Source organism: Eleginops maclovinus, chromosome 2 (assembly GCF_036324505.1).
Source record: "Eleginops maclovinus isolate JMC-PN-2008 ecotype Puerto Natales chromosome 2, JC_Emac_rtc_rv5, whole genome shotgun sequence".
NCBI classification, from domain to species: domain Eukaryota; kingdom Metazoa; phylum Chordata; class Actinopteri; order Perciformes; family Eleginopidae; genus Eleginops; species Eleginops maclovinus.
Window position 1 is genome coordinate 14,049,482 of NC_086350.1, and position 72,089 is coordinate 14,121,570.

At 40.1% G+C, this 72,089-nt stretch overlaps 2 protein-coding genes across 3 annotated transcripts; both read left to right on the forward strand.

Moving 5' to 3' along the window:
* Positions 1 to 6,616: 6,616 nt before the first annotated feature.
* On the forward strand, positions 6,617 to 29,451 carry sema3ab (sema domain, immunoglobulin domain (Ig), short basic domain, secreted, (semaphorin) 3Ab). The gene is made up of 17 exons (XM_063874614.1): positions 6,617 to 7,349; positions 14,631 to 14,791; positions 15,243 to 15,305; positions 18,060 to 18,179; positions 18,898 to 18,988; positions 19,783 to 19,902; positions 20,632 to 20,774; positions 22,156 to 22,270; positions 22,377 to 22,446; positions 22,548 to 22,692; positions 22,812 to 23,031; positions 23,150 to 23,241; positions 23,334 to 23,375; positions 24,003 to 24,160; positions 25,332 to 25,399; positions 26,361 to 26,506; positions 26,792 to 29,451. The coding sequence occupies exons 1-17, from the start codon at positions 7,232 to 7,234 to the stop codon at positions 27,320 to 27,322; spliced, it is 2,403 nt and encodes an 800-aa protein (XP_063730684.1). The 5' UTR covers positions 6,617 to 7,231; the 3' UTR covers positions 27,323 to 29,451.
* A 12,440-nt stretch (positions 29,452 to 41,891) lies between these two features.
* On the forward strand, positions 41,892 to 60,060 carry sema3e (sema domain, immunoglobulin domain (Ig), short basic domain, secreted, (semaphorin) 3E). Of its 2 annotated transcripts, none has more exons than XM_063874627.1 (17): positions 41,892 to 42,851; positions 50,711 to 50,871; positions 51,139 to 51,198; positions 51,577 to 51,696; positions 53,562 to 53,655; positions 53,984 to 54,100; positions 54,373 to 54,515; positions 54,610 to 54,724; positions 55,348 to 55,417; positions 55,500 to 55,644; positions 55,964 to 56,189; positions 56,454 to 56,545; positions 56,979 to 57,020; positions 57,263 to 57,429; positions 57,767 to 57,837; positions 58,396 to 58,529; positions 59,530 to 60,060. In XM_063874627.1, exons 1-17 carry the CDS (start codon positions 42,737 to 42,739, stop codon positions 60,028 to 60,030), a joined length of 2,373 nt encoding a protein of 790 aa, XP_063730697.1. In that variant the 5' UTR covers positions 41,892 to 42,736; the 3' UTR covers positions 60,031 to 60,060. The 2 variants fall into 2 exon arrangements, with proteins under 2 accessions (XP_063730697.1, XP_063730705.1); XM_063874635.1 differs by having other exon boundaries at positions 57,770 to 57,837.
* Positions 60,061 to 72,089: the final 12,029 nt, after the last annotated feature.

Consider the following 72,089-nt stretch of genomic DNA (forward strand, 5'->3'; position numbering starts at 1 on the left):
TGTTGCCTAGACTTGATCAAACCCTAACCCGATAGGTAAAATACCAGGAAGTTGAAACACTCCTATAAATCATATTTTTCATGTTCATATGGATCATTTTAAGGGGAGCCGACAAACAATGCCTCCTGCTGATTGGGAGGGACAATTGGGAGTATTCTGACAAATCTAGAAGGATAATTTCAACGTCTTTATTTCCGTTCAGTTGTTTTTACTTCGTTTTCAGGCTACTGGAGTTGCAGGCTTATGGGTTAGGCTTAACCTAGAGTGACACTGCGTCTAAGCTGACCCCTTTATTTTCTGATCAAAGAGTCAGCAGGGAAGTAATCCCAAGTCTCCAGTATTTGTTTTTAATGAAGTCTAACATTTAACCCCTAATAAGCATCAATCATATCATAACAATAGCCACAAAGTTTGGCTATAATGTTGGTTCTTCTGTAAATACAATTTCAATCAGAGAGGGAAAGTGGCTCACTTTTAACATTCTAATGTGTGTTTCTCTTTTTCTTTGTGGACTAAAACCATTTGAAAATATTGAATGTTGATTAATATTTTAGACTCTGTTTGAGTTGGCAGAGACAGGTAACCTGGGAAAGATTAATCTGTCCTGCAGTGTTTCAGCAAGTTGGATTTTTTTAAACTTTAAAAACAGTAGCTCCTGTGTGTTCATGGCACTGCCCACAATAAGGGGGAAAAGACGTTTGAGGCTGTTATGTTTGCTTAAAAGAAGTTATTGTTATGTCTATTTCCAAAAGGTATACCGTTACATGCTGGGTGACGGTTTAGTGCCTTATGGTTCTCTTTTTCTCTCTTTTTTCCTAACCTTTTCATTCCCACACTTTGAGCTTGGTAGGGCATATTGTGGTAACCACCAGAAGTGTGACTGAGAAACAGAAAGTGAAGTATATGGTCATGTCAATTCAGTTTGTTATAGCTTGAAGGAAATGAACTGTGTGATGTCTGGACCGCTGTCACTCCACTGAGCTGAATCAATAAACAGCAGCGGTGATGAGTTTCAGCTTGTCTGTCTACACTGCGCACACACACACACACACACACACACACACACACACACACACACACACACACACACACACACACACACACACACACACACACACACACACACACACACACACACACCAGACTATGCTCTGAAACAAAAGCTTTGCAAAGTTATTCTCAAGTTATTTATTACTTTTATACATTAAATATACAAACGGCAGCAGTTTTACAAAACCTTGTTAGTTTATGTGACAGATTCTATTTAATGATGGAGTAAAAATAAGTTATGAGAAGAGTTTCTATAACATGCAGGCTGTGGTTCAGGTGGAATTTTGCAGGTCTGAAAAAAAAAAATTGAATTGGTTGTACACTTTCTTTGTTGTGAAATAGGAGACTTTTTTCTTCAATAATGTGTATTTTAAAATAATGCCTTGATTTTTTGTTGAATTATAGCACTTTTGTGTTCTGTCAGGGTCAGTGCAGACAGCCATCACCCAGCCATTCAGTAAGAGAAATAGTTTACCATCTCCAAACTCAGTTTATAAAAGGATATTTGGAAAAGTCATTGAGGATCATAGAGCAAGTCTGATGGTTTCTTCCTAAGGAAGCACTAGCACTAACATTATTCTCCATTCAATGCGTTAATATAAAGTTTAAGCAGACAGTGTGCATGACTTGAGCTGCCGTTGGGACACACGTGTTAGAAAAGGAGCTGATTCACCATGATAGCAGAATTCTATAAAGGAACACCCCCAGGAGCCTATAAGCATGCAAAGACTGTCAGGGAATGAAATGTGTCTGGCCAAGTGGTGCTGCACAATGTCAAGAAGGAACTTGGAACCACAAGTGGAAATGTTTTGGTGTTGAGCAGCTTTGCCTATCCCCAAATACCATTAGTACATCTGAGAAAAGTTGGAATCAATCCCCCTAATGAAATGTTGAGCAAATCATAGCCAGGCCCATAGGCTTTACTGCAGCTAATCCTGGGCTCTTGCCTCCATGAAGGAAGGCCAACACTGTGGCTTTAAGGGATCGAAAGTTCTGCTTACAAGTGTAATAGTTATTATAGATCACCCACTCTACTCTCTGTTAGTCTATGCTGTTTTCCACATGGTGATGAGATTTGATATTCACTTTTCAGCGGATAATGTGTCCGCCCTTTGTTCGTGTAATCGCTGGATGGCTACTCTTGAGTCAGAGAGAGGCTGTGTGTTGTTGTTGTTCCCCGCGGAGTTGAGAAGCAGGTAGCCTAAAGGTTGAAATATTGATGGATGATGATAAATTCATGTGGCTGGTGTAAGATTGAAGCACATCCAGGCAGACGCTGCGTCTTCTGATCTTGCTGTTAATGCCCATATGGGGCAAACTGCTAACGTCCGCTAGGGGAGCGATGTCTGCAATGGAGTTTGCTTTTTTGTTAATTTGTAGTTTTATTTGAGAATGCTGTATGACAAAGCTTCCCATGTTCATGTACTTCCAGGATATTTTTGAGTTGATATGGAAATGTAATGAAATGATACAAATGGACAAAATGCATACTAAGGTTTGCAATAGTGGACCCTCTTGTTGTCACAATAAGGGTGTGGTTGCCTCAGTGTAGAGATGATGCACTGTTCTTAGTCATTTATTCATAGCTCTGAGGTTTTTGCTGTATTTTCATCCATTTTTCATTAACAAAGAGTAAATCACCAACAGCATGTGGTTTATTCAGTCATGAATAGTGCACAACATACTCCGTCTATTTATGCCATACTCTCATGAGTCTGCTTACATGAAGGAGTTGGACTGGAAAATAGTTGTTCCACCTTTTGTTAGACGAGAGGGATGGCAGATGTGCTCAAATATGATTACTCTCTGCCACAAATAATAATAATAATGCTGTTCAGACATGATGTGTTTTTCTTGTTTCTCCGATGCCCCTTGGGTAAGTTGGTGTGTACTTGATCCTAGTAGCTGAAAAGGGTGTAGAAAAGTCTTACTTTTACCCTTCATACCAAGACCTGCTTGCTCACACAGCTGGCTTCCATCATTGCATGTTTGTGTATGTTTTATGCCAATAATTACCACAATGCCATACCTCAATCCTGTCATAAGCAGCAACATAATATCCAAACTGCGTCACTGCTTCGTATATCTCATCTCATCTGACGGATTAGAACAAAATGTCATACAATGCACAGAACATGATTTATTCCCCTCAGTGGAACAGAAAGCAAATTGGGCATGAATACCTTGACGAATCATTTAAAGAAACCATTCCTAAAAGGCTATTCAATACTTGAACCTGTAATATTACTCTTGATAGTTTTAATTCATGATATTCCCTTTTTTTAACCTATCATGCTGCCTGTTCCAGTCACTCAGTGCTGCCTGTTGTGAAGCTAATCTTGACTACAGTTGGGTGGGTGGATGCAGGGGTGAACTATGCAGGCCGGTATTGTAAAGGGAAGGTGGGCAGCAAATGTGGTTAATTTGCTTGTCTTGGGTTTGTGCTCAATTTTGCTGAGCCAAATCCTCTCATTTAGGGGATTATGTTCACAGGCTTGTGTGAATAGGTGGAGGTCAGAGATGAGGAAACAAAAAAGAAAAGGAATGGACAGAGGAATGGAGAAAGTGATGGAAAGGGTTTTTGGGGTATACAGTAGGTGTAGAGGGACGGATAGACTTTGCAACAGACGGGGGTTACTGTTGTGGAGTGGGGGGATGTAATACTTAAAGGGAGGCAAAAGAGGAAAGCAGCTTGTGTGTGAAGAGATCTGAGGTTTGGGGGTGTACTTGGGCAGGCAGGGGGCTTACTGAGGTGGGTAGAGTATTGTTAAAGGAGGGCCTAGTGAACTCTGATGGGGGGCTCCAGCTTTCAAAAGGTATCGACAGATCCATTGCCCATTCTACTCTACAGGCCTGATCAGCCAAACATACCATGCCTCCCACAACTTAAAGGAGACCCCCCCCCCTCTCTCTCCTATCTCAATTGCATATAGGAGCTGATGAACTCTGAGATGATCAGAGTACTCTGGTCCCTCTGTATTAGTGAATAGAAGAGTTTAGACCATGAGGCTGAATTGGTGCTTCAGAGAGGGGCCTTCTCCTTCAAACACACAACTCCCTTTGGGCTTTGTAAAAACCCACACATAGTCAAGGACGTGTCCCTGTTTTTTATTGGACCAATGTTATTCAGTGTATTTTTGAACCATAGCTGGGCTGAGAGGTGACAGGCAAAGGAAGACATTATACAAGACTAGGGCTAAGAAAATGTTGAGTCCACAAAGCTACACACACATACAACTTTTAAAAATAACATAAGTTTTGAGGGAAAGTTAGGAGGATCGCATAGAATGGGAGTTAGAATAGTGTGAACTGAGGGGGTTCAGTGGGGTTCAGAGGAGTGAATAACACTTGAGTTAGAAGCACTAAATAACTCCCTTATGTCAGGAACTGGGACGTTCTCACCAATGTCTTTTTTCTTTTTAAGGAGGCGGCCAGGAATATTTAACTGCCAATTGTGAGGTCTGCATATGCATTTTTCACAAGAATGAAACGGAATCATAAATGACAGTTATTCAACTAAGCTCATAGATGGCCATAAGGATCTGGTAAAAGGAGCTAGTTGTTATCCACTTGAAAAACAAATGCATGAAAACACTTTGCAGTGATCACCATGAAAGGAGTATGGCCAGTAGTAACATTCTCAAGTGGGCCATTCACTCCTAATTCGCCTCAAACGATAGCTCTGTCTGGCCTTAGGTATGGCAGATTGTGTTACACGATCCTTGGAATAATGAACTGGTACGTCAACACTGCCAATCCCACATAGCAAAGGAAAGGATCTGTCTGTTTCAGCCACTAATCCGGTGTGTAAGGGAAGCAGAGACTGGCGTGACACTTGTTCCCTGTAGTGTTCTCCCTGGAACCTCCAAGCGCCAGTTTATATTAGCATAACCGTGGGGCCCATCCACTCACTACAGGATTAGTTCAGCTCTCCTCCCACTGTCTGATGGCTCTTTATCCAGATGGATACAGCCTGTTAGAGGTCTAAACCACGCCATTGCCACTAAAGTCATTATCATTCACCACGAGAAGGAATCAGCTCACTGAGGGTCTGCTGTTTAGGGTAAGATTGACATCTCATTTGGGATGGTTAAAGAGAAAAGACAGGGAACACCCCTTCAGACTAAGATCGAGTGGCCAAAAAAATACCCAATCAATCGTCCCTTTATGCTTGACTATTTGATATTAAATAATCTGTTTTAAATTTCTTTTGGAACACTGTAATTATGTAAAATGTGGATTATTTTTAAGATCAGCTTAATTTGTCAGTGGAGAGATGTATTGCTCTTCACAGAGAAATGTTGCTTGTTGAAATAGTTTTTACCCTAGTGTCCAAATTTTAAAACCTTCCTGTATGGTATTTCATCCTTCTTGAAAGGATAATCTTTGCTCAGTACTAGAACTTTTCTTGTTTTTCACCAGAATAAGATTTGTTACACGTTGAAGCTTGAAATTTAAGTTAAGCTTGAAAATGAACTTCTGTGTTCACCCTTGTTAGTATTGAAACATTTCTGGCGCCATCCCCAGACAGATGTACCTGACAAGATGTGTTTGTCTGCTGTCGGGATAGTTCCATGAAAACCACGAGCAACAACATTGACGTATGTTATGATGTGAAGGATTCAGTTAAATGGCATGCATTTGGTAGAGTCTCTTTGTAGTCTCAGTTTGGCTTCAGCACCCAGCAGAGAAAAATCTAACACAAGCTCTCTTCCCTGTTACACTGAGTAGTATTACACTTAATGTAGTGGACTTTTAACCACATAACACAATAATGCCTTTGAATATATTCATAGCATTTTACATTCATAAAATTGAGATAAAAATGATGTATATTGAAAAAGTATTACACTGCTGGTTTTCTGTGAAGTAAATCATTGTGACACGAATACCTTTTATTATGCAAGTTTTCAGAAAAATGAAGAAACAAATAAAGGTGCCATTAAGATGATTCCAACAGCTACTCCAAAAGCCAGCATAGCACTTTGCATACAAACTGCAGACATAGAATACAAATAAAGGATTGAGAAGGTTAATTGTGAAGTGAAGAAGGTAACCTTAAAGGTACATTTGAACACAGAAAGGGTCATGTTTGGTTAATAATGTAATGGATTTATTTGATACAGTTTTAGTGTACTGTACACTAAGTGCATTTGCACAGTTCCTTTATTTTGTTAAATGTTGTAATATCTAATGACAAAAAGTGTGTTGTGTTTGAGTCTCATCTATACTAAATCAACTATATGTAATATTTTACAAAGAGAGTTTCCTCATGTTCTGCTTTGTTTCTTGGTCTTTATAAACTTTTTCCTGCCTTTCCGTAACCGTTGTTCTCCTACTTTTGCTTACACTGTTTTTATTCTCTTTCTATGCTCTCTGTCACCCTCTCTTCCACCACCTACACTTCACTCTCTTGTCTTCTTTTCTTCTCTCTCCTTCTCCCCCCCCTCCCCCCTCCCTCTCTCCCTCTCTCCCTCTCTCTCCGTCTCTCTCTCACTCTGACTATGCTGTCTGCCTCAGCTGTTCTCAGTTGCACTGTGTGCCTTGTGCTGTGGGGACAGGGCAGAGCTGCGCTGAGTGGAGCTGAACTAGTCCAGTGCTAAGTAGAGAGAGAGGTAGATAGAAAATCAGAGTGAAACGAGGAGAGAGGAAGTCAGCGCAGATTGTGCTTACCAAGCAGACTGGATTAACAGCTGAAACAAACTGGACCTGTTTTTCTCTCTTTAGCTAAAGGTAGAGACTCTGCGACAGCGTGGATGGCTGTGTAGACAGAGCTGCATGCTGGTTAGGTACCAGGACAGAAAACTATGGCAGTCATACCTGGACCCTCTCACTGGTCTTCCTTATATTTTATATAGTGATGATCTCTTCTTTGTGCTTACTTTGGTTGAGTTTACCTTGGACTTGCAGTGACATTCACCCGTAACCCCCAACTCTGCTTTGCAGGTTTTGCCTCCCCTGGAGTTGGACTCTAATTTTTGGCTTTTGACCCCTGGAACAGGAAAGAGTTTTTCATTTGGCAGGGGACGAAACCTGCTGCGCACCAGTCTGGACAGACCCACCAGCAGTTTTTCATAAACGCTTGACAACGGGGACATTACTTATACTACTCAGACATAAGCCTGATCGTACTGGAGGTGTGAACATAAAGGACCATACTTGCCTCTATTGCCCCAGGACCATGGGCTCTCTCTGGGGCAGCATTATGCTGCTGTGTGGGGTGTTTTTGCTCAGGGTGGATGGCAGCGCAGCCCAACAGACCAAGACCAACGTCCCGCGGCTAAAACTCTCTTATAAAGGTGAGTTCCTTGCATTTGTCGTTTCCGTCATAGAAGGAAAATATCGTAATTATTATGTCTTTATGTGAGCCTATGTCATAATGGTCTGCCCTTTGAATATGTAGATGTATGTTCCCAAACCACATGTGGTGTGGCACTGAAGTGACTCAAAAAGCTTGTCTAAAGAAGTTGTTGTAACTGTGAGATCCTAGATTTCCTGTGATACAGAGAGATATTCCTCACTGATTATCTGTTAAAATACCAGCTTGAAATAAGTAGATTCTTTACAAGGCTTATCAAGTATTATGGCTTATGGCCGTGTAACAGAATCAAATGCACATCTGTTTCTATTATTATTTTAGTCTGGGAATTAAAGTCTGGATTTCAACATGAGAGCTGTTTTATATTGTATTAGAGCATCTGCATGTTGCAAATGCAAGTGTCTTTTTATTGTTACATCAGAAATGCCCATTACTCTTCCAAGTCTAGCATTTATTTTCCATTACATTCAGTTAAGCTTGGAAAAGCAAAACTGTGTTGTTTCAATGGAAACCTTATTGCAGTCTTGTAAAAATCATACTGGTTCAGTAAATCAATCAGCTGGGAATAATAAAAAGGAATACATGCAGAATAAATCACTACATTATTGTGCCAATAAGGGATAGGAACATCTAGGAAACAGTAAAAAGTTAATTTCATTGTCTCGTGTATCTCTTTATCAAAACTAAAGTGTTTATTGCAAAAGTCTTCCTGTCACTCTTTTTGATTTTGATCATCTGCTGTTGTCAGTTTTGCAATGAAAAGTGGTGCCAGACATGGACTCCCTGGCAGTTCAGCGTCATTTATCCCTTTCTGCCTTTCTTTTTTTCCTGGATGTCATTTTCCCACTCTGTTCCTTCCTGCATGGTAATTATACTCAGGATGAATGGTGCAGGTCTGTTTCAGCAGATGGCTTTGCCAAAGAGAAATATTTCTCACTCAGCACTGGGAGATCCATAATTATACACACGAGCATGCGCACGCACACAGAAACACACATAAATACATGGCCATCTGTAGTTAGCTAATGATACCTGTGAGTGTATCAGTCATTTAAAACAACATGCTGTCAGTTTGGTGAAACACGCCCATGCAGTGATATCTCTGTTAGGAGGCAGGCCTTCAGGTAGCAGCCTGGCCAGCTTGGTTATTTGGCTGCCATCTCAAAATTCAATATTTCCATTAATCTCATTCTCTTTTTGGCTAGTAGGGACAATATTTGGCATCATATGTATGGATGAGGAGTTATAGCCAAAGGATAACGGGCAGGTCGAATTTGATGCGTGGAACGTGTTTGAAATATTATTCATATTAGACTTTAGAATTTCATCAAACACTACGCATTGTAGGTCCCATTAGGCTAGTGACATGGGATTATTGCATTGTGAATAATTTATACCTCTGTATAAATTATTTATTACCCCTGTGATAGGTGAAGCCTATTCAGATTTACACATAGAGTGGAAGAAATCATATTATTCACTGAGTTAAATTGCAGCTTAGACAGCCTTAGTGAGGAACATCTCATCAGTGACACATGGGACTGTGAGGTGAAGGAACTCTGACCCCTACAGGTCACTGGGAAAATCTAAGCGTCCAACTGCATGTGTGTGTGGGTGAAGACATCCACACACTTGCACATGTTTTTGATTCAACTAAGGACTTAACTCATATGAACGCAGCAGTGAGGTGTTTACCTCAGAAGCTTGAACCTGAGCATCAGCCTGCTCCCCCTGAATATGAGCCCCTCAATGAACACAGTTAGGCTCCCTGAAGCATTCATACCAACTTCCTTGTCCAACCACTACACAAGCACACACACAAACACACACACACACACACACACAGACCCACACACACACAGACCCACCCACACACACATCACAAACACAAACTCCCCATTGGACCCCAGGAGACTCCAACAGATCTTTGAAAGCGAGGGTTGAGGGGCAGAAGGGCAGTTGAGTAGGGGGAGAGATCACAAAGGTACCCCATGGCTACCTAAACACAAGCTAAGGTCCAACTGTGTCAACAACTAAATGACAGGGTGATGATGAGATATTGGGAGGCTTTGGATTTACAGTGAACCATAAAAAGCATAAATTGAGTTATTTAATAGTTTGACATTGATATTGAATGCATTCACGCCCCCAGGGTAAGTGGATCCCTTTGGGAGAAAACAACCTTTGGGAGTTTATGGGCCACAAAAAGTGGAGCACATGTTTTATGCTGTCCAGGGAAGGGAAGAGGTGGCACTTTAGTTTTATAGGATGTGTGTGTACTGCCAAAAGTACTCAGTCTCTTTCCTTCTCTTTTGACCTGTCCACCCCTTTCTTGAGTAGCGCCAACAGCTTACACACACACACACACACACACACACACACACACACACACACACACACACACACACACACACACACACACACACACACACACACATAGGGGAAAATGCATTCAGAACAACAACACAAAACACAATTCTTACTTCTGAACAACTATAACGTGGTAAATCCAGCTGTTTTTGTATTTGTGTTATTCTACCCTCATTCTGGTGCGAATTGACTTTTAATCAGAGTTGGAGAATGGAGAAGTTCTCTTAAAGACCCTTAATCCGTAAGCACGTTAAGAATCCTCAGAGCGGAGTTGGGTTTCTCGGGAAGTGTAGTATAAACTCTGAATGGCCCTGAATGGCCATGGGAAGGTCCCATACACTCAGAGTGCTGGATGTCTGGGGGATTTCTTGTTTCTTCGTTCTCAATAGTCTGTTCCTCTCCAACTTGAGGCATGTTTGTTTGGCAGTGTTCAGTTTTAGTTTGACTTGTTTCACCAGGGGCTCTAAGAAGAATTTGTGTAATCATTTGACTTAGTCATCATCTGTACCAGCTGCAAAGTGAGATACTCTCAAGAATGAATTTTTTTTGTTGTAAAACGTCTGCTTACATCTTCTCCAGTGCCCAGGGCTAATGGCTGACAAACAGGAGTATGGTCAAATAGGGCTGAGCACTATGGTTGGTATGGTATTTTTCTAATAGTAATATATATTACAAGATGGCAATGAAGTCAAAAAGCAGGCAAAGTTGATGGAACAAAAATGCTGTGATTATTTGACATACAAAACACTGTTTGATAAAAATTTCATCAACTACTGTTTTTTAGATTGAACTACAATTAGCGTGGAAATCCTCATTTTGACGACAGGATCATTCATAACTAAGGTGAACACCTTAAACCTCAAATGGGCAGTGTTAAAGACTGGCCATGAATATGTGGAGCTGAGGTTCAGGAGGTGTTTGCCTGCATTTCTTCTTGACACTGAACAAATTACTTGACTGATGAAGCTTAGTGGTGTTTCCCCTCAGGCGTTGATGAATCAGTGACTGTATACACTTAAAGTGACGCAGTGATACACTGTGTTTTGTCAATGTGCAATCATACACTCAGCCATGTGAAGGATGAACGTCAGTGGAGCTGCTGAACCAGGGCCAAACTTTTGAGTTCTCATATGCAGAGCGGCCAAACATGGGTTATTGTTAGGACGTGTTTCTGTTTTTTCTTAGGAAGCACTTAGATAACATCTCTGTGCCCTCCAGTCGAGAAAGAGAAAGAGAGAGAAAGACGGAGTGGATGTAGGGTAAAAGAGTTTATTTTTATCAGTCTCACATGGGACTGTTGATTCTTTGCATCCATTCCGTCTGCCTCACTCTTTCCATTTTTCCCTCTCACTCATCAGCTTTCTTTGTCCTTCACTAACACATTTGTCGTAACAGAATATAGAAGTAGTGAGAGAGATAGAGGGAGGGAAAAAATAAGTGGAGGGAAGAAAGTGATGTGACACAGAAAGTATAGGCCTCAAACTGCTGGTAAAAAGAGACATTTGCAGGACGTGACAGGCCTACCTAAACAGGTAAAGGGTTAAAGAGAAAATGTGTAAAATACGGCAAGGGAGCAGCTGACACCTGTTACAGGCCACGCATTTGGCTATCCACCTGTCTTCATGGCTCTGTCTTTGTCTCTTGTTGCCTGTTTCTCTGTATCTCTTTTAATAAAGCAAAGCATGTTCTATGTCGCACAACATTTTCATCCGTTTTTATTACTGTTCAAACATTTATTTACAAAGTTTGCAGGGATTCAAATATGCTTTAGAGAAATTGCTCGGTTTAAAAATGCAGGAGTAAAACTTATAGATGCACAGTTTGTCAACCTATTGAATATTTTCCTGCAGGGCGCACCAGTTCAGCCATGTATAGGCTACTACCTCTGGCGTGGCTTGGGTACATCCTGTTTCTTTCCAATAACACACATCATAGCATGTTCCATAAATACACACAAAGATAAACACACAATACACATAGAGTATCTGACTCGGGATGAATAGCTTTTAATAACTTAGCAGTAGTCTCTGTTGAATGGTCTGGTCTGTTGCCATGGACACTATTCCCACAGATAATTTTCCAAAACCTGTGTGTGTGTGTGTGTGTGTGTGTGTGTGTGTGTGTGTGTGTGTGTGTGTGTGTGTGTGTGTGTGTGTGTGTGTGTGTGTGTGTGTGTGTGTGTGTGTGTGTGTGTGTGTGTGTGTGTGTGTGTGTGTGTGTGTGTGGTGGATGTGGTGGATGTGGTGAAGTGCTATCATCACGTCTGTGCAGTTTCCCTATGGCTCCTTGGCACCTTGATGTTTATAAAACAAGTATTATTCTGTGGGAAATTATTTATTTCCTCTAGATTATATAAACTCCAAAGGAGGATTTTTTTTTGTGCGTGTCCCACAAATGCAGCACCGGTGCAGGTGATAGAGGGTCACAGGTAGCAGGCTGGTGCTATCGTGCCATCAGTGAAGGCCTTACATTGGATCCAGTAATGATTGATCACCGAGGTAACAGCAGGAACATAAATCTGGGACACAGTTTTATAGTAGGCCAAGCAATAATTTTACTGCAACTCTTTTATGACTTTGAGCTTCTTTCTGTTCGAAATACTGTTCTTAATACTGTGCACCCCAAAACTCCCTGAGGAACATTAAATAACATCATTTTATTAGATGTTCCATTCACATTCCCCCAATAAAATACAAATAATCTACTTTAACTGTGATTTGTTGATGTAAATGTCTGGATGCATTTATTGAATCATTGCTACTGTGTGTTAACAGCATTTGGGATAAGTCATGTTCAAATGACTGCTTCCTTGGGTCACACAGCACCATGCGGTCTCGAGACTATATCTGTCCCCATTAGTATTGAGGCACAGGAAACAAACTCAATAACCCTAACAATGACAATGAAGACCCAATGTCAAGCCATTGTATATCACCATCCTGTGTGTATAGTATTGCGCATTTGTGTTCACAAGGGACTTACATGAGTATTCATGCAGTTATGTCAGTAACAAAAGGTTTGTGTTTGGAGTAGTGCTGAAGCCAGTGTGTTACAATAAGACAAGGAAGTTTGTAACTAGAGCCAAGAGGTTCTCTATTTGCCTTTGTCTCACACAGCTGGTTTCCTTAACATTTAACATATTTCCAAATCACCCTTTTGATTTTACACTTCCTCTTATTCACTTTATTTCCAGAGTGCAGGCTCTATAAAAAGGATACCTGTAATTATATAGCCTATTAATTTAAAGCAACTGAAAAACATCATAATTTATTTAATCTTCATTTAAAAAAGAAGAAAAATAGATGTTATTCGTAAATTAACTTTAAGAACAAACACTTTATTTTCAGGTCTGATAAAAATGTAGACAGGGTACTATTCTTTATTATAATCTATTTGAATTAAACACACCAATTGAATTCACACAGCAGGTTGAAACTCTAATTAGCTGTTTGTTTCATTACTTTATATGCATGTAATACATGGTAATAAGATGGTAATCTGCATGACGGATATAATGATCAATTTGACCTCGACAGACGTGATCACTATAAGAGGTTTACATAATGAGCATTTGATGGACTATTTAGCCATGATGCTTTTTAGATTATCATTTTATAATGGGCGAAGGATTAATAGTAAAAATATCTGCTCACTTGTTTAATTGTACAACACACTAGAGTGGCCTTCTGCTGGGTATCAAATTAGTTAAAATCACATTTTGATTCTTAAACTTTCTAAGATTAAAGCGGCCAAGTTATGTTGTTGCATGTTTTGAATTCATATTAAAATGAGAGTTTATGAATGAATAAAAGCACTGTGAAGCCCCTTCTTCTTTTCTCTTGCACCAGCTCTTTCGCCAGCTTGTGTCTTCACCCTCTCTCGGGTTCTGACACACTTCAGAGAGTGGGCATTCTTCTTGCTAAAACATTAATGAACGTTTTTGTTATTTACTCCCAGAGAAAGAGAAAGAGAGCACCAAATGAACCAGTTCGCCTCTGTTCCATAACTCTCTACCCTTTTGTGTGGGGGATCAATGAGAGGTCAGAGTTTGTGGGTGAGAACAGTGTGAGAAGTGTGAGAGCATGGATGTGTTGGTGTTTATGCAAAACTGACAAAAAATGTGTTATAATGACATAGTCACAATGCCACTTTTAAAGGTCGTTATGGAGATCCTAAATGTCTGTTTTTGTCAAGTTTTGTCTTCCATTGTGAAAGCAAATGCTCTTGGCAGGCAATAGCATCACACTGCAAAGCGTAAGCGTTTATCCATAGCAACATACAGTATCTCCACAGCGAATGCAGTTTAAAGTAATGTAAAAGTGATTTTCTGTTTGTGTACCAAGTACTGCTTGACTGCTTTGGTTAATGTCACTTATGCATGCAGACAGTTTGATGATTGGCTTCCAGGGCTGGCATTTCCTTTCTTGGCCGTTGTACTTCTATTCCTGAGACCATTTTGTAAATGGAATGAAAGCTACAACATTTACCAAAAGGGTAAAAACACACAAGAAACTCTGAAGGAGGCTCTCAAGAGGACCAGTCTATTAGGGATATAGCCAAACCAACCCACTGTAACATTTTTTCACTTATTCAGTGTACCCTCATGGAATAAAGCAGTGAACTGTCAGCGTATGTGGAACATTACAACTGAGCAGGCAGACTAGTGAATGGAGAGGTGAACCTGTGGTCACAGAGTGGTTGGAAATGTTGAAAGCTTTCTAAAACCAGGGCTGCGTCTTTCAGACGTTTTGGAAATGTAATATACATTTTGAAATAAATATTGAACTGATGGACTTTCTTCAACGTTTATGCTGCCAACGGTGACTGTGATTTTCACAAAGTGATTATCATATGATGCTGATCATCACTTTTCTTTCCATTTTCTCTGCAGACATGCTGGAGTCGAACAACCTTGTGACTTTTGAAGGCCTTGCCAACAGCTCGTCTTACCACACCTTCCTGTTGGACGAGGAGAAAGGCAGACTTGTGGTGGGAGCCAAAGACCACATCTTCTCCTTTAACCTCCTGAACATCAGCCGAGACTACACACAGGTAAAACCAATGTGTGGTTTTCAGTGAGTCTGTCTGGTGGCTTCATCCTTTCACACATGTATTATGACTTTAAGGCTATTTGCATTTCTGACCAACATAATTACTGCTTTGAGTGTACATCTCCATCCAGAGTGCCAGCATGGAGCTCAGGTATCTCGGGACTTTGTTTTCTGTTTCTACTGAAAAAAGAACCTCATTAATATTTCAGACAAGGGCTGTCGCACACGATCACATGCTGTGCCAGGCATGTTAGCTGCTCTCTGCACACCTGGATAAATAATGGAATAAACTGAAACAAAGTGGATAACGAATCGCATTGTGACCCCTTAGACCCTCACATGTCCACTTGCATGCACACAAGCAGAAGCTGCATCAACTACCTCTTTTAAATTGATTCTAGGAGGGAGATGATTCTTTTCTAACATGCACAGGGACTGTGTTTGTGTTGCAGATCCCTTGGCCAGCTTCTTCCACCAGAAGAGATGAATGCAAGTGGGCAGGAAAAGATCTCTCGGTAAGAGCTAAAAACATCCATCTTGCAAGTGGGTGCCAGCCTTTTGCCCCTTCACTCCCACAGATGTTTTGAAAATGTCTTTGTTCTCTTGTGCTAGGAAAGAACTGCAACTCTGCAGGTCTCAAAAAAATCCTCACAGTTGCAAAGGGATTACATAGGGATATGTTCTCCATTATATATGGCATTTTAATCAAAAAACAATATGAGATTTGTGTTCATCTCTCAGCTTGTTTATTCCAGTTTGTTGACATATCCAATTGTCACATGGACAACACACCGCCTCCTATAGCTTGCTATAGGTCTTATCTCAGAGTCAAGATTGAGACCATCATTTGACCTTAATCACTTATCAAGCCTCTGGGCACTCTATTTAATAGTGAGTGAGTGAAGCCTGGGAAAGTGCTGTGATTTTTGCCAAACCTAATGTTATAACATTACTGCGGGGATGTTATATTCATACGCATGATTGTTCACATGTAATTATACCATAACCTTAACTGTGCTTGTAAATTTCAACATTTATACAATCCCCTCGTTTCAGATATTTTCAGACTAACCTCATGGAGCACATCGAAAGTGGACCGATGCTTGCTTGTCTTACTTTAGCATAGATGCTTTCCCAATTTTTTAAGTAGATAATGTAAATCTTAAGGAGACAAACTTGAGTCCCCCTTATAAAAGTATATTATTGTAAATGGCATGCCTACAGTCATTTGTTTTAAAGCAAAACACATGTGATCATCTTGAAAATCTGAAGCTGTATAGTGCATATTTTTGTCTAGGATAAGAACTTTTTTATTAATTATGATGAGCTTCGAGTTTTTAGGATCTGAGATACAGGTTCTTTTCAGACTCCTTACCTCACTCAACCCTTACATGACAAGCCAAGCATCACATCTTCCTGTAAGTCACAGATTCCATCTTGTGTGGAGTGGTGGATCTCTGTGTAAACACACTGAGAGGTTGTGTCTGCTTCCTTCAAGTTGTGTTATGAATTGTATCTTCAAAAGAGCCTAAGGCAGTAGCCTGAATTTATAATCACAGCAATGTTGTTTGTGCCTCAGTTTGCTGCCTGGGCATTGGTCAAGCTCTCCTGCCCTTCTCCATGGCGGAGTTAAAGCACTGCAAAGTCCTTTGTGTGTTTTCTGTAAACATTGTTGCATGGAAGAATAAGGCGCCCTGAGGGGTGGTCTTTTTGTTACAGAGTCGAGGTGGAGTGAGAATTAAAGGGAGGTGGAGAGAGATGGAGAGTGAGTGTACTGTTGTCCCTTGATGTACTTTAAGCAAACACTTCAGAAGATGAGGCAGAGAGAAAAGAAAAAGATATATGGGTGTGAAAGATATGACCAGACACCCCCAAATGAAATGAAAGCTTCGACTATTGCTTGGCCTGACAAATGTGCATACAACTCAATGGCAAACATGTAAATCCCTAAACAAATTGTTCGTGGGATGAGGGAAAAATATATTTATCTTAGGGTTAAATATTCATATATTGTGCTTCCAGGTGCACATTTAGTTCCATATGTCTAATGCTTTCATTTGTGATAAAATCTATAATGATAATATAATTGTATGCCACCAGCTATCTGGGTATAATTTTTGAATGGAATTAAGGATTTTGGTACATGTTACAACCCTATGGGTAAGGTATACCCTATTGGACACACCTGTAGGGTTTGAGTTCTTTTGTCTGCATAAAACTGCTATATGTTCAGATAATGTCACAGTGCAAAGAGATCATACACAGTTATGTGTTGTTCCTTGTAAGAATGATGTTCTTCACTCAGATAAGTCCACCCATGCAGGCCGTAATAATCCAAGAAGAGACAGCTGCTTAAATGACAACAAAAGCTTATGTAAACAGAGGCTGCTATCTGCTGATGACCTAGTAAAGCCAGATGAACTTAGTCATGCATAATTTGTGGCCTTATCCTTTTCTTTTTTTCTATTGAAAATGTGATGACACATTCAGTTTTATTTGAGGTCAGGTCTGCTAACGCACGTGCTGCCTGAGCACGAGGAAAAGTGCCAAATGGCAATGGAACAATGCATACAACGCACACAAACCCAGCTGGAGAAAATACTTGTGATAAATATTCCTAAGTTCTTACAATAATCATAAAACATATGAGACCAGTAACAAATCAAGAACATTGACAGCAAGCAAACAGGCCTGCATTAATGTGATTTGTATACAGTAGGAATATTCTGGTTTACTTTTGTTTCAGCCTCTTTTATTATTCTACAGTCTAAATCCCTTCTCTATGGATTTGACATCAAATTACACATCTAATGTGCATAACGTTTTAGAAGCCAGCAGTGAAGGATGTCATTGGGGTCAGAGAGAATGACTGTAGTGTAAAATACAGAGTCATGCATGATGAAGCTTAGTCTTAGTCGCTTAGTCATAATATTATTTTTCAGAATTATTACTCAGCACAATGCTAGAGTACATATAGGTCATTCTCTAGAGGAGAATTAAAGGAGATTACAGTAGGCTTTGTTCTCAGTTATCATTAGAGATTTCTCTATTCAAGCATAGGATTTTCTGTGACGTGCTCTTTGTGAGATCTGACCTGTTTACTTAACCAGCTGTTTCACCACTTTTCTGCTTACGCAAATGTCAAACAACAACAAGCTTTTGCACAACTGTGGCACGAAAGACTGTATAAATTGTGACCTTAAAGTAGTTTTGTGTCAAAGGTTGATTATTCATCCTGCTTAATCTGTTCTCTGTCTCTTGTCCATCAGAGGGAGTGCTCAAATTTCATTAAGGTACTGCAGCCTTTCAACCAGACCCATCTCTATGTGTGTGGAACAGGAGCGTTCCACCCTGTGTGTTCCTACCTGGAGGTTGGAAAGAAACTAGAGGTACAGGCTATATTTTTCCAAAAACCGTACTGCATTTTATGTCATAATGTATCTAAAGTACCTAAAGTTGTGAAGGACCATTTGTAGTTGGGTGTGAGAGCATTTAGTGATGATTTACTAAGTACTTAAAAGTGGTTGCATTTCTCTAAATGAAGTGGGCAATTACACACAGCGTTTCATGGTCTACAGGATTTCTAATACATCACTGTAATATGGAAACAATGTATGTGTGTTCATTTCAGTATGAACGAAGGAAATTGCTCTCTCTCTTCCAAATGTCACTGAGTCAGACTTATAAATGTGCGTTTCCCATTCATTAGTCGGCTATTTACAGACAATTAGAGGCAGGAAAGATCTCTTAGAAAAGCCATCTACTATATTTAGTCATGACCTAGTAATGTAATTCATCTGATGGCTTTCCTATGAGTGTCGAGGTCACCCAGTCATAGAGAGCGATGAGATTTAAAGCTTTCTTACTTAATCCTTGTCTGTAAGGGTAAGAATTTCCTTAGATTTGTTTTCAATACTGTGGGTCGCAGCAATTTTCCTTTTAATACAATACTACTGTGTTCTATCAAACTAGATGTCATAGCAAAATGTGTTCCCTTAAGTAATTTCCAACTCTTTATTTACCCATGTAATTTGCATCCTTAACGGGCAAGGATGATGTAGAACACTGCATTAAAACGGCTGTAACTTTATGTCTCTTCATGACCAGGACAACGTGTTCAGACTGGATCCTCTGGTAGAAAATGGCCGTGGGAAAAGTCCCTATGATCCCAAGTTGCTCACTGCCTCTATGCTAATTGGTAAGTTCAATACCGGAAACACTGTGCCTTTCTTCTGTGTGTTAAAGCAAGGTCATATAAAAACGTGGGAGTACTGAAAACACCCTGTGCCTCGCTCTTTCATTTCAAAAGATATATAGGGAGTTAAGTAAACGTGAATAACAGAACAGGGCATTCCTGTCTTTCATTACAAGTGCATCTGCTCTGTAGTTTGTGTTTACTCTCTTAAAACCCCTCATTGGCAGGACTGTAAAGTCTATTTTAAATCTGAATATGCCTCCTATAAATGCTGGGCATTCATGGCAGATGACACTTAATAGAATTTTCTTTATCCTGAATCCTCATTTTTGGCAAAAAAAGCAGGCGCATGTGAGCATGTCTTTCGTCTTTAACCCCAATTATTGCAACTCACATTATATTATATCACACCGTTTAAACTAGCAGATGGCTATTTTCCAGCCCATCACCCCTAATCTCCTTTCACCCTTTCTCTCTCCCCTCTCACCAGCATTATTATGTACTCCCCCAGTCTCACACCTCTCTCCTGTCCCTCCTCTTGTGTCCCTCCATCCGTTCGCCCTTCCCCTGCCTCCCTTCACAGCCCTGCCTGCTGTGTTAAAGTCAATTTCACACTCCTGATGTTCATCCCGTACATCACTGTCTGTGTTATCCAAGGACTCCATGTCTATGTGAACTGCTAATCCCCTGAACAATTGCTCAGATTTGTACACCTGCATCAGTGGGGAGCAATCACAACTGAGTGTTTTCTCATCCAGTGTTACTAAACTAACCCGATTAATTCCTCTAACTCGCAGATGGAGAACTATATGCCGGGACATCAGCTGACTTCATGGGTCGGGATTTTGCCATCTTTCGCACTCTTGGAAAGCATCACCCAATCAGGACGGAGCAACATGATTCTCGTTGGTTAAATGGTGAGAGAGACGAAGAAAGTCACTTGTAAAGTCTTTGGTTGAGAGTCTTGAAATGTTTTAATCAAAGACTTTTACTTGATTATGCATGCAACTATTGGTTGGTTTCTGTGCTTTTTGTCAAATGTGTTATCCTGAAAAAAACAAGTGTCTGTTGGTGAGGCGAAGTGTGATGCAGCTTAACTCAACAATGGGGACTTTGAATTAGTTGTTTACATAAAGCTCGCCCCAATCTCAGAAACCTAACTAAGCTTAAGGATCCTCTGGTCTCTGGACTTATTAGAGTAATAGTCTTAAACTTTTTCTTAAAATAAATAAAGAACCTGAAAAACGACCCTGGAGAAGTGTCTTGTTTTTACTCGTCTTCATGTCTTCTGTAACTTTAAAACTGTTTTTTATTAATTGATTATACTCTTTTATTGCTAAATATATTGCTGCCTGTCTTCGAGGACTAAGGCATTACTCAATTGTTGGCTTCTCTCCATTGGGTGGAGTTTAGAAATTCAATATAAAACTTGTTTTATTACTTGAAAGGTTCTACACAGAGTTCCTCTCTTAAACATTTAAATATACCATTAATCATCTCTCCTTATTGCCATTTTTTTTGCTATCCTAACTCTTTAAAATATAGTACAAGTAATTTTTTTGAGAAGCAATTAAATTGAAAAAGGGGTAAACAAATGTACCCTTGAAAAACTTTATCTTAAATATTTATCTCTCAATGTGTGTCAGATCCCAGGTTCGTGGGTGTTCATCTGATCCCAGAGAGCGACAACCCAGAAGATGACAAAATCTACCTGCTCTTCAAAGAGAACGCGATGGATGGCGAGCACGCTGGAAAGGCCACACATGCTCGCATCGGACAGCTCTGCAAAGTACGCATACATTCAAACAGATACTTGCCTTAGCAGACTCCTACAAAGGAAATTTCAGATGCACACAAAGGGAGAGAGACAAAAACACTCCCACTCTCAAAGCGACATTATGTGAAATAGCTTCTGTATCTGCAAAAACACTTGACGGGTGTCTGAGTGGCTTCCATAATGGCAGGTTTCAGGGCCTGTTATCTATGATTATTTTTAGCCTTGAGAAAAGTGGGCTTTGTTGTGTGTGGTACAATCGGCCCCCGAAGACAGAAACCTTAGAGAAATGTTAAATGTCACTAGAACCTGAGAGGCACAGACACTGTCAACGGCAGAAATGTTATCCTAATGCCAGGCTTTGGCACTGATTGGGTCTGCTACACCCTTTAGCTCAAGGGGATGGTTGTGTTTAATCACTGGCCTTGTATCAGCTTTCATGTTCCAAATCTTCTTCATCAAACAGGAATTCACTGGGCTGACTGCAGATCAGCAAGTAATGCCCTGCCTTAACCTCCCATTTAGCTGCATATCGTGCCTGTCATAACAGCCTGATTACCCAGTATGTAAGGAATCTGCTATGCTCAACAGTAGACAAACCATCCATTATGCAATATTTGGTATTCATTTTGGCCTATGCACATTCTAATTTACTGTCATAAATCTACACCAAGTAGGACTCATTTTTATGAGCCAATACGTCTGCCTCTGTGTTTGTGTGCAATGTTCTGGAAAACAAATGCTCAAAGACACATATTGGCGAGGTTTACTGGAACAAACAGTACTTTAGAGACCAACTACATCTAAAAATCCATTATTCAGTAGTGTATGTTTGGTTGATGGACAGGTCACAACAAATGCAATAATTTACCATAAAAAACTGTCTATTGTAATATAGTTATTACCTCATGATCTGATCTATTAAAGCTGTTGCTTTGAAGGGAGGATGTGTTCTTACATGACTTTTTATTATGAGGTCTCTGAAGGTTCCTTGTCATACACATCAAGTTTTACAAGTTTTAACCACAGCTCTCTCCACCAACAACGGCATATTGCCATATGGCCAATCTTTGAAGGTTAATCTGTAATATGAATGACAAGATTCTGTTAACCTTAAAGGCAGGGGATGGCAGCATAAATTGCATATGATAGGCAATTTATATGAATAGTCTATTTCCAGCCAACGAGGGAACGCTACACCTCATTCAACCACAGGGTAATGAAGCATTCATTCACTGCTTGGCAGTAGTGTATGAAATGAAGCAATGCAATCCCTCCATTATGTAACGCTTTACATAAAGCTGCATATAAAAAGACAAAAAAAGGTTTTCTCTTGTAACACTATGCAATACCAGTACTGTATACATTTTAAATAATTTACTTATCTTTCCAACAGAATGACTTGGGAGGTCACAGGAGTCTGGTAAATAAGTGGACCACCTTCTTGAAGGCTCGACTTCTTTGCTCTGTGCCTGGCAGTAATGGAATAGACACACACTTTGACGAACTGCGTGAGTGATTACTGCTGCACATGGTTTCACACTATATTTCCTTAATATTAGATGATTCATAGTTGAGAATGTGTTAATAATAAACATTGTCCTCTCTGGCTTTCAGAGGATGTTTTTGTGATGAGCACAAAGGATCCTAAGAGCCCGATCATCTACGCAGTATTTACAACTTCCAGGTATTGTGGCTAACATGGAAATTGTTTACTCATTGCACAATCCTTGTTCCTCAACCAAGAACTGAGCTTCCCTTAACTGAGTCATCTGTTCTGCCCATTAGCAACATCTTCAAAGGGTCAGCTGTGTGTATGTACAGCATGACAGACATCAGGAGAGTCTTCCTGGGTCCCTATGCTCACAGAGACGGACCCAACTATCAGTGGGTGCCCTTCCAGGGACGTGTTCCCTACCCACGGCCTGGCACAGTGAGTACAGTACACTCTTATCTTTAATGTCAGTGTTTTATTAAATGAGCCTGGAAGGTAATACTCCTTTATGTCCTGCTATGTAATTCTAATCACAGATGTCTTTTTTTTCTCCACAGTGCCCAAGTAAGACATTTGGAGGGTTTGATACAACCAAAGACCTTCCTGATGAAGTTGTAACTTTTGCCAGAAGCCACCCAGCCATGTTTAACCCAGTCTACCCCATCAACAATCGACCAATCATAGTCAAGACCGATGTTGACTACCAGTTCACTCAGATAGTGGTGGACAAAGTGGAAGCAGAAGATGGCCAGTATGATGTCATGTTCATAGGCACAGGTATACACATGTGCATACTCTATACTGAAATTATTTATTGATCATTGAAATAGACAGATATGCATGTACTGCAGAGTTGATATTTACTCAATACATTTGTGATTCCACCATGTGCTAGATATGGGGACGATACTGAAAGTGGTGTCCATCCCCAGAGGCTCCTGGCATGACCTGGAGGAAGTCCTTTTGGAAGAAATGACTGTCTTCAGGGTAGGTTACTTTTTATAGTCTGTATTAATACTCCAGGTTAAAGTAATGGAAGTGTTGTCTAATCTGTTTTATTTACTTCTTTTTTATTACAGGAGCCAACCGCCATCACAGCAATGGAACTTTCTGTGAAACAGGTATTGATGGTATTTCTTATTGCACGTTTAGCAGAAGAAAGCATTATAGCACATTATAGATCTTAATCTGATATATATCAAGATAACGGGAAAAATACTTCCTCAGTAAAACACTTAAATGAAGGCTGGAGATAAGCCTCCTGGAAGGAATTGAGGAGAAACCTGTGGAGTATGATACATAATGAAAATGTATAAAAGCCACAACAGTTTTCGTCTTTAAAAAACTGTTTCTTAGAAAGTGAGAAATTTCCTCAGAGGTGAGCAACCTTTCTGCTTTAACTAGACACGCGCTGTTGTTTTAAACACTTAGAGTTGAAAGAGTTTATCGCAAAGATCTCAGTTGTTGGCTTTCAGGCAACATTTAGTTTGTCAAATTAAATGGCAGGGAGAGACTTAAAGAGACAGGTAATTGACAGGTAGAAGGGTGTGGAGCACCTGAAGTGAAATTGGTTTGTCCACATTCCTGATTTGTCTTTTCGCTTCACTAACACACACATAAGCTGAGGCAAACATAGGAGTTCTACTCAAAGCACACCGCTCTTCCAGTTATAAAACCTACATTTAGGCTCCTAAGACGTAAAATATCTGATATTGAAAATGGACTCTCTCTCTCGTCTACCTCCACAGCAACAACTGTATCTTGGTTCTGACATTGGGGTATCCCAGATGCCTTTGCATCGGTGTGAGGTTTATGGGAAGGCTTGTGCTGAATGCTGCCTGGCGAGGGACCCTTACTGTGCATGGGACGGCACAGAGTGCTCCAGATACTTTCCCATGGCTAAGAGGTACTGAATACATCCTTCCACATTCATGTCACGTCTCTACCGTACTATTGTGTTTTGCAAGCTTCCTGACACCTTATACACAGTCACTAATCCGCCATGCAAGTTTTCCGTAAATGTGATATGATACTTCGAGCCTAGCACCACAGGAGATACTTTATCATATCTGGCTAAATATGCACATTGAACACACTGAACACAAGTAGTGAACACAGGATATGTGCCTGCTTTAGATTAAAGCATTTACAAAACATGCCTAAATAATGCTTAAGAATTAGTTTTGTTTAACATAGTGCCTATATTTTACAGAGTTGAGCTGAGTTTATAGAAGACTTTTTACTTGTGTGATTGAGGACATATGCAGGCAGGCCGCGGTTCGGGCTGAAGCTGGAGCACTTATAGTGCAGGCTTTGTATATTTGCCAAAACCCCCTTAAGGTAGAGGGTCGTGTTTCTACCAGAGAGCCAGAAATATAACCTGCCTCATGTGTTTACTGTAAATGAGACCCCATGTCAGTGATGTCTTGAGGCTGTCTGGGTGAACCAGGGGTGAGCTAGGTGTAAGAGGTTCTGTGGTAGCGGACTGATCTGTATGTGTTCATGTATGTGTGTACTTGTGTGTGCTCTGTGTGCAGCCTCCCACTCATAGCTCCATTGGGATTATTGATTTGAATGCTCGCTGCACAGTATCCTGTTCTCGCTGTTAGTTGGACTCCAGAGTCCTGCATTCAAACGCAAGAGAAGAGAGACAACAGAAAACTTTTACCTCCATTTACCAACACACCCACACTGGTTTAGAACAATAGGAAGCAGAGGGGGAGAAGATGCCAGTTTGCTTTGGTGTCTCCTTAGCCTCTTCAATTATTGTTTACAGAAAATATCGTAAGCATTATGTTTCACTTTACTTGAAACTCCAACTCTTTTGCATCTGCAGCCCAGAGAGATAAAATGCTGAAATGGTTGATTGGGTTTGCATTCCTCTGTCACACCCTATAATTAAGGCTGCCTGCCGTTAATTCATTTATTTGTGTTGGCCTCCACTATTTGCTGCACATCTAAACCGCATTCAAAAACACACCTACACAAATCGTTGTGCACTCGTATTTTAGCACACACACATTAAAAGAAGCAGTTGTGTCTGACTCGTGAAGGTGTTTATTTTTATGTTTCTGCAGGAGAACAAGGAGGCAAGATATCAGGAACGGAGACCCACTCACACAGTGCTCAGATCTGCAACACCAAGGTACATTATAGAAAGAAAATATATTTGACAACAGATTATGGTATTACCAATGTAATGTCTCATAAAATTTATTTTTAGTTAAGATATTATCACTTTTCATTATTTCAAACTATATATGAGAACTTTCTCTGAGGATTTTTTTATTAAACATAAAAATGGCCCTCAAGCTGCTGCTGTCTTTTCCTGAAGCGATCAAAACATTAAAGAAGAATGTGTATGTGTTTGTGTTTATGTGTCTCTGGTGGTGTGAAGATTAGAGTCCGTCCATGTGAAGCTTCTAATTAAAATGGTCAGGATTCCTCTCTGTCGCCAAGCCTCCACTCCACTGCCCTGTTTGTGGTCTAAGTCCAAAAGCAGGACTCATACTGGTGTCAAATAACTGTGATTACACTTTCCTTTCATTTACCTAGAACGTTTTTTTTAATTTTTTTTAAACAGTGTTACTAAAAGCTTCTGACTTGCGGAAGAAATATTCACACAAAAATGCCTGTACCTAATGCTTCCCACTCTGTAGGCAGCAACACATATATTTCAACGAGCAACAGCACTGTAAAGAAAAAAATGTAGATTTAGAAAAGCACTTCACTTGCACTTGTTAGGAGATCAATCAGTGGAACACTGACTCAGTAGCAATCCACCTACTTCACTTTATAAAACCCATATTTTAGTTACAGCCCATTTCCTCAAAGGACTGCCTTCGTGGTGGGAGCTGCCTATTCTACATGATTAAGTGTGATAAGAAAAGAGATGGTATAACGCGTCAAGATAAAGTAAAATGCGGTCATTAAAAAATATAACCAGGCGCTATCTTAGGGAGTAGTAACTTTCAGTCCTTTTATATTCAGTCAGAGAAAAATCTGTCAGTTTTATACAGAGAGTCACTAAACATCACAATAATATCTGCCAAAGTCATTTGCTTCCACAAACTTGGGTTTCTAATATATTCTCTTGTTTTATCCAGATGAACTAAGCGGACAGACGACTCTCCTAGATAAGACTGTGTATGGTGTGGAGAACAGCAGCACTTTCCTTGAGTGCAGTCCGAAGTCCCAGAGAGCCCTGACCTATTGGCAGTATCAGCGCTCTGCTGATGACCGCAAACAAGAGGTGGGAAATATGTCAAAATACACTTCATCTGTTTTGTTGAAATACACATACAATGCAAAGCAGACAAAGAATGATAGCTGGAACTTCGAAATCAAACATTTATAATAACACATTGTTAATAACACAGTATCATATTCATATTTAATGCCATTATTGAATCAAGTAAAATGATTTTTTTCAAAACAGCAATAAGGCATAGCTAAATATATTGTGGGGGAATGTTGAAGCTTATATCATAACAATCTATATCTTTCTCTCTGTCCATCAAATTTTTTCATTCTGTAGGTTCAATCAGAAGAGCGTTTCATCCGCACAGACCAGGGCCTATTGATTCGAACAATCAACAAGAAGGATTCTGGGATTTATCTGTGCCAGGCGGTGGAGCATGGCTTCATGCAGACCCTCCTGAAGGTGACCTTAGAGGTGATTGACACCGAGCGCCTGGAGGATCTGCTCCATCGGAATGAAGAGGCAGCAGTCAGCGTACCTGCTCCGCATATCCCCCCACCCCAAGAAAATCCCAATCAAAAGTTGTGGTACAGAGACTTCCTGTCTTTGGTCAATCACCCGACTCTGAACAGTGTCGACGAGTTCTGTGAGCAGGTATGGAAGAGGGAGAGAAAGCACAGAAAACAGAAAGCTCACCTAGTTCAGCAAGTACAAATACACCAGCAGCAACAGCAGCAGAAGGTTGTGAACCCTCGCGCCCACATGCATGCTCAGGGGCTGGCAGCCAATTGGAAACACCTGCAAGAGAGGCAGAAGGGACGCAACCGCAGGACCCATGAACTGGAGAGGGCCCCCCGCAGTGTCTGACTTACAAACCTAGACTTTTAAAACCCATACCTTAAACCACACCCTCATCCTGTAACCCGATTAACCTACCCACATTTCTCCTTCATATCGAGATACAGACATCTTCCACAAAGACTGGGTAGAAAAGTTAAACTGGAAAAAGGTAACACTATCCTGATCTGCCGGCTGGTGGGTTCTGTGCGTGGGCAGCCATGTTTACAGTACGGCACTTCAGAGGACCGCAGGAAACAATGGGATGTTGTATCACTCCAGACCATTTGAGCATATTATCTCAGCTGGCCTCTTTGGCCTGATCACTGCAGAGGGGCAGTGTCAACCAGCACAAGAACTGGATACACAAACCCACCCTACAGACACGACTGACTCCACGTTGAGATGGTAATAGCATCGTCTCATGGCATGCTAGTTAGGTGTCTTTATCAGTGAATAAGTAGATACCTTCATTTTTTTTTACTTCACAAATATGAAAGAAGAGGAGGTGGGATGACATTATAAAGATTCTGGAGAGTAAATGGACTGGCAGTTGAATAACAAGCACAAAATAAGTGAAGCACAAATGGGATATTTTGTCACTTTTGGTATTATATATGGTTAAATCAGTCAATACAAGAAAAATGCCCAGGCACTGCAAGGAACTAGGAGCAACTGTCCACATTTTTCAGTGAATTCAACCATGTAGCTAAGATGTGTAAATACTGTATTCTGTGACATCTCCTCATCATAAAGGGAATGGCTTGCAATTGTCTAGTTGTTTTAGATTGTTATCCCAGAAAGTACATTTATTTAAGAAAAAGTCCTTCGACAGCAGTTGAAAACAGGGAGATTTTGTACTAATCTGTTTGTCTACGCCCTAGATAAGCTTTTCAAACAAAGTCAGGTTTTATTATTCTGTTTATGTTTTTTTTTAAATTATTCATCAGATTCCTTCCAGTGTCTGCAGTTGTTAAGTTGACTGTCAATTCATACGGATGTCTGCATCATCTCAGTGCATAAAATGTAATGCTGAGTTCTTCCATGTTCATTTGATTTGCATACACTTTGTCACCACTATATGTGTATTTATTGATATACCATTATGTACATTGTGAACATATTTTCGATGTGCAGGACTTATTTTCCTCATTAGCTTGATTAATCTGATTTACAGGACCAATCTCTTGAAATAACGGTATTATTTTTCACCTAATGTAGTCAGACTGGAAGTTATTTATCAATATTTGTCAATATCAAATGCATTACTTATCAAATGCACTGAGCAATAACCGACTTTCCCAAATGTATTTTTCTTCCACATGTATTGCCACAAATTCATATACTTCACAGGCAGAGCAGTGTAACACCTTCACTGCATGTGACATTACAAACTAGTTTTTCTGATTAGAACAATCCTTTATACAATGCACACAAACCTGGAATGTAGCTGTGAACATTTTGTAAATATAAAATACGATGGTCTATGTTTGACAAGTATCACACTGTGTACTAGTGCATGTGAATACTATTGTAGAGTTCCTGTTTTGCTATAGCGTTGATATAGTCTGGTGTTGTCACCGTAATTTTGTTGTTTGCTAATGCAGTACACAATATTAAATATTTCAAAGATGTACATACTATTTCTGTAAGACTATTAACTGTATAATTGATCATTCCGGAGGTAGGTATTCATAAATAAATATATAAACAAGATGTAAAACAGGATCTCACTGTGGATTTAAAATGCCCACAGACCTGTTAACAACACTTAAAAAACAACATGGAACAATGTGAGTTGAGCATTGCGAAACTTCAGTACGTAAGAAGACCTTGTCTCGTGAGTGTGTGCAACTGTCATATGCTTTTGGAAACCATGACGGGAAAAGATTTGAAACAGCTGGAGCCGTTGAGAAACAATTTAAGGCTAAAAAGACAACAACAGAATTGTGCAACTTTCAGTAGAGATGGACGAATGATAAGATCATCATTATAAAGACAAAAAAAGGTGGCCTCGTTGAATCGGTCTTGGACATACGGTAAAAGTGAGGAAATTAAGTGCTGCTGCTGCTGCTACTGCTTTTAGGCAAGATGATGATGATGATGATGATGATGGTGGTGATGTATTCTACTGATCTAATAAATGTCTCTTCATGAAGTGTTGGTTTCATTAAATCTATTTTTTATTTCCTGCAGCTGATGTGGTGAGTCAGAAAAGTTTCCTGTAGCGTAGATGATCAGATTAGATTTTGGACCACTTGCCGAGTTTATTATTATAACATTGCGAAAAACTTTTATAACCTTATATATCCTAATATTTTGGATAATGATTTACTTCTGTGCTTGTCTGTTTTATTCATACAAGTAAAGCATACTAACATCATGGAATAGTATGAGAAATGATTTTCCTAGCAGAAATAATTAACATAACCAATAATATATGACAAAAACAACTTGGTTAAGGAAGAATATGAGTGAGTTCAAGTGCTTATTATATCATAATGTGTGAAAAGCTAAGCTGTGTATTCCTACTATGATGTGCCTCAGGCAGTAGAAGAATTAATGCAAGTTATTATCTAGACTTTAATGTGATGCTATGTGAATAATCCATAAGGGGCCCCTACAAAAGGGCCCCCTGAAGCAAAAACTAAAAAAAAACAGAAAACCAACATCGTGCAATCAAATATGAATTCTCCAGGGTTTGTCGGAACTTCATTTCAGTCGATCCGGCAAAATATGAACTGTGTTTTACTACTGCCATCTGGTGGTTATAATTGAAAATCACAGACAGTTCATACCCTGAAATTGAAAGGGAGGATATTTCAAATTGTCCATCTGCTTGTATAACCTCTAATGGTTGCTATAGGTGCTTTGTATAGATTAAGTCATGAGGCTGCAGTTGAAAACACAACAGCCTTGTTTTTTCACAATAAAGCTTCTGTTGACACATTTGGTCACCTTTGATCCAAGGTCAAAGGTCAGTGAACATATGTCTCACCTGGGCTTTGACCTTGACCTGTGTAGTCACTTCAACTGGTGCTGAGGGAGCTCATGAGCTCGAGCCTTAACTTCCTCAGACGCTTCAAAGGAAACAGTATTGAGAGATTCTGGTGTTCAAAGTGGTAGATTGGAGAGCACACACACAGCCTTTGTGAGCCTGTTCTTGACCGTGGTCCGATATTGCTACACATTTATTTTATAGCCTGGCAGCAGTGTGTTATAGCATACTTTAACAATATTTAAGGATCATTATAATTTCATATCCAATTTCGGCAGTTACATTTGGAAATATGAATTGCAAATGCAGGGAATGTTTGGGCAGATAGAGATACAGAAATTAATGACAAAGTGCAGTATATAGTACCCACTTTGATCACGTCATCATTTACAGGCAAAGTAAAGCCTTTTAAAGAGTTTATCCCCATCTGCTAGCATACACAAATCTCACTGATTGCTCTTTGTAGTCATCACCGTAACACAGAGCTTGACTGCCCCCCGGTGGCAGTGGGGGCCTCTTTCGATTCGGTTCATCTCCAACATCCCACTCTGCATAATGGAAAATAGCAGCTCCCCCTTTGAGTCCAAGCCAAGGCCATGGATGAGTGAGTAAGACCGCCCTGACACACACACAAAGGACCACTACACTCAATGGAAACACTGACACTTGAGTGACAGAGGGGGAGAGTGGGAACGCAGAGTTTAGGGAAGAAGCTAATAACCTTCTGGCTGCTGTTTTTTTTTTTATTGCACTGAAAGATCTTGCCCTTTGGGAACTGTTTGTTGAAAGTAAAGTAAAACTGTTTCACTTTTGTGTCAAAATACTTGGTAAGCATTAATTTCATCACATAAGACAGTGATTGCTTCAGATAATGTCAATTACTGTATGCAAAAGACACATGTACACCAAATACACACTAAATGTTTAAATATCTAAAGTGTTGTACAGTTCACTTAATGTGTAAACCTTTAATATTAAAGTAAAATAACTATTTAAAAAATCTGACAAGATCGTATGTAACATAGAAAATGAATAAGTACAGGGAGTTTCAACAGAAGTGGGAAGATACTAAGAACATTTACTCAAGTTCTGTACTGAAGCACCATTTTGAGATACTTGTACCTTACTTGAGCATTTCCATTTTATGCTAGTTTGTACTTTAACTCCACTACATTCATTTAATAACTTTAGTTAATTTACAGATTTGGATTAATGATGTGAAACATAATCAACACTTAAAATAGACCTTAGTTACACCTGAAGTAAATTAACAAGCTACCTTGCAGTATACACAGTCATTAAAACTAGTTGCACCTTTACCAGCTTTGATAACACTTTAATGCATCAATAATTATAATCAAAACACATCATATATATATATACTATTCTGAAATGGACCAATCTGAAGAATAAGTACTTTTACTTTTGGTACTTTAAGTATATTTTTATGGCATTTGTACTTTTACTTGACTAACATTTTCAATGCAGGACTTTTACTTGTAACAGAGTATTCCTACACTCTGGTATATCTACTTTTATTTAGTACTTCTCCCACCTCTGAGTGTTATGACTCACCTTGTTTCATCGTGTGAAACTCATCTTGCCTCAGCAAAGTATGTATCTGTATCTGGCAGGCAGCTGAGTGAATATGTAAGATCACATGTTTGCATCCAGACACGCAAAGTGCATTAGACTCTTTTCCTCAGACACTCATCATGTTTTACTGCTGCTGCATCCTTTACTGCGTCTGTGGGAAATAGGCATGGGTTTATTCCCCTCCTATCAGGAGGCTTGGTAAAAGTGAAATGGAGCAGAGATTCCCATTTATTTCACACAAGTGACAATGCACTGGGTTGATGCTTCACTAGGCCCCGAAGAGTCCTGCTGAAGACATAAAGACACATGCACTCATCACTGGTGCGTTCCAGCTGCTCTGTTCTGAGGAGAGACAACCCCTTGGTTTACCTGGAAGATTAATGGAAAAATTCCCAAACCAGAAGATTTAGCAACAAGTTTCAGCATGCACTTCTTTTGTTGATCTGTTTATCATAATGCAAACCACACATGGATCCTCCCAACATTTATTTTTTATTAAAGGAGGACACGACACAGCTGGGACTGTGGGGAGAAATGCATGTCCCTCAGAGTCCCCCTGCAGCCAAACACGGCCCACTCAGCGACAACAAGTCTGACATTTACTCAACTAAAGAATGATCCCTGGCAGCATCCAGCCCATTAGCCAAGCGAGAAATAGCATTCATATCATATGTCATACCTCTGTTCTGGCACCTTATAGCAGGGTATGGTATATCACAGCACTCTCAGGGTGAGGTAATGATCTATTCTTTTCCCTCCAGCTGTCACTTATCAAAGCCCTGTAGATTTCTGGCAGGGTCCCTCTCTGCGTCATTGAGTAAATACTGTAGTAAGAATATGTGTGTGTGTGTGTGTGTGTGTGTGTGTGTGTGTGTGTGTGTGTGTGTGTGTGTGTGTGTGTGTGTGTGCGTGCGTGCGTGCGTATGTGTGTGTGTGTGTGTGTGTGTGTGTGTGTGTGTGTGTGTGTGTGTGTGTGTGCGTATGTGTGTGTGTGTGTGTGTGTGTGTGTGTGTGTGTGTGTGTGTGTGTGTGTGTGTGTGTGTGTGTGTGTGTGTGTGTGTGTGTGTGTGTGTGTGTGTGTGTGTGGGCGGGTGGGTGGAGCACTTTAAAGTTATTTTAATTTTTTATTATTTCGCCGTGAAAGGAGTGACTATAATTTCTGAATCATTTTTTGAAGCGCACTCAGGTTGTGTATCTCTGTGGGCTTATCTCGATCAGACTTTAGCAGCGTGTTACTCTTGTGTTAGCATGCAGGGGCACATTCATTGCATGGGGTAAAACAAAGGACAGAGTATTCAACTGTGGCAGCTTGGCAGTGGTGCTGGTGTTGTGCTGTAAAGTTGGCAAGACCTCAACAGCTCTCTGCTATGAGTGACAGCACGGCAACAGAAGTTTACGCTGTAGCTATGACAAACCTTTAGCTCATTTCCTAAGTGGAAAAGACCTGCTCTCATGTTATTTTTTAAACAATGTCATATATTCATAGTGCAGTCTACTCACTCTTAAGGAACACATTTTTTTTTTAAATTGGGCGTTTTATAATGCATGCCAATTGAATCATATTATATAACTAGATGTGGCCGTGTGGCTATGTGTGTGTTTATTAGTTTTGATTATCTCACCAAATCTTGGGCAGATACAATGGAAAATACAGTGCCACGTGTAGTTGTTTTGTTTTCTCTGTAATGGGTGATAAAAATAAAAATGAGAATGTGTGTGTCAGTGTGTTTACAATGTTGCACATTTATCCATACAGGTACAGTACAGATTACGGGTGGCCAAAATGTGTTCTCCAGTCTGAACTTTGACTTTCTTCCAAGTCTTTTATCAAACCTGGAAGCCATCACATTATCTTAGGAGCTTTTTCACTTATGATGCATTTTGTAGTGTTGCTACTGTAAACTTGTGCAAAGACTCATTTCAAAAACCAAGAAGCAGCAGCCTAAGTAGATCTCAAACAAGCTATGCACAAGTATATAATAATTGAATAAGGAAACACACACACACACACACACACACACACACACACACACACACACACACACACACACACACACACACACACACACACACACACACACACACACAAACATATCAAAACCTCATAATCCCGACATGATACAATTACATTTGACATGGAATTGTGAACTACAGTATTTAATTGGTTTCCATTAAATACAAAATTGCACTGTAATTTTCTTTCTGTCATCTGAACATTATAATCACAATTTTGACAGTTCACAAGTGAAAAACTTCCGCCGTATTATCCCACCAGACACTTGATTACTCCAGGCAGTTTTAGAACATCTTACAGATGAAGTAAACAAAAGAACAGGAAAGTATTTTTCTTCCTCTAAGTTTACTAGCTTACACTTGACTCATGGAGTGCACTTATAAACATGCAATTACATTTAAATAAACTTCCCCATGAATGGTCAATTACCCCAAGACTGTTTGTAAGCTGCTTGAATTGTTTATGCAGTGACAATGATGTACAAGTCCACTAAATCACTTAAGTTGTACAGTGATGTGTAATGTAATTGTCTAGACAGTCCAATATCAGCATTGGCAAGCATGTGAGTCTGGGTGAATTTGAACGTATATTTACTACGTCATGGTCATATTTATTTAGGACAAAGTAGGTAGGTTTCACTCAATGCAAGAACAAAATCACAGTTGCCAATTCTTGTTAACAGTAGTAGTAAAATGTGTATTGTACACAATAGAATTAAGACAAGTAAAAGATAAAGGACACAGGAGAAAGGGTGTTGTTTAACCATGCAGATATAAGATAAAGGAATAAAACTCGGCAGTGTAAAGAAGAGCATGAAAGCCGTTGAAAGGAGGTGATGAGATAGGATCAGACAATACATGAATGAGGCCTCAGGCTTGACCTTAGCTGCACTGAGATGGGTCAAAGGTCTGTGCAGCAAAGAGTGGAGGTCAATGTATCCAAAGAAATGTGCCTGTCTGTCTGACTCTTGCCTGCTGCTCCCTTCCACACATCTAATCTGTAATTGATTGATGTCTGTTTAAGCGTTTTTTGGCCGGAGCTCCTGGAACACATCTCACAGTGGAAGGCTTAGCTAACTGTCATTCTCAGCCGCTTTCACAATATAAGGAGGATAACGTATCAGTGACTCCTCATTTGAAAATATCATCGTTCATTAAATTGTATTACAAAATATTCTAAGTAAAGTATTTAAGCAAATACTTTCCCTGAACATAACTAAATGTTCAAAATTGCCAAAACGTTGCAAAGATTTGCAAGTATACACACACACAAATCCCAATCTCAATCTCTGCTTGCTCCCACACTCCATGTGAAAATGTGTTGATATAATCTGTGATAAATTAGGGACATGGAAACTTAAACATTCACTACCAAAATTCCTCTTTGTCACCATAGATGTGCCATTTTCTCATAGAAATGTAGAACTAATGTTTTAAGAATAAGGAATGCACAATCGCAACTATCGTCCTTATGTTTTTCTTTCAAAAGGATAAACAACATACAGGAGCTCATACATTACTGTCGCTCCTTTAGCATTGAGCAAACACATTCCATACATTTTAGGCAAAAGCCCTTGTGCCTGCCCAGTCTAGTTGTTGCTGATAAAGCGTATTTACCAGTAAACATTTTCATTTCCTGTATCACATGCATTCCTCAGCAATGTTGCAAAGCTGTGGCTGTTCTATCTTGTTTTACAGTAAAACATTGCTTTTGAGTTTACTTCCATCCTGATTTGGACATAATGGTTTTCTCCCTTTGCACCGCTGGATCAATAGGACTTAACTTAATTAATCCAGTGGGAAACAGTTTTCTTACAGCAGCCAAGTCCCGTCAATCATAAAACAGACACACATGAGTTGCTTAAGGCACACTGGTAGTTAAAATGCAGTTGCCATGTAGTGTTCAAATGTCTTAAGGCCTTGGTCTTGATAGCTGTCAGAATGTGAAAATCATTTTGGCAGCAAAAGTGCCATTTAACCATTGCTTTGGTTGCAGGTGTTACCCTCAAGGTGTTTTCTTGTCTAATTTTAACCATTAGCTTATCTTTTCATGTGGTAAACAAATGAAAATAGCACATCTGTTTTCTTCTGTTGCCACATTATTAGTGGTAGAGGAAAGAAATTCTCCTGACCACATTGTGCTTTCCACAATGCATGATGGTTGTACGAGACTCTGTTGATGCGTATACTCCACACTGGCTCAAAATATGTGACCCAAAACAAGTGTGTTTTGTTCCAGGAAAAGTGACATGAAGTGTTGACTTTATTGACTTTGAAAACCCCAATGTTTACTTCCAGTCAGTTACACAGTCAAAGCGGATCTTGCAATGGTTTTTGTGGTATTGTAAGTCAGTAATTATGGACACATGAAGTGACAAACAAAGGCGGTGGAGGTTACATGGAAATGAAGTCAGACAGTGCAGACACCCTGATTCTGGCATTGCTCTGATTAGTGCCACTGGCGTCAGTCTGAAACTGTAACTTTTTAATGGTTTTATAGCTTATACATGTTATTTTCTTATTTTTAGGCTTTCATTGGTGTGGATTTTTAGTTAATGTTTTAGTTGGAGGGAGGAAAATGTTGAAGTAGAAATTATAGAATTACATTTTGAGAAAACACTTTAAAACGCTAGATTCAGGATATCATAAATACTACAAAAACTTGAAACAGGAACCATGTAACTACCTGGAAAACCCACAATGTTTCTTTCTAACACTTTGTTTTTGTAGATATATATGCACAGAAGTGGAGAGGGCCATTTCTCCAATTGTCAAACTATTGCTTCAAGAAATACCAGCTGTAGAAAAACAAAAAAGTCTATATTTATAAGTAAAGGTACTGCCCACCACATTCTTGTGTGTACATGTGTGCATAAACATGTCTACGCATACAGTATATCAGCATGCTTGTGTTTGGCAAACAATTTCCAAAGGTTATTAATGACAGTTGAAAAGAATTGTAAACTAAGTGACATCTGCAGATGGATTAACAGGAGATTGTGACACAGGTCACGGATCGTGCCATTTAAAGCAGTCAGCGTGATAAAGTGTAGGTTATAAGGTTAACTGATAGTTCTGCCAGAATGAACCACACATCTGTAACAAGTATTAGCCCCTGATACCTTCCACCCAATTCTCATCTTCCCACTCACATTCTTACCCATGTTTGACAATGACGAAAGCATACTGCATGTCAGTGCTTAAGCAACATTGAAACTTAGTTAGTATTGAAAGGCTGTCTCACTCTGTCCTCTGGATAATAAGGTCTGAGTTCAGAAAAGGACAAGGTGTTGATGTTAAGCGTATCTGGCATTTGTAGGAGGAAGAGATGCAGGAAACAACACACTAGCCCATAATTTACTCAGAGCCACACCAACTAACAGATACTCCCAAAGTATGACTCACACTCTTAATTCATGGATCTGGATACTGTAAGTACTTTTGCAAGCATTTGGCCTCAATTAAACTAGTTTTGTTCAAATGTATGTCATACATCAAACAGGGGATTTTTTTAATATGGTTGAATGTTTATTTGTCAGATTGGTTGAGCAATTAATGTCAGGGTTTAGAAAGGAGCTGGCCCTAATTTGTCACAGACAATCAATCCACACATGATTTGGTGGAAACCATACTGCCTCTGAGCCACTTCAAAGCAGATTGTCAGAAAATGGAGGCAGGGAGAAATGGCCACAATATTCCCCTTGTTGCAGCAGCACACGGTGGTCCTGCCCTGGAGCAGGATGGGAGCCCTCTGATTCAATTTACGTGTTGCTATCATATTTCATGAACATTGAGAGGTACGGATAAACGCAAAAATGGCATCTAACACACCTAAGAGTCGTGCACTCATACACACCGAAGGGCTAGGTACAATTACATCCCGCAGCCACACAAAGTAAAGTTGTTTGGCCAGGATGGTCTATTTCAAGAGAGGTTTTTTCAGATGTTGTCTGAATTGATGCAATATAAAACACAGTTTTTTCCCAAAAGTGATCCAAACTAAGCTGTTTTCCACACACCTGTACCCTTGTCTTAAATGAAATTTGTCAGACATTTCTATGTGGGAATAAATCACAAACCAGCCAGCTAGAAAAAAACGGTGTAAGTACATGTTGAGGCAGATGTTTAGTCTATGCTTTTCACTCACCATTATTATTATACCTATATTTATTTTGACTGCAAACAGCGATCAGATCCATGCGATTCAAATACACATTTTTAAAACAAACTGGACTAAATCCCAAAAGATTTTCAAGCCTGGTTTTTCGATCTTAGCCCTAAACACACTCAGGTCACTATGAATTACGGACAAATAATATAAATGGGTGCTTCCACATGTACATGTGCTTTTCATCCTGTGCTCATGCACAAAAACATTACGAAATTCACCTGAAAGAGCAAACACCTGTAGATTATGTGAAGGTTACCATGATGATGGATGCAAATACACATGAGACCAGATGGTCACTTCCACATATCACTCCAGAGGCGTTACCCATTCCTCCTCTTCACCATCTGTGACTGCAAAACACTGGCCTGGGCTGTGTTTCCCATTACTAGTGAAGATATATGCCCTGAGAGCTGAATCACAGGAAGCAAAGAAAACCAAATGCTGGCCTTATAGCGTCTTTGATAGGGGTTTAGTACCAACCTGAGCTTGGATGATACATTGAGCTTTCTGGTATTATATTTGCTACAGAAAATGTATTTACCACGCTTTGTTGCCATGGTCCCTCATGCAAAACATGCACCTACTTAAGGCCTTACCTGTGGGTTTGCAGCACTCAGTAGGGAGATGTGGGGAAATAATGGAGTGTAACAGAATACATACAGACCTCTTTCTACTTCTCTTTCACATATGTTAAAAGTGGTTACACGTATGATTTCATATGCATGAAGGTGTGCACAGTGGATTTTATACTTCGCACTCAGTAGACACAGCTAAGCCAACCATAACACACCTGGCCTCTCAGTCAGAGGCGACCCACACTTCATTTGTTCATTTGTGGCTTACAGTGAGTCCCTCTCGCTGCATGGTATCACACACAATGCAACATGAGCTCTCTAGAATACAGAATTTACAAACCACATAAACAGCATAAACATTGGTGTAGACACTCAAGTTATATCAAATATTGTGCTGGCTGATGTATGGCAAGGAAGCAAGAACTGCTTTTAAATTCTGACTGATGTCTCTGTGGTCAGTGTGTGCCTCGGGGACAAACTTCCCTGGCCATATGATAGCCACCTGTATAAACGGTCTGAGTATCTAGTGGCTCTGAAACACACAATCCTCAGACTGCTGCTTCTGTTGCCGTGGGAGACCAGGGACTTGACCTCCCTTTAGCAGAGGGGAGCTCAGCAGGTGATCAGTGGCAGACATTCACTAACATACACACAGTTTCATGCACAAATGCATCTACACATACTCACATACTAACCCTCACCCACTTGAGTCTATCTTGCTTTTGATGTCTTTATTTCCCTTTTTTTCTCGCTCTCTGTGCTTATAAGCATTAAACACTTGCACAGACATAAGCAGTGGCACTATGTATGTTGGGAGGGAGGAGGGCAGGAGGAGTCTCTGCAGGTCGTAACAGGAGGTGAGGGGGGCTTCTGTTGAACAGGGGCGGATATTGACACAGCATTAACATGAATGAAAATATTTTCTGTGTTCAGAGAGCATGAAAGGAGAGCCTCGAGACGTTTGGACATGGCCTATTTAAACAAACACCAGACATCAGCACTCACAGGTCTTTTTAAAACAGCAGCTAAAGGAAGATTGCATTTAGTGACAGGGTGCAGGTTAGATTCTGTGATCATGAAGTTGCAACTTAAGAAGTTGACAGAGTTCACAAAGCTCAAGTAGTGCAGAGCAGATATATCCGCAGTGCAGTGCATGCTGAATAAAAATTCTAGGTATTGTTGGAATCCCAGGGACGCACATAAGGGGACAGAATTTCAATGGAGGCGGAAAGAAAGTGTGGCTGCTGTGTAGGAGTGCTGCATAGCAGGGCTTTTTAGTACAAGCTGCTACCACTGTCAGAATCATAATAGAAACATCAAGGGCAGAAAGTAAAACCAAAATCAAGAAAAGGGGAGGGCAGCAGGGACAGAGGGATGGTTTAAACCGAGTGGGGAGGTGGGGGACTGAGCTGTTGCTGTTTATGGTCTAAGGCAGATTTCTGACTGATTACTGCTATTAGACTTGGAGAAGGAAGGAAAGACCAATTCAGTCACTGTGGGGCCAATGTGAGTTAGTGGAGGCTGTGCCAACTGGTGCATGTGCATTAGCCTCCTTAAATGGCTATCAATCTGAGGGAAGGGCTTAAGAGATCGGAAATGAAAATCTTCCGGCGCACCTTTCAACAGGATGCAAGGCTCAAATATGCTCTTAGTTTCAAACTGATGAAATTGTGTGTCACAGTCAGTCAGATAGTGTCAGCTCCATCCGAAGCTGACGTTGAACAGTTGTCTCACCCTCAACAACAGATGAGAGTCTATAATTGCACCAGGCAAAGGAATAACAGAGATAGTGTATGTTACGAGACCTCCTCAAACACAAAGTCCTTCTGTTCTGGTGGGGAACAGGTGCAACGTGGGAGTTGGAGTCATCAGATCAGGGTGGTGCAAGGGAGTGAGGGTGCAGCTGCTACAGCCTAATGGAGTCATTTCCAACTTGGTATTACTGTATGTGGTTTAATTCAAAGGCAGGGCATTTTTTGATGGGCATATATTCACACTCACAATCAAACTGTGCATAAATCTCCTCTAGCTTTTCATCCTATTTATTCAAAAATAAATACATAATAAAGCGGGAATGATTGGGTTAGGTGCATTTTTACATTTGTTTTAAATCAATGTGGATCTAGTACAAGTAACAATTACCACCAGGAAGTGTTCTCTTTAAATTGTTGTCCTGCAAAATGGGAAACACTTCAACCAAAAAATTAAATCAAACACATACTGTATTTGAGAAAGGAAATATATTTTTTTTCAGACTGATGGAATTTTTCTATGTTAGGGATCAGCATGACTTAATGTCGGTGTCACCACAAAGCCATGTGAAAGAGACATAGAGAAACAGATGTATTACTGAGGGATTTACAGACAGACAGCACTCTACTCCAGTAACTGGACGCCTGTGGGATTTTCCTGTGGGATATGTGCAAAATTCAATAATGACTCCAGTCGCATCTTTTCTATTTTATTCTCTTTGTGTGTGTGGCTTCTAATCATATTCAGAAAGCTGTGGACCGTGAGACAAAACAAAAGACTACACGGACACAACAGCAGACTGCATATCAATGAGTTCAACATTAATATACAGTATATATATATATATATATATGATAGTACCTTAATACCTGTACTCACACAGAACCACACACTCAGAAACAAAATACAATAGCAGAAAACACACAGGCAAACATTTAAAACAGCCTGGCATGAAATGATACATTACAATCTAATAACTAGGTTTCACAGAAGTAAAGATTGTGGGAGGTGGGTAGATAAACAGAAACAGAGATTAAATGGGCAGGGCATGAAAGAAACCTTGTACATGAAAATCCATGGTAACAGTGATAATGACTATCCACATGGAAACAAACACAAAGAGAGCAATAATTGAAAATGAAAGAAGAGCCAGAATAAAGAGGCTGAAAACCTTGGCTCAGGTCTATGTTAATGCAGTGGAGGCAGGAGCAAAAATAAAGTGCTGAAGGAGGAGGGCAAGTGGAGTGGAGAAGCAAAGGGTGGTCTGAGTGACATGAGAGGCAGTACTTCTCTCAGAGGAGAGCTGGGGAGAGTCTAACAGAGCCTGCCTGGGAGACATAGCACACTTAATCCAGCTGCCTGGGAGGGAGAGCGAGATCTCAAGACAATCTAGAAGAAGGGGCAGGCAATTTGCAGCTCTTCAAGCTGATACACACTCCCCTCATTACCAACCACACACTCACACATAGGCTTTTCCTCAGGCACACCACACTGGGAAGGTGGCCTCTGCACAAATCAGTAGCTGTGGTAGAAGCCATCTTAACTGACTCACTGAGGTTTGGATCCTCCCTGACCGTAGGAGTGTGAGAAGAGTTAGGAGAGCTTCACTTTCCTCCCCAGTGCAGAGGGACTGCACGCCAGGCACGAGGCTCCCCACTCCTCCCCTCTCCCACTCTGCCTTTTCCTGGGCTACCATCCAAAGAATGACTGGCTCTAGTGGACCCAAAAGGAGGAACGCAGCCTGAGGAAACAGTAAAGCAGCTCCAGCCCTGCCTGCCTGCCTGCATGCCTGACTGCTGGGACACATAAATGCATTGAGTTTTTACAAATCAGCTCCAACACCTCTGTGGGATTCACAGACTTGCTTTTTTTTTTCTGTCAACAGATAAGGAAGACTGGATTTAAACTGGTCATAAAGACAGACAAACAAACAGACGGACTGACATATGGAAAGAGAGCAGTGGGCACTGCGGCGTGAATGTAGCAACTGGACTTCTCTTCGCCGTGGTTACTAAGACCAAAGAAGGATAACAGCCAGAGCCCTATCCTGTCCACAGAGGTAGCGGGTGGATGAAGCTTTCATCACACTGCTATAGAGGAAAGCAGAGACTGTATAGAAGCTGCAGAGATACATCTAGTTGGTCCAAATTGTGCTGATCTTCAGATAATGAACTGTTACCTCCAAGTAGACTTTTGTTGGATTGCTTTCTTCAAATAAAACCTGTTTGCAGGAAATCGCAGTGAAGACTTATTTATCTTTTCATGGACTTTTCTGCCCATATTCATTGGACTTGCAGGATACCTGTGTAGACAAACGTGGAGTGTGTGTCTTAAAGAGGATGGCAGAGTGGATAAGGACTGTGTGTTTCACAATGATGCTGCTGTATCTCTTTCTGCTGGGCACGGCTCACACTGCCCAAAGCATCTACCCAAGAATACGGCTTTCCCATAAAGGTAAGAAATACCCAACGTGTGTTACTTTTATTACTTTATATTGGCTTTGGTACAAAACTGCTTTGTTTACACAAATCCTCTCTTGAGTGGCACAAATAATAAGACAAAGACAGTATTTTGGTGATGCAGTATAGTGGGAAAAAACTGTCATGAAGAGTCAATGCAGCTCTGACCAAAATTATCATTCCCTGTTTGTGCCTTCAGTGCAGGTGTAACTGAACAGCATTTTTTACGTTGTACTTTAAATGTTAAGCATATTAAATGGCAGCCTAGTTGATAGTTCATTTACTGGTGTGCAAAAAGATTATAATATTAATACAACCAAAAATGCACAAAAACAGAGAATGTGGTGTAAAAATCCATATTAGTGTCAGCTTCTGTGAGTGCATAAAACAGCCCACAGTTCATCATGAACATATAATGAACACTCTGCAAATATTAATGTTGAATAACCAATATAACCATGCAGCGTTCGATCAGCTCTGACTTTGAGAAGTTTGTGTACAGTTAACACAGTTAATGATGGAGAAGCCTCCCTGTAGTTTGTTATGATTCCTCTGCCATGCGGGCTGAGAATCCACAATGTGGCTTTCTCTCATGCCACAGTGCCAGAGCGATGGAAGTGGGGTCTTTTTCGGTTCGGGAATGGATGAGGCTGTGTATGTGTCTGAAAAAGAGAAAACAAAATAGTGTTTGCCTGTTTATGTGCATGTGGGAGTGTGTGATATGGATATGCATGCATTGGTATGCCGACGGGTTGCTGTGTATCTCTAGGACAATAATGGGGGTTTTATCTTTGTAGATAAAGACTCCTGAGTAAACATTCGTTTTTTCTCACAGTTTCTTTGATCTCTACAGCAACAGAAGGTGATGATTCCCCATAAGCCCGTTAGTCACGGTTGAATATAGATGTGGAATTTAGATGGTCTATAACTCATACATAAATACAGTGCTGTGAGTCCTTATGAGAGTTGACAAGTCTGGTCCATCACACACATCCAGGGGGGGGGTTCAGTATTGTGATAAATACTGTATACATTATTTCTCTAATTTTTGCAAATGTATTACCATAATAACAATAATGACAATAAAGATGCAATTCTCAGAGTAAGAAGTAGTTGAAGTAGTAAGTTAATGAAAATACGCACAGTAATGCACGGCTCACATATCATCAAAAGTTTGCAAGTCAGTGATGATGTTCTAAGTCATCAATTCCACATCAATGCTACGTAAGATCGTGACTAAGGGGCTGATGAATATCACCATTTAATTAACCGCCTGAGGGGAAAGCTGCTAAAGTGATTGACATTCCACCTTTCTCTCTCCCACTCTCTGGGCTGATACATGTTCTGGCTAGCACAGAGGCTGACAGCACCATGAGACGCCTGCAGTGGGATCCTATCATTATGGAATGAAAAACATCTAAGCCTAATATATGCCTCATGTGCTCTGCCAGTACATTTTGCACACACCCTTAAGTTCACACAAAGTCATACACACACAGACAGACACATGCACAGATGCACTGGCATAATAGTGTGAATTCCACACACGTCAATGACTTGGATGTAGTTCAGGGAGATGGAGCGGATGTGGTTTAAACTTTTCACCTTAAGGACTGATAAAATATTACCACAACATCTGGTATCAAAAGAGGGTGGAAAAACTTGATTCTATTTTTTGGCAAATAGAATGATAATAGGAAATAAAAGTGAATTATAACCATATGGGAATCTTCAAACTGCTTCTGTTAACATTTAATACTGTAGGTAGATACCAATGTCGGATCAATAGAACTCAATAAAACATCAGATCAACTTTCTCCTATTTTCTGGGAATTAATTCCTTTGGGCAAATTATCATAGTTCAAGGACGACCTTACTAGCATCGGGCATGAATCTCAGCATGCTTTGATGTTAGCCACACCTCACACATGGTGTGGAATTATTATTTACTCTCTCTTTCATCTATTCTCCATCTACTTCGTCTAGACTTCTGGAACAGTGAATATTTTCCAAATGCATTACATTCACCCAAGTCATCCTTCAGTTTGCTTAATTCCCCAATTAACTCCGGCTCCAAAAGGTTGTTGCCTAAATCACACAGAGTATTGAGTTACAATGTCTGGCTCACGGCTGTCTTTAGAGAACATTTAAACCTAAACCTTTACTGTGCAGCTTTCAAAGTCCTTAAACACAAGCAATTTCTTCGACTTTTGGCCAATCAAACTGCTTCAATCTTGTGTTATTATACATAGAAATGCCCTGTAGGGAGACATGCTCTCCGGAAAAGAAAGTTTGTTTTGTACTTTTTTGGGGGCTTTGGACACAAATCCATGAGATTTAGATCTGCATCATCAGGCTCTTGGCAACAGCTTCAAATATCAAGTCCTGTGGAGTGAAATGAGCTCTTCTTTTAGGATGACCATCAATTCTGCTGCTAATGAAGCTGTTGCACAGCTAGCATGTGTCAGAAGGCCGACAAGCTGCAGGTAGGTGGCCAAGCTAGACTTATTTTGTTGCCTCTAAAGTCCTGACAATATGCCAAGCTTCTGCTGTGGACTAGTTAAACAGCAGTTTTGTAGTGATGTTGACCTAATCAGATCAAACGCACTTCTAAAACTTCCTTACTTCTGCAAAGTTGGATATAACTAAGTTAAAGTTTGACTTATGTTGGATTTTCAGTTCCTGTTGGTGATGTTTATTTATCATTAATCAAAATCGAGAGAGTCTGTTTACTCTTGCAGCTGTTTGCAGCACAACAAGTTTGTCAAGCTTGCCTCGATTTTAATTTGTGTTTAATAAAAGAGAGCAGCTTTGGTAAACACCTTTACTATTTCATAAAAATAAATAAGCAAATAAGCAGGTATCCTTTGAGCATGCCTGCCAAATATGTGTTTATTTAAAAGTCAAAATAATTAAGTAAGGCTAAAATATTTTTTTCAGCAGGTCTGAGAGAGTGAATAAATGTATCAGGTGAAGTTAAGCAGTTCTGACAGGGTTAAAATCATACTGTATATCTTATGTTATATACATAAACACATATGCTTTACCCATTTCAATTTAACATCTAACTCAAAGTAAATGTAAAAAAAAGTTGGTTAAAGCATTTAACAGCTGGATTTACTCATACATCTATGTACTGTTGGCGTGTGTGTGTGTGTGTGTGTGTGTGTGTGTGTGTGTGTGTGTGTGTGTGTGTGTGTGTGTGTGTGTGTGTGTGTGTGTGTGCGCACGTGTGTGTGTGTGTGTGTGTGTGTGTGTGTGTGTGTGTGTGTGTGTGTGTGTGTGTGTGTGTGTGTGTGTGTGTGTGTGTGTGTGTGTGTGTGTGTGTGTGATTTATTCTTAAAAACGGAATGACATACGATGTATTAAATTGTGCACACATTGTTCAACAAAGGCTAAATCCATTCCTTTTCTCCGGCACTCATTTAAATTGTGAGATTGAAGCACAAGGAGCACAGAGACATGCACGTGTGAATACAGGGATTACTCAGGTAGCAATTACTGTATGTATGAAACCCCCTTTTGGGCTGTAATTTTAAACCTTCCTCTCCAGACAAGTAAGTGTTCTCTCTATGTATTTTACAACCTTGAAATGATGTGGCTGTAGATGACTGTCTTCTGATGGTGAAGTGGGGAATACCAGAATGGCCTGAAGTTGTATCTGCCTGAAATAAAATGAATGGAGGGATTTTTATTTTTATGGTTTTTATATGGAGCTAATGTGAAAGGTAAGCAGTCCCATTAATTTTATCCGCCTACATGTGTACCCTATAATTAACATTTATCACTTTGGATCTCGGCCATAGGGCAGTCACACACCTTATATCAAACCACTGGAAAATGGAGGTTATGGGGATGATTACATAAATCCCACCTTTTAGGTCAGCAAAGGAAAAAGGATATATTCTCAAGCCTTCGCCTACACAGTCACCTCTCGCCCCTTCTCGCTTTTTCATTTTGTCTATGTACATCTCAGTGTCCTTTTCTCTCCCATTGTGTTATGTGTGTGCTCTCCAGTTCATTAATGAGATGTCTACAGGGGAAGGCAGCTGGTGAAACTCTAATATCCTTTCTGACCTTTTACCGGCAAAGGGATCAGGAAGAGGAGATGAGTTGAATGTGTGACCTGGGAAAAGAAGAGAAAGCAGACGTTTGTTTGAGTCTTTAGAGAGTATGTTGCAATGATGAGAGGGGGGGAAATGGGAATGAAGAATGATAAGGGAAGTGAGCGCTTCAAGACACAACCATGCCAAGCAGATATTGCTTCAATGCATCAAATAATCTGTTCGTAAGCTTAAAATTGTTCATTGTTTTTTTGCTTCTTAAATAATTGAGCAATCACTTTGTTTGTGATGACGCTGCTTTTAATGTTCCACAGAAATAATTGAACATATGAAAATAATTTTACACTATAAGGGGCTTTTGACTTACTGTATAGCTAAGCACGCAGTAACTCACATCAATAAGTAATATATAATGGCTCCAAGGTTATGTACATGTGTGGTTGGTCAGGTCACAGACTTTATTACAGAGGAACATAGGCTGCCCTCTCTCTCTCTCCATGTGGCTCTCATTTTGCTCCTTGACATCATTCCCCCCCAAATAAACACGAGTGTGAAGCAACACAAGGCTGTATACTGATAATGGCATAACACCCTAGTGATCCAGCTCTAGACCCAACCTCAAGGGGCCACAGTCTCAGGAGAACAGACTCCTTCCTTATTCCTAACCCCTTTAACCACTTAAATTATTGTCTTTGTTTCTGTATCAGTACCAGTCCAGTAATTCAATAGGGGAAACATGAGACTCCTTACCACAAGTTTTGTGTCTGACATGAATTGTGTGCTTAACATAGGCAACACATTACATTATGAGAGCAAACGTGTCAAGTTTCCTGAGGAATGTTTTATATGAAATCCTCCAGTATGCAGTGATTCCCTGCTTGAACATTAAACCCACCCACATGCAAAATGAAAAATAATCAGAAGAAAAGAAGGTTACATACACACACACACACACACACACACACACACACACACACACACACACACACACACACACACACACACACACACACACACACACACACACACACACACACACACACACACACATTGGTGATTCCTTATGAGGAGGACATCACAAGGTGTATTTTGATTTCACTTAACCAAATCTTCTCGGGCATCTCTCAGCACTCCTCAGACAGCCGATGAAAGTGTGTGTCTTAAGGGAGTCCTTTTTTCTCTGTGTTTTCCATTTGAAGTGGGATCACAGTGGGGGCCATGTGTCTCCCTGGCTCAGTTGCCGATGGAGAAACACCCTCCTCTTCCTCCCCTCAGTTCCTTAGCTGACGGCTAAGTAGCCCTCACTGGTTGCAGATGGCGTGAAAAAAGAGAGCATAGAGTTAACGAGAGGAGAGGGGGATTGTGGAAATCCCCCCTTTGCCTTTTTCAGTCTGAGCAGTGGCAGCATCTGTCTTTAACTGGTGCACATATAATGACAGAGGAGAAACCTCTTAAACAGCATTGTGCGCTCTGAAGCGTCTTTCAAGTTGTCAGTGTAATCACATCCACCAATTGTGCTTTATAGTAACTCTGTAATTGTGTGCAATTTAGCCTATTTATCAAAGTCTTTCTATAAATATGATTATAGTTTCATATTGGTATACTTTCTAGCTTTCTTTCTTCTTTACGTTTCAAATTTCAGGCTGGTTATTGTAGTTTCTAGCTTCTCCTAAAAGAAAACAAAAAAATGATCATCTCTAAAAAAAATATTATAAAACTAAATCGATCTGCAGTTTTATTTGTTTCTTAAATTGCATGAGACAGCTAGAGCATATTTGGCTGTGTGCATGTGTCCATATAAATCAGCTGACACTCAGGATTATTGACAAAGACAGGTGAAAAGTAGACAGAAAAAGGGTTTTGCTTATGGACTGTTTACTCCATCAGTTTAAATATCCGTTTACGTCTGTCATCTAAATAAGTGGTAGCAGATTTGACTTCACCTAAAGAAGGAGCTGATTGTTTGAGAGCCTGGTCTAACACTTGTAGAAACGTTGGAGTGTAATGTTAGAGGACTGTCCTTGAAGCTGAGCTATACTCAGAGGGGACTGTGAGGAGATAGAGAGGCGAGACAGTGTGTATGTGTGCATGTGTTTGTGTGCGTATGTGTGTGAGAGAGAGAGAGAGAGAGAGAGAGAGAGAAAGATCTCTAAGTGTGTGTAGATTAGATAATTACAGGAAGCATGTCTGAACGCTGGCAGCACACCACTGCCACATCCCCTCTGCCACCAAACCGCCTGAGATCTAATGCTGTTCAAACAAACAGTGGCTTGTCTCCAACATAGAAATCCTAATAGCAACAAAATATACGAGTCGACCAATCCTCTGTGGATACCTAATCCTATGTTAAACAAATACAACTTCTACGAGTGTAGGCTATTACCATGACTAATCTACACAAATGGGATAAACACTCTCTCCTTATATCTTGGAGATCAAGTATCAGTAAAAATATACAGATGATAGGAAAACAAATCGTACAATTGCCCCCTGCTACCCTATTATGTAGAAACATCTGAGCGTTATTTGAGGTAGGTGTAAGATTGGCATAGTATTACAATCATGCTGAGGGTCTCTTTTCTCTTAAGTTAAAGGGAGTTTTTTTAGTGATGTCGAGGGCTTAATATGTTCATGAAAATAACAAATTGACAGCATACAGCCTGTGCAATGCTGGTGTTATGAATATGATCCAAAAACGGAGGCTTGTCTATTTGAATCTGTCCAAGGTTGGAAAAAATGTGCTAACACAGACCAGAACCTTACTTTTTTTTTGACAAGGACATCCGGTCCAACGCGGTCATGTGTTAATGAAAGGTTTTTAAGGGCAGTGAAACCCAGAGGAAGTGCATAACTCTAAGGCTTTTTGTTTAAAATCCTTCACCCTCAACCTCCCCAGAAGATGGCAGAGAGCAGGTATAAAGGAGCAGCCTGTCAGGTCCAATCAGGTACACTCAACTGGATGTTTCACAGGTGTTCATTCAGACTATCTGTTGATCTGTGTGTTTATATTAAAAAGGAAGCAATGGATTTTGACAGATATGTCAATGATGAAGGATTTCAATTACCTTGAGCAAGACTGACAGGGAGTGGCAGCTGAACTCAAACTAATGGCTGATAAAAAGACTTGTTCCATTTCCTGTGTGATAAAACTGTTTCCCCCCGATTAAAAAGACGATAGACCATGCTTTGCACATGAAATGTCCCTCCAAATAATGACAACATCTTTCACAGGAATCATATCCACCTTGTTCATCCCTGCTTCTACAAACTATCATTATGGTTGCCTTAACATCCGGCTAGTTCTCCTTTCAGGAGTCTTTAAGGCAATTTGTTGGTAGGTAAAGATGCCTGAAATGTCGGCTACCCATTCTGTTTTGTGCATTATGACACTTATTTATGCCTTATGAACCTTTAATGAATATAAAAAACAAGATGTTTTGTAATGAATGACACATTGAAGCTCAACTAAAATAAATGAAAGGAGGCATAGGTGCCACATGAGAGGGAGGGATGAGATGGAAAGATAGCAATGCTGTTGCTCTTTGCCATTCTCTTGGGGAAGCAGTGAATCAGAAACACATGTTGTAATGTGACCTTGGCCATGGGAGAAGTTGGGGCACTGGGTTTGGTTAAACTTGATCTTGCTGGTTAGTACGGAAAATAATGAGGATTTGTGTTTGAAATTAATTGAAAACTCTGTAAATCCATAGCCTAAATTGTACAATTGCAGACTTCGACTGTGTTGCTATATGTTTGTGTTTATTCTTTGTGTTCATGTTGTTGCCTGCAGAACTTTTGCAGCTGAACAGGACCTGGGTGTTCCAGGCACATGGAGCGTCTCTTCAGCCGCAGACCATGCTGCTGGATGAGGGCCACGAGAGGATTTATGTTGGGGCCAAGAACACTCTCTTCTCCCTTAGCTTGGACCAGGTTAACACACACCACAGAGAGGTGGGACTGTTTTTATCCCTCCCAGGAAATTTGACATGATGAACTCACACTCCCATAGGGCAATAGGTTAGCCAAACATGGAAACATGTTTGCATCTCCACATGTCTGTGAGATGTTTTAATAAGAAACTAAAAGATGGCAAGATACCCTTGAGAGTTAATTATAAAGTAGTATATTCCAATCCTATTGTTAACCATATATCTATATGTATGTCAAGGTAATTAAAAAAAAGAAAGTAAATTTGACTTCAACTCTTTTTTTTCACAGATCCAGTGGGCCAGTACCGAACCTCAGATTGAGGAGTGTTTGATGAAGGGAAGGGAAAAGGTAAGGGACATCCAGTTCATGACGGCAATAACAATATTATCTCTACAGCGCATTGGGTAGTGTGGCTGGATGATTATCAAGGGAAAAGCGCAAATTCCCAGTTAACAATTACATTTATATACAATTTATTCAAATTATTAGGAAAATATAGATAGATTATAGAAATAGATACTGCCAACATGAATGAATTAAATTACATATCGTACTGTGCTCATTAACCTCTGTTTGACCTGAAGTATTAATGTTATTGATGAGGCAGTTAAAAGCCTGACATTTTTCCAGTAAACCATTTTCTCTGCTTGTCCTCAATCTGTCTTCATGACCCCTAACACAAGCACCCTCCGTCCCACCCACTGCTGTCTGTATCTCTTCCAACAGTCGGAGTGTGCTAACTACATCAAGGTCCTGCAACAGTACAACCAGACCCATCTGCTGGTCTGTGGAACAGGAGCCTTTAACCCAGTTTGTGTCCTGGTCCGAGTGGGACACACGGGGCAGGTGAGTCCCTAATACAGCATTAGAGTTTCACAACCAAACATTGAAACTGAATCAAAGCATTTCCCACATCTAGAGATATTTTAAAAGTCAAACCACACTTTGATAAGACTTGAATATCATCCACAGTGTTAGTTCTAATAATGGTGTATCTTTCTCTTCGAGCCTTAAAAACAGTGGTTGCCTTTTGTGAGCTCCAGATTTTGACTGTAAAGAACTAGTGGAAAAAAATATGTTTTCCACGGAATAATTGCATATTTCTTTTACATTCCTCCTCTACGCATTAGCGTTTAGTTGGAGAAGCCAAAACCATTTTCACACATTTTCACTGTTCTAGCCAGAAGCTCCTTTGACTGTTAGTACAGCTTGGACTGATGTAAACTCATGCTACTTGAGTTTATCCTCCTAGCAACAAGGATTGATGTGAGGGGTGGATATGGAAAAGACAGTGAGTAAAGAGGGTGGAGTTCTGGTTTTCTTTTTGTGAGAAAAGAGAGTATTGTTTTACACAAGTTTTTCATTAAATTTGAAACAACATGATGCCACTACTGTCCAGTTAAACAGGGATAACAGGCCAGGTGTTCCTTTCTGTTGAAGCATGTTTCAAGAGGTTAGTTTAGACTTAGACGAACCCGGGTCAGTTCAAATATGTGCTTTTGTGTGTGTCCGTAGCACAGGAGTGTTTTGCCTGTGCAGTGGTGTCCATGCAAAATAGCTTGTATCCATCTGTTTGAGCATGCTTGTCTCAAGTATGACACATTTATCACATATGCCAAACATGGAACAATTCTCAGTGTGTGTGTGTGTGTGTGTGTGTGTGTGTGTGTGTGTGTGTGTGTGTGTGTGTGTGTGTGTGTGTGTGTGTGTGTGTGTGTGTGTGTGTGTTTCTCGGGTGTATTTAGAGTGTAAAGAAGGGAAAATGTTTCCGCCCTGCATTCCAACACTAGTCCAGTAGGTCGACAAGGCGACTCACGCCATCCAAACAGAAACCATTCATCACTCATATCATTGGAATGCCCTTAGAGAGAGCAAAACCTGGACTGTATAAGCCACTTAATCTCTCTCCAAGGTTGCATAAAGGTCACACAAATGATAATATTTGGTGTATGAGATAACATCTAGTCTACGATTACCATCAAGCAGAACAATATTTCCATGATAATAAAATATAATAGAAAATACTATTGCCATTTTTGCCACTCCCAGACAAACAAATCAAGAATTATTGCACCACTCCCCCAGACATTTAAAAATCCTGTTATATGGGCCATTTTTTACTACTTTTTTTCTGGTTTCGTGATTATATGATGGATGAGTTTAATTCAACTCAAACTGAGTTCTGTTACAGTCGTACATCGGGCGGTGGTCACAGCAGGGTGCCACGACTACTCATAAATCAATACATAACATTTCCTCTGGTCTGCCAGTGACAGTCATAAACACTCTGGTGGCTCAAAAGATATGAGCTTTGGTTCCAAAGAGACTTCAGCTCTATGCATATGTGTATGGGGGTGTATGTGTGTGTAACCACCACCTGGTGTGCAGGGCAATAGGTTCAGAAGAGTAGGAGTAGTGAATTCAATATGATATAAGAGCAGGCCATAGTTCGTTATACACTTCCAGACAAAACTCCTTTGTCTTGTTATCCATCACTCCTTGTCTCATCAATCTTTCTTCCTCCTTCTCATCAATCACTTCCTGATCCCTTCTCTCTCTGGTTCAGCTTTATCCTTGTATAACACACACACACTCCTGGTGTTAAAGACATTGCAAGAAAACAGCTTATAAATGTGTGTCTTGGCTGCATTCATATTCCAGTATATATGCATATTAATCATTGTGTATGAATGTATGTGTTTTGTTCTTAGGATAAGCTGTTTTCTCTAGAAAAAGACAGCATCATGAGTGGCAGAGGACGCTGTCCATACGACCCCAACAGTCCCTCTACGTCTACACTTTCAAGTAAGAAAATGCTCACTCTGTCACTCACCTAATCACCATCAGCTGAGCTCACAGTGTTAACCTCTAACCAGTCAATACTGCCATCTTGTGGTCCTATTTAATGTCTGTATCTCAACCACAGCAAAATGCGTTTTACATTTTATAACATGTGCATTTTTACTTATTGTTGTTTTGTGTTTGTGTGTGTGTGTGTGTGTGTGTGTGTGTGTGTGTGTGTGTGTGTGTGTGTGTGTGTGTGTGTGTGTGTGTGTGTGTGTGTGTGTGTGTGTGTGTGTGTGTGTGTTTGTGTGGGTGTGTGTGGGTGTGTGTGTGTGTGTGTGTGTGTTAGGGGGAGAGCTGTACATTGGTCTGTACACTGATTACTGGGAGAATGATGGTGCTTTCTGCCGACTGAACAACCAGACCTACACACGCACAGAAAGAGACGACAGGCAGCAACTCAATGGTTGGTGTACTACACTATAAAAAAACGACCTTAATTTGAATGCAGTGGAGTGAAAACGCATACACTTTATATGTTAAAAAGTATGTTTTCAAAAATGTTTAAATAAATAATATATCGAAACATATTTCAAAAATGAGTACAGGGAAATTGAGATGATATTACTTCAAGAGATTCCTATCAGATAACCCTTAAATGAGTATGAGTTGAAATCAAAAGCTTATGATATTGTTTAAATGACTTTTACCTTTCCTGACAAATTATTCTCCATACAGAACCTAAATTTGTGGGGTCTGCAGTTATTCCGGACAACGAGGACAGGGATGATGATAAAGTTTACTTCTTCTTCACTGAGCGAGAGATGGAAGCTGAGGGAGGGAACAAGGCTGTGTATACTCGTGTTGGGCGAGTCTGCGCGGTGAGAATGCCACTGCTGTAAAACTATTTCTGGCCATTATCCAGCTAAAGCCTAAGTATTGCACTCACATCCTCTATCTGCCTTCATCCATCAGAATGACAAAGGAGGACAGAGAATGCTGGTGAATAGATGGAGCTCCTTCCTGAAAACCCGTCTTATCTGCTCTGTGGCTGGACCAAATGGCATTGATACACACTTTGATGAACTTGGTGGGACTACATAAAACTCTAAGCATGTCTTCCTAAACAGTTGATGTTAAACATTGAGGTTTCTTTCTTGACAGTAATGTACATACCTGCATTTGATTCCTTCAAGATTAGGAGCGTCACTGGTATAAAGGATTTCCGTTATATTCTGTGTCCGATTTGCAGCAGTAATATTGCCAATAAGAATAACACACTCCTGATTGTGTCCTAAAGATGTAGCTACAGCCAGTTATTGTAGAGCCAAAGGCCTCTCTTTTAAACAAAGCCTATCTGTCCGTCTACTGCAGGATACAAATAATTGAACCTCTTTCTAAATCTGTTGAATAATCCTAAACTTTGAAATAACACACTTGTTAATGGATTGCCTGTCCCTTAATAAACTGCCTTAACCATGTTAGCAGCTCTGTGACGCTGTAACATTAGCACAGCAGTTCCTTCAGGCTAAAAGTATGCTAACATGCCTACAATGACAGTGCTTGAATGCTCATAATCAGCACATTTATTGTTAACCATGTTGACCGTGTTCAATTTTCCTTGACATTTGAAAAACTAAAAACCCTGAAAAACAAAAATGTCAACCAGTGTCGCTAACAAACAATAGCTAATTTGTAAATGTTGTGTTTCAGAGGATGTGTTTGTGCTCAAGAACAAGGATGGCAAAAACCCAGAAATCTTTGGACTCTTTAGCACAACAAGGTACATGAAGTGTGAGGTCAGCATTTAATCACAGTCACATTTTTACTATCCCTCAAATAACTTATCAAATCTTCTTTAACAGTGCGGTGTTTAAAGGTTTTGCAGTGTGTGTTTATCACATGGATGAAATAAGAGCAGCCTTTAACGGCCCCTTTGCTTACCGAGAGAGGCCTGCGCATCACTGGACACCTTATGAGGACAGAGTCCCCTACCCTCGACCTGGATCTGTGAGTATTAAAGTCTGAAAAATGTATTGTTTATGTACAGTGTGTTGCTTCTTGAAGTCCCGACATTATGCATTTGCAGCACTCCCCAATAGTCTATGTCTATGACAGAGGTCCTTTGTGAGGGACAGCGTTGAAAGCATGTAGGACATCTCGGGTAAATGTCAGCACTGTTGTAGCCACCTCAGCAGGTCATACAGGGACAGTCTGAGTCAGACTAAAGCATGTCAGATTTTCTCTACACTGCATAAAAGGCCAATGCAATTAATGGCCCCCCCTCTGTCTCTGTCCTTACCCTACTCCCACACTATCTTGTTAACAGTGTGCCAGTAAAGTGAACGGCGGCGGCTTCTCCAGCTCTAAGGAGTTTCCTGATGAGGTTTTGCGGTTTGTGCGCTCGCATCCTGTGATGTATCGTCCAGTACTTCCCCAGCACCGAAGACCTGTACTGCTGCAGACAGAGCAGGGCAGGAGGAAGCTGACCCAGATCGCTGTGGACAGAGTCCAGGCCCAGGACGGACACTACCATGTTCTGTACATCGGCACTGGTACAAAATCACTAAAAACTGTAAAAATTGTACTATTGGCAAAATAAAAAATTGGAGGTACAGTGCATATTTGGGTGCACAAAAAACATTTTTGCCATCAAAATTGTCTCTTTCTGTTAGCATAAAATCATTAAAAATAAATTAGTGAAAAACCGCAGGTGTTCCATACACTGAGACAGTTTTCAATCTGGGATTTTGAACAAAATGTTTTACTTCATTGCTTTTTAAACCGTTGTTTTAATAAGATAAATCCTCTTTTGTTAGACGACTCAGTGGTGTTGAAAGTTATCACCATCTACAACAAAGACACAGACTCTATGGAGGAGGTGTTGCTGGAAGAGCTGCAAGTATTCAAGGTACTCTATTCATAGCTAATACATGTGAAAGCCAAGCAGACTTTGTAACCAAGCAAATTCTGAATTGTACTGCCTAGAAAATAACATTCCAATATTGCTGCAGTTACACATTAAGCAGTATTTTCTGACTGAAAGTGTTTGCTGATTTCCTTCTTTTCCATCATCAGAGGGAAACAAGTATGAAGGGTATTAGGCCTACTGTGAGAGATATTTAGAACGATTCAAATACATCAATTCTATTAATATCGGATATGTTCAAAAACTAAGCTGCAAGCAGTTGCTGCTGCAATTTTAATTAAGGTCAGATTTGAAATGGATAGAAGCATGACGGGGGGCCTTCAGTGATGAAGAACTTAAAGTCAGCGCTTGTTACTTTTTGATAATAGCTTTTGAAAGAACTTCTTTCTCGAATAACATTTTTTTCTGTTTGCAGGTGCCAGCACCAATAAGGGAAATCATAATATCACCTAAAAGGGTAAGAGGACCATTTGAATCTATACTGTTGTTCATGCAATTCTGTTGTTTAACCACAAGATGTTAACATTGTAACACTTTTTATTACTTTGTATTGACATAATTTAAATATAATGTTGTGTGGCCATATACCTAGAATGAGGTGAAAACTGAAACATAAAATATTGTACAAACATAGGCCTACTATGTGGATTCCAATTTAACTACCTTATATATTAATCTTCTATACTTTTGGATCCACAGCAACAGCTGTATGTGGGGTCGGAGGTGGGTGTGGCACAGGTCAGACTGCATCAGTGTGACCTCTATGGCTCAGAATGTGCTGATTGTTGTCTGGCCAGAGACCCCTACTGTGCATGGGATGGTCTCACCTGCTCCAGATATTACCCTGCTGGAGTCTACCCTAAAAGGTAACAGCACACACATAGATACAGGACTCATCTTTTCTGTGTGTATATGTGATAACAGCTTTTAACACCTTTACCAGCTTTCCTGTTTCATCACAGCATCATGCTCTGAATGTCACGATGCTCCGAGGTTTGCTAAGTCATTATCACAGTCTCTAAGAGACGTGACAGCCAGGTGTTGTGTAATGCCAATCAGTATGCACTTGATCACCCCTCCCTCTTTCTATCTTTTCTCTCTCTTTATCTCTCTTTGATTTCTTTTTCTTCCCTTTTTCTTCTTTCACACTTTCAACACATGTTCAAAATTACTCTCTTTTTACTTCCCATGCTCCCATCTCAGCAGACGATTCAGGCGGCAGGATGTTCGCCATGGCAACGCCGTCCAGCTGTGCAATGGACTGCAAATTGATGGTTAGTATAAAATGATGTGTTTGTATGTGTGTGTGTGTGTGTGTGTGTGTGTGTGTGTGTGTGTGTGTGTGTGTGTGTGTGTGTGTGTGTGTGTGTGTGTGTGTGTGTGTGTGTGTGTGTGCGTGTGCGTGGATGGGTATGCTTGTGTGTATTCGACTGCTATCAGAAAATATGTCAGAACATTACTGTTTGCAAGCAAGGGAATGATGCAGTTCTTCAGAAGCACTTGACTGATTACGACAGAAAGTATGAACTCTTCATGTGTGATATCTGTTGGATGTGAGAGGTTAATTTGCTTCTGATGTGGCAATAGATTGGGAACGAACAAAACACTATTTTTGTGTTTAAGTTAGTTCATTCCAATCTCTTGTTCCTCACTATCTTTTATGGTCTGTCTGTCTGTCTGTCTGTCTGTCTGTCTGTCTGTCTGTCTGTCTGTCTGTCTGTCTGTCTGTCTGTCTGTCTGTCTGTCTGTCTGTCTGTCTGTCTGTCTGTCTGTCTGTCTGTCTGTCTGTCTGTCTGTCTGTCTGTCTGTCTGTCTGTCTGTCGTGTGTGTAGATGAACAACGGCCCAGATCTGAGGAGAGGCTGGTTTATGGTGTGGAGAGCAACAGCACTTTACTTGAGTGTGTCCCTCGGTCACTTCAAGCCAAGGTCCTCTGGTTTTTACAGAAAGACGGAAATAAACACGAGGTGGGTTTTGTTGAATTGTATTTGTTTTTAACAAAGAATGCCAACTGGGTTTGTTTTTGTTTAACGGCTAGCATCGCCCCATTAACGATTATTTTGGTTCTTTATTTTTTACAAACCCACCACCCCACTGCTGCTTCATCACTATGGAGAGCCCCATCAATACCAAGCACACAGTTTAAGGCCATAGATTCTGACTTGCACAAACATCACTTAGATAAAGAATCAATGAGTCAGGCAGACTAGACCAAAGTATTTTACTTATAAGTCCCTCTGCTACTACAGTAGATGATGAAGAGGGGGATGACAGCTTAACAAGGGGAATTTATTTTGGCCATTTTGCTAACAAGGGGGATTGCATACCACCTCCAGTAATAGGTAGCAGATTGAGGGTCAGTAAATCCCCACTTTAGGTTTGTTAATCCCAAAGTATTCCTATTGTGCAGACCTCTACCCAGAACAAAATGTCTCAACCCTATAAATCTGTCCGGATAGATCGTTTTGGTTTGAGATTTACGCTGCCACTTCAGTACAATGGTGGTGACCGGAATAACATTCACAAAATTAGATTTCTGGACTGACACAAATATCTCTGACATTATTTTTGAAAGAGATGTTTATAGTTATTTATATTTAATGTATGAATAAGGATAACACCGCTAAGGCTCATTTTCTTTTCACTTTTCATTGTACTGGGATGGTGGATATGCATTGTGAATCAGAAATGTATCAGAAAAGATTTTAATGTTTGTACTTGAATATTTTGAATATAACATTATTTTAAAAGCTGCATTATGTATGGAAACTTGGGATGGTTACATTCCTCACAGTATTAAATGTATTCAATGCCCGATTTACTTTCTACCGTTCTTAATTTATACTTTAGTTCTGTAGGTCCCTCTTGGGGTAAGAACAAATGTAGCAGTGAAAATGTCTAGACTTGAATAATGGCTACATAAAGGCTAGAAAAAATGTAATTTAACTTTTTTTAATCTTCATTTAGGTTCGAGGTGATGAGCGAGTTATAATGACCTCCCATGGGCTGCTGTTTTTACGAGTGAGAAGCTCCGATGCTGGTGTATATGTGTGCCAGACCGCCGAACATGGATTTGTGCACACATTGTTGCGTATCTCTCTACACGTGCTCAGAGGGGAGAGGGTGGAGTCAGCAATCAATAGGGCTAATGATGGGGATGGAGAGAAAGCTGCAGCTCCATGCCCCTTTTCCTTGGGCCCCCTACCAGGCCCCAGCAGCAGCCCAAGGGCCCTGGTGCCATCCTCAGTCCCTGGCCCCCACTCCAGGTTGTGGTACAAGGAGTTTCTCCAGCTGATTGGCTACGGGGATGCCCAGAGAGTCGAGGAGTACTGCGAGAGAGTGTGGTGCTCCGATAAAAAACGTAAAAAGAGCAAAAGGAAGTATACTTCTCCGGGTGGCGAAAAGAGAGGGAAAGGAAGAGGAGAGGAGAACTCCCACAGAGTGCCCAGGCAAACCTTGGATGCCTGAGGGGAGCAGAGATTGACTTGACACACACACACACACACACACACACACACACACACACACACACACACACACACACACACACACACACACACACACACACACACACACACACACACACACACACACACACACACACACACACACACACACACACACACTCAGTCTAAAGGTCAGACTCACTCGGTGTTTGCACCATGTAAAAGGTTTTAACATTGCTTACAACATGAGCAGTAACAGAAAAACAACAGTAGCAGGCTGTATAGCTGTAGTAGCTACATTACATATCATTCAGTAGTTTAGTCATGATGTTTTCATTAAAAAGCAGCATTTTGCCCTAGCTGTGTGGTGTTCCAACCCTGGGTAAATACTATAAATGTCAGAGTCAGAGCAGAACAGAGCAGAGGCCCTGGGAAAAGATGGAGGACTGTTTGGCGTTGTTGCCTCGGATTTGAAGAGAAAAATAATAATATTTATACTCTGGACTGACCCAGCCCGATCCAACGCACACAGAGACTGCTACACAAAACCTGTGCCCCATCTCTCCTTCAGTGGCTCAATATGACAAACTCTTAGTGTATCTATTTAAGAGAGAAAACTATGTTAAAGCTAATGGCCTTTTAATCTTTTTTTCATACTATGATAACTTATTTTCTTGGTCTTTATTTTGAGTTCTGTAGTTGTTTTTAGATGTCATGAACTGGAAAATATATTGTTGTTGTTTTTGTACAGTGAAAAATGCCTCGAGTTTAATGAAACTGCTCATTTGATTTGAATGTGGTCACAGTTGTGTGTGTGGTTATATTGATCACAACGCATAGAGTAAGATGTTGCAATGCCACTAATATGGGTATTTGAGGCATGTTTTATGATAATTATGCCCCCAATGGAAATAATTACTGTTTAAGCACTTGTGAAAAATGTAGATGAAGAGTAAGCTGAACAATATGTATTGCTGTAATTCTAAGTGTCTACATCTACATTGACACAATTGGGGTTAAATGTACCAACAGTATTGTGTGTATTGTATATTGTATTTATCGAAAATATCACAGTGTTTTTTATGTGCACATCTGGTGACTTACTGTGTTTTCAAAAAAGTAATCCTTCTCTGCTGGCTGCTCCATCCTCTCTCACTTTCTCTCTTACTCTTTCATAACCCCCCTGTCCTCTTTTTGGTTGTTTGTTATTGTGTTGCAAACGGGATTCACAATCGCCACCACACAATAGAAATGTAGAACACCACAATGCTTTATTATTAAGAAGAATGTTAGGATGACCATCCAAGCATGACCTTAGAAACTGATGAGTCAGTTTCATGAGTATTCAGTTCATCCTGAGAAGACAGAAACATTTTTCTGATGTTACAGTGAATTGTAGCAGTTTTGCTAACAATACAGTCTGGAGGATCACCTCTTTTCCATGCTGTGCCTTATTTATCTCTTAATTGTGTCACTTTAGAGTTCTGTCCTTGTATTCCATGTATTCAGAATGGGGTTAAATTGAATGTGCCTCAACTAAAAGCTTTGAAAATGTTGTGTCTGCTATGCCCCTTAAATACCTGCCATTAAAAAAAAACATGGACCATCCTTTCCTGTCGTCACCTCTATGGTTGTATAGATCTATCAATAATCACGTAGTATACTGAGTCTACATCCACATACATACGAGAGTCAGAGAGATCTGTGTGCAGCAATGACTTAGAATAAAAAAATCATTTTTATAATTATTTAACCCTTACATTTTAACTGATCGGTACAGTAAACATAATATTTAAAATATAATACAAAAAATACAATATGCTGGGGAAAAATTTAACACATAATCCATTATGTTTTTTCTCACCACACTCATTCGTATTCTGTCTTGGTCTACCTGAGTCGGCGGGGTGCTGAAGGCATTTGAGAATAGAATTCATGCTGCTGATTTATTCCACATGGCTACCATAGCAACAGGCTCTGAACCAGTTCAGCTCCCCTCCTCTTCAAAGCTCTCCCTCACCCTTGGCCAAGTTAAGACTGTTATTTTGGCCTCTGGGCCCCTAATGGTCCCTGCAGCCACTTATAGATCACACTCTTATATATGTGACTGCAGCGTTTTAGGTGGGATTAAAAGTGCCTTCTTTTCTTCTGGGACTGCAGATGGCATTTGCCTGCTGGATGTAACTTCAGACCCCTCAGATAGATGCCATTTAGGTAAAGACGCAGAAATAAAGATAGTCTGGAGCAGCACATATTTCTTCTGGACATCATACATTTCACGGTTCAATAGGCCAATTCTGTGTGCTGAAATGCTATAAATTCATTCATTGATCTACAGAGGAAGAAAACGGTCAAAGGCCACTGAAATGTTTCTGTCACTGTGTGAAGATGACAGGGCTTATCATTTTTCCTACCGGCACCCCTCTCCTTTTTTCTAGTCGCCTTTCCACGCAGTGCTGTTTCTATCAGGAGTCAATGCACCAGAACGCTTTATTACAAGTGAAAATGTCAGTGCGGGAAGGGAGGATATGAGGCAGAGGAAAATGAACAATGGAGGTCAAGTTGTAAACAAGACTTTTACAGCCAGTAACACTCAGTGTGCACGGTATACAGCATGTGTACAGAGTGTATGTGTAAGTGCTTTTGAAAATCGTGTTTGCGTTCTCATACTATCTTTGATGGGTATTTCTGTGTGAATCAGAATGAATGCCCAGTAAATATGAAAAGACATGTGTGTGTTTCTCTCTTTTTCTATTCCCTTTTATTTTGTGTTATCAGTGATGGCTAACCTCATATAAACATACTGAGCACTCCCCTCATGCTAACTGTTCTCACTTTCACAACATTCACTTCATAAACTCTCTTCCATCCTGAGACATAAGCTTCAGATTAAAACCTCTGGGACATAAATAGTTGTTAATATTCTGGATTTACATCCTCAGCCTTCATTTAGGTCTTTATTACAATCCTCTATCACATCAAAGTGCTTTTAATACCATCAAAAGATTTCCTTAGCTGGCTTTGCTCCCGAACCGGGCTATTTTATAATCATTTTTGGTATTTGTTTATTTGTCTGTACCACGCAAGCCTTTGTTTTTATCTCTAGATGTTATCAGCAAAAAGGTGCCAAAATTGAAGGTTAAACATCAAATACAATACTCTTCACATCAATAAGTGATCCGATAAGCAAAGGGGAACTATTATCAGTAGAGGCACAGGTACTAGCTTGCCATGCATATCTGGTAATGACAAAATGGACCACAGTTTTGAAGGTGTGTTTTTCACAAATAGATATGAGGACAACATACATACACAACATAAATAAAGGGAATCTGAAACAACATAGACATGAACACACTGTACACACTAACATCGTGTCAACATGTACTCTGTGTTATCTTGCTGACACAGCTGTCTCTGAGGTACAGTATTCCCCTTCAGCAGTTAGTACATTAAATAACCATCACCAGGAGGGGTTATACTGACCCCTGCAAAACACAATTTTGTATTTGGTCATCTGTCTGTGTCCATGATCTCGGATTTTCACACACACAGCATCCTTAAAATTCAGTGTGAGCATCAGTGTGTGTGTGTGTGTTTGTGTGTGTCTCCATAATTCTTGAGAAGTGCATGTATGTATAAAACATGCCTACCAGCCATAATCCTGTGATGTTTCCCACGGTAGATCATCTGGATTTTCTCCCTACTGCTGCTAGCTAAGGCAAAGCAGAGAAGGTAGGGCAACTCTGTAAACGAGAAAGTGTTACGTGAGTGAAGCAGTGAAAGGGATAGGAAAGGAAAAGTGAAGGAAAAAACAGGTAACATGTACCCGGAGAGGAGTGTGATGTGAAGGTCTGTGCTCTCCTCATCTTGGGGCTTTGCCTTTCATGGGACCAACACATCTTTGAACAAAGCTGCCTGATCTGGCAACCTGGAGAAGTGGCATACCTGATGCAAGTAAAAAAACATGCTGAAAGTGAACTTGTCAGACGGGTATAAATTAGGAATGCTGTTTAGTACATCTAAAAAATAACAATTTGTTGTCATATGTTTTTAGAGCCCATTTTCAGCTGATGGTCTGAATATAAATCCATCTGTGTTTTTTTGTTTGGGTGCATGCATTAAAGTACATTATGTTCTATGAATGTAGTGCACATGCCATGGATGTGTGTGCATGTGTGTGACGCAGCGCTGTGTCATTAATCTGGGTGTAATCACTACATCTGTGTCCCTGTGGGGGTTGCTCTCTCCTCTAATCCATGTCTTTATCCCTGCATCTCATTACATCACTCTGACGTCTGCTCTGTGACAACCCCAGCAGCTGGTTAAGGATGTTAAACAACAAATAGCACGTGCAGTCAATCAAAGAAGACTCTCCCAAAATCTGAATGGGTGTCTTTGTAAGTGAAAAAGCTATACACCAACAGACATAGGATACTGTTGTTTCACTCGATAATATCTTAGAAAGGCTTGAAATATGTATGCTTGAAACAGTACTCAGGCATGCAGTGTAAGAATAATTGTTCTTTATCTATAGATCCCAAAATATTTTATATAGCAGCAGAAATGCATGTATTGTATATTCAAGGCCTTGTTTGTGAGCATATTATGCATGGAACCTGCCTCTGGAGTGAGTTGTGTGTTGACTGAGCTGCTCTACTTGTCTAATCAATATGGCTGATATTCTCTCTGTCTTTATTTATCTCTATCTTTGTATTCAAACATGGAAAGTGTCTGTTTATATGTTGTTTTCTTTATTTATTTGAAATAAAAAATAACTATGAATAAAAAAGAGAAAAGGACGGAAGGTGTTGAAGATGTTTGTGTAACGTATCAACCTGTCTTAACAGTCATTCTTTATAAAGTCATATTTACTTTATAAGTGATAAATTAAGTGATGTGTGTAAAGTCTGAATTGCATGAAATACTTTCCTCTACTTGACAAACAGCTTAGTCAAAGGAATTTAAAAAATAACAAGATAACAACAGTGATATGCTGATGAAGATGAAGCATCTAGTTTTCCCCCTCTGTAGCAAAGAGATAAGGAATGAAAAAAAACCAAAGCTCACAACAACATTTTAACTCACTCTGAATCAGCCAAACCCCCTGACACAAAGCTGTACTAAGCAACGGAGACTGCAAGGTATTAACAGATGCTGCTTCCACAGAAGAGGAAGGATTTAGATGAGTGATCTAATTAAAAGTAGTAAGAAGATTAATCACCCTTTGTGACATTTTTGGAAATATTCTTAAAAGTGTGTCGTGGTACCTTCATACTTTGTAAGTGATTCAATTAGATGTGTCTCAAATGCACAACATCCCTGATTAACTCTCAGCTTTACGTTTGCACCCAGTTCCCCTTACGTAGACCACTACACCAGAAAATATTGTCTAATGCAATCTAATTTTGCAAATGTGTCTTATTATAAAGATTTAATTAAACATTCATAATCGCAAAGCCATTGCAAATCTGTTATACTTGCATGTTCAGAGTGTGATTTGCTTGGCTTAATTTATCACACTGTCTATGAACCAAAGCAGATGTATTTGCAGCACCCATCTGTACTGACGGCTTTTCATGATAACGTAACACAAGTCAGCTATGAAATTAAATCTCCCAATGGAAAATGACTGTAACAAATGCACTATACTCCGTATCTTTATCTGTATCTTTGACTTTCTAAATAAACAGATTTGGGGCTTCCGGTGTTTCCATATCTGAAGTAGGTTATAATTATGGCATAGTTTCCCTTAAGAGGTACAAGCTTTTCTTCCTATCGATATTATTATACTGATATTATAGATTTGCTCTATCCAGGAGCAAACAATTGGCAGTGATGCTCAGGAGCATGAACTCGATAAAAGGTCCTGAAAATGTACTTTCATACATTTATGAGGCACTCTTTCGAGTAAATACATCAGGAACAAAAAACACAGCAATGTGTGTGCATTACAGCAGCAAGCAGCTGGGAGCCTGTGGTTGCTGGTGAATATTTGATGAGAGAACGGATCCTCTCCCCGGGCAGGTTGAGTACAGTGTGCATACTCAATCGCGCACCCACACACACATTCACACACATGCAGGCATACACGCATGTGTACAGACACCAGGTGGTACAGTTCCTCTGCTGCTCCAGAGCATCACGCCAAGAAGGTGCCAGTGAAGGTGATATTAGAGCACACATGCCGATGAAAGGCACACCAGAAAGTGATGCCTCTTATTCTCAATAATCTACATCTTAGACATCTTCAGCTCACACGCTCATGCACACATGCAAGGTCATCTTCATGTTTTCGACAGCAGATTTCAATTTTCAAGAGAGCAACACAAAGAGAGAGCAATATACAAAGATGCCTAGAAAGTGAGCAATTAAAGTGCACTTTTCAGTTCCTTGATATGTGAAATTTCAACTGTTTTAGCAGTCCACATTCAGGCATTCAATAATACTGGATCAAACCAGTATAACTGAATGTTTTAGCATTTTATTATAAACCTGTTTAGAGGCTTGATCGTGTTTTTTTCTGTGTAGCAATGCAGTGCAGACTTCTCAAATAGCTGTACACTTTTAAAGCAGGTTTCAAGCCTTTGCAAGTTGTTTTTCATACTGTTGAGAAATCAACAAGGCAATATTTATTTAAAAACTAACCGGTAAATAGACAAAAGAGTTGCAATTAATTTCAGTTATGACAGAAACCATGAACGCATTGATAAATAACTCATACCTTGCATGCAAAATAAATAGAAATTAGAATATTTCAAAAGTAACAATTTTATTGAATCATTTTGTCTTTCTTATTAAGAAAAAATATGCATTATGTGTACAGTACCTGCATGTTAGCTGATCAAGGTTTGCCTTGACACTGTACACTGGAGGCAGGACTCCTCAGGTAGTTTAAAACCTCCATCTTCTTTTACACCTCTTCAATTATATACAGCCTGCTGTCTAGAACTTATCACAGGACCTACAAACATTCTGTGGTTAATCTTCCTGCTGAACATCATCAGCAAAATAGCTCAGACTACATACATACAACATTATAGTTTGATCTATTCATTGGCAGGGTGAATACATTTACTTTCACAATCTAACGTTAGTATTTCAATTCCTTTCAACTCTGCCGTTAAAAGACAAGAGCATCTCTGAGAACAGATGATTGCACTTTCCATTGACTTTTAATATACTATTCTAATGGAAAGTAGATAGGTCTGATGCAAGAAAGAGGTCTTACTCAAGGCATTTGCCAGACCTGATAGGCTACATTAGCACTGAAGCATCTGCAGCTTTGCCAAATCTCCTTCTTTTTCTATTTAGAGCAACCCCTTTTCAAGTCTATTCCAATCCTCACATCTGCCAATGACTTTTCTCCTTATCGTTATGATATTCATCAATTTTGTGCCCTCATTTTCCATTATCAGATGTATTTTTATCCTCCCCACTCTCATTTCCACACCCTCCCACCCCTCCATCGTTTGCCAGTCTGAATCTGATCAGCAGTGATTTCCTGCTCACTGATTTGTAGGATTTGAGGGCTTGAACTGTGTTATGCTTAGAATTCTCCCATGACATGGCAGCCGAGGGAGGGGCTGGTCTGAGAATCGAGATAAGAAACTGGGGGAGCGGCAATAACGCTATTCTGATGCTTGTGGACGCTGCTCCTTTAAGAGTATTTTTAGTATGGGTGATAGCGGTGGTCACTCGACAGGAAAAAAAGCCTGGGTGGCTTAAGAGACTTGTGCAGTGTTCTGCATTGATGCTGAGAGAGGAGAGGAAAGGAGAAGCACAAACCATGCTCCCTTGTGACACACAGCAGACTGTTAAGGCTTGGTAACTCTACCTGCGTATCATGCCCATTCTAACACAAATTAGTCAGTCAATTAAATTGTTGGAGCATTTTTAATGTGTGACAAAAGTGGATTGAATCAGTCTGGGAATAACTCTTCTTTTCAGACCTTGTATTAACCAATTCAATTTTTATTGTTATTATAAGCATTATTATTATAAAACTGGCCTTCAATATTTGCTATATATTATTTCAACAAACAATATGTCAGCTCGCAAAACACAAATCATGCCTAGACTTTCAATTTTATATTTTACATTGTCTGGGACCTCTAATTATCCTTTTGTCGTTTTTTGTGCATTCCACTGGTATTTTGGTTCCATCTAGAGAGAAGTGTTGTGAGTGCATGTTTTCCCCTCCTAGGGGCAGATATGTAAATTTAATGACACTGGCAAAGTGTGTGTGATCGGGTTACTGCGTATAGATTACATGTTGAACCTGCCAAACACAGAGGCACAGCGACCTAGAGACCTAAAGAGGACAGCCGTTCGCCTCCATGCAGGTTACCACTCCACACCGCTCCGGCTCTGCTCCAGAGAAAACCATGCCGGGGAAAAACTGCTTTGCCTTCCTCAAGGGTCAACGTCAGAGGTGTGTCCTTTTTGCAAACTAGTCTCTTTAATAAAACACTTTTTTTAAAGGCATTTGTAAGTGACCCTGAGTTGTTGCTGTTGTAGAAGTTGCAGTCTCCTCCATAGGAATTACAGCTAAGAGAAAAGAAATAGCTAGGCAGCACTGTGCTCCAGTGTGTTGGCTTAATTAAAATGAAAGCGAGATGAGTACTATTTCTGAGCTCTGGTTGTTAAAGTGTGTTTGTGTATAAGAGAGAGCCATACAAAGAAAGAGAAATAGAGAGAGAGAGGGATGTTTTTTGTGGGTGCTGTGAACGGGCTCAACCGCACTGAGAAGAATACAAATGCTCTCTAAATGTGATGTCTTTCTAATGGTGTACGCCTGAGTGAGCAGAAAGGCACCTGGTCAACTATCGGATTGGACCTACCATCATGTCTATGTGTTGGATAATGAAATACATTAATAGTTAGCGTTAATGGAATATGGGTTTTCCCCTGGCAGCAATTTTGCTTGATGGCATGCATTGTTACCTCTTGGGACCTGGATTAAGACACACTTTGGTTCTCTCCCAAAATAATTGCAGGTTACATGCAGTACGGAACTACCAAAAGGCCTGTAGGTGTGTATATATTCATCCGTATGGGCCCAGTGATGGACTAGTGACCTGTTCTGAATGTACATCCAATCTCTCTCCCTATAGGCTTCAGACACCTGAACCGCTAACAGTATGGTTCCTTCTCATGGGGATCACGTTTCAAGTTCAGCTGTGCAACACGTACAGGAGTTAATATGTGATTTATATAAATGTAAACTGGAAGCACATGTGACTTTAGACAAGCCTAAAGGTCTGTCATTGAATGAGAAACACTCACAACACTCCTCAACATTAATACTAGTTATTTATATCAAATGCTATCCGTAAATGTTTTTCTAGATGTAAATAGTATAGCTTATAATAACATGATTATGGTAAATTAATGTAGGCTTTATGTCTCCATTAGGACTGCTAAATCCCACTGCAGAGGGAAGGATGCTAATCCTTTCTTGAAATTCCTACTAGGAATTTTGTCTGTTTCCTTAGGGAATCTGCTTGAATGAAAATTATTGAACCAGTTTGGTTTTTTTTTAAGCCACTGATGGAAATGTTGCTTCACTTCCTTGAGTTAATTTACTCATTTCACATACGGTAAAGCACATTTTAATATTCAACCTTTTCAAATTGTTCCACATGAGCAGCTGGAATTCTTGTCACAACTCAATATGCATGAGAGCAGGCAATTCATTTTAGGCTAAATCTCTACAAATCAGCAATGCTGGTAAAGTATATGATACTTTAGCTGTGTGACTGCAGGATTTAAGTCTGGTCTGGCTTTATCCCAGTGTGCGTGGGAGAAAAAAGATGGTGACAGAGGAGATTGTAGTTATTGCATTTAAACTGAAAAGAGGGGAAAGAGCATGATGGTGCTGCATCTGGTGATTGCCTGCTGTTTAACAGTCTTACATAATTTTGTTGACTGACAAAGATGACTCACTTGTGGATAAAAGCACTCCAGCAACAAAAACAAAAAATAATGATGGACTCAGCCGTCATTTGTTTTAAAATAGGCCAAAGAACCAACCATTATGTAGTTTTCTTTAGATATATAGCGGTGTATGGATGAGACAAAGCCAATACAGTTTCATCTATCACCACATAAAAACGTAGGGGTTTGGAGTATGGCATTACGTCTGCATTGCCATACGTTCAATTTTGATACCTCAGTAAAGCAAGAGGATCATCACTTATTATGTCAACCAAAAAGTACGCTCTTGTGAGGATGAGGTAGTTAGAAGCAGTCTAAGAATACTTAAAGGATTTCCGGACCATGTACAAGCCCACTGCAAAGCTACAGCCTATATCCCCAGATGGAGATTGTGCTGATGAATGTTTCCTGTGTGTGTCTGCAATAAAGCCAAATCTGGCATTTCCCAAAGAGAGACCAAAGCCTCTCACACATGCCGCATGACGTAACTCTTCTACACGCCCACACACCACTTGCTCTCCATCCTTCCCACACTTCTCACTCACGCTTTCCACATACTGAGTAGGAATTCATCCACGCTGTTTGTCGTGTGTAGACATGCATGTGACTGTACGGAGGGGGGGGGGTATCCGTTCAGAAATTCTAGATAAGTCCTTTCATTTCATGGTTAGTAATCATTTCCGATGAATTGTCTCTCTTATGGCAGACAGGTGATCCATTGAGGTGAGATTTTTTCAAGTATTTGTGGTGTACTGTCGTATTGCTACGAATAACATTTTTGTAAGCCTCCAGATTGTCATATGTAAACCAATTCAGAGGAAGTGTAGAGAATAAAAGCTTAGTTGTGTTGCCCTGGGTATATTCTATATATTGGCAATTCATATTGTGTTGTTAACAGAATCTTACAAGGATTTGGTCAGATCATGGTTTGACAGAAGTCGTCGGCATGTCTATTTATCTGGCTTAAAGTTGGAAAGAGAAAAGAAGAAAGTTTCCTCCCTTTGTTTTCACTGTGACAGCAGTACAGGATACCATTGCCAAGATTGTCTCTTTAAATCACATGTTCTTTGTAGAAAAACTCTTGTGGGTGAAATGTGAGAATAAGAAAGCCTGTGCAGAAAAAAAGAGAGGTTACACAGACTGAAGAGGTACTATGTGCCGGGAGTTCACTTCCTATTATGTCATCTTCATTAAGTATTCTACCAAAACAGCAACAAGCTTTAATTCAGGCCCAAGAGAAAATGTCTAGACGGTGTATGTACAGTGTTGGAATAGCTGCACACTGAAGAAATGTGTATCAGCATATTGCACCCAGCTGATCTGGAGGCAAGTCTAAACTGATGGAGCAATGAGGTTTAATAAACTGACCAAGAGAAAAAATGAAAAAGCAATTGATTATTGATATTTCTAAGATGGACTGATTGCAGTTAATATTGGAGGCATTACTCTGTGTGCTGGTATTTGGACAGGTTTGACAGATGGATGGTGTTTAAGATATGCAAGATGGAAATATACTGATGGTAGAATCTATCAGTGTCGGGTTACAGTATTTGTTGTTTGACCATATCAGTCATATTATTTTATTAAGACCAGGTAACTCTCCTTTTGCAGATAAAATATATACTTAACCTTAGTAGTACTGTGTTGATGTATTTCCAGGCTACTTTTTGCAAAATAAATATATAAATAGTGTGAGAGTCTTGTGTTTTGCAACGAATATATGAATTGCAGATAAACTTATGTAAAATGGTATTCACTGTGAACTGAATACATCTGACATCTGTCACGACTCAGTAGCTACTAGGACCTAAATTCCACATTACCCCTCTATAGTGCTCATGATCACTAGAGCGACCTTTTAAATATGTCAACAGTCGCTGCGAAAATGTGCAACATATCACGCAGGAGGGTAAATCTTGAAGACATCGACGATGATCACACGTGACTCCGCGGAAATAAATCGCCTTGTCCCCTTTAATTTCAATTTCCGTACGTGATATATATTGTGATCACCTGTCAGATGTGGCGCCTGCGCACTGGATTGGGGGGCGGAGTGGATGCTGATCGCACTATATTGGCTGCCCTGTGCCCTCCATCCCTCGGCGATCAGACAAACACGGACAGGGGATATCCGAGGAGCTT

Bases quoted from the DNA above. Each gene is read 5' to 3' on its own strand.
- sema3ab (XM_063874614.1), top strand. From the start codon at position 7,232: ATGGGCTCTCTCTGGGGCAGCATTATGCTGCTGTGTGGGGTGTTTTTG. The intron at 20,775-22,155 runs GTACGCATACAT...TCTTTCCAACAG, and splicing joins GCATCGGACAGCTCTGCAAA to AATGACTTGGGAGGTCACAG. The intron at 25,400-26,360 runs GTACATTATAGA...TGTTTTATCCAG, and splicing joins CTCAGATCTGCAACACCAAG to ATGAACTAAGCGGACAGACG.
- sema3e (XM_063874627.1), top strand. From the start codon at position 42,737: ATGGCAGAGTGGATAAGGACTGTGTGTTTCACAATGATGCTGCTGTAT. The intron at 57,838-58,395 runs GTTAGTATAAAA...TCGTGTGTGTAG, and splicing joins CAATGGACTGCAAATTGATG to ATGAACAACGGCCCAGATCT. The intron at 58,530-59,529 runs GTGGGTTTTGTT...ATCTTCATTTAG, and splicing joins AAGACGGAAATAAACACGAG to GTTCGAGGTGATGAGCGAGT.